Source organism: Saccopteryx bilineata, chromosome 5 (assembly GCF_036850765.1).
Source record: "Saccopteryx bilineata isolate mSacBil1 chromosome 5, mSacBil1_pri_phased_curated, whole genome shotgun sequence".
Taxonomy (NCBI): Eukaryota; Metazoa; Chordata; class Mammalia; order Chiroptera; family Emballonuridae; genus Saccopteryx; species Saccopteryx bilineata.
In genome coordinates this window covers 231844499-231916587 of record NC_089494.1, presented here as the reverse complement: position 1 = coordinate 231916587, position 72089 = coordinate 231844499, and positions in this window count along the sequence as shown.

Here is a 72089-nt window from a genome sequence, read left to right as displayed (position 1 = left end):
ATGATAATAGCAAATTTTTCAACAAATACTAAAGTTAGAAAATAATGGCGCAAAGTCTTCAAAACTCTTAGGGATAAATGCTGTCCTTTTTAGAATCCTTTAGGAAATCAAACTACAAGAGTGGGCACAAAAGATATTTTCCTGTGTGTTAGCTGTCAAAATGTACTTTTCAGTGTGCTTGGGAAGCTCCTGGATATCTGATCCAGTGAAATAGAGAAATCAAACAGAAATATGAAAATGATAGGATCCAGGAAACTGGTAATCTGAATTAATAAAGAGATAAATGAATTCTTAGTGTAATGTGTGGGGAGATAGCAATATAAATACCATCAAACCTAAGGTTGAACCACTCTATTTTTTTTAATTTTTTTTTTAAATTTATTCATTTTAGAGAGGAGAGAGAGAGTGAGAGAGAGAGAGAGAAAGGGGGAGGAGCAGGAAGCTTCAACTCCCATATGTGCCTTAGACCAGGCAAGTGCAGGGTATTGAACCGGCAACCTCAGCATTCCAGGTCGATGCTTTATCCACTGTGCCACCACAGGTCAGGCAAAATATCAACTCCCATATGTACCTTGACCAGGCAAGCCCAGGGTTTTGAACCGGCAACCTCAGGGTTTCCAGGTTGACACTTTATCCACTGCGCCACCACAGGTCAGGCTGAACCACTCTAAGTCAAAGCAAGAAACTTCAAGAAAAGATTTTTTCAAAAATATAAAATTGCCAAAATAATTAATTTGTCTGAATGAAATGAGAGATTACAAAATTAGGAAACAAATTGGGAATTGTTAAGTAACTGTTTAGAAAATGAAGCAAACATTTATGAAGGATAATTATTAACGCTAAGGAAAATAATAATGTACAAGAATGACAAGTAATATTGTTACAGCACATAGCTCAGTTGAAAGGTAGTTATATAATCATGAATGCTATAATAACTGAGCACATAGCTTAGTTGAAAGGTAGTCATATAATCATGAATGCTATAATAATAATAAACATTTGTACATAATACAAATATTGATCTTACCAAATTATGATATAAGAATAATGATAACCCTGGCCAGTTGGCTTAGCTGTAGAGTGTTGGCTCAGCATGTGGAAGTCCCAGATTTGATTCCTGGCCAGGGCACACAGGAGAAGCGCCCATCTGCTTCTCCACCCTTTCCCCTCTCTTTTCTCTTTGTCTCTCTCTTCCCCTCCCATAGCCAAGGCTCCATTGGATAAAAGTTAGCCTGGGTGCCAAGCATAGCTCCATGACCTCCGCCTCAGGCACTAGAATGACTCTTCCAGTTGCAACAGTGCAATGGCCCAGATGGGCAAAGCATTGCCCCCTAGTGGCCATGCCGGGTGGATCTGGTCGGGTGCATGTGGCAGTCTGTCTCTGCCTCCCTGCTTCTCACTTCAAAAAATTCCGAAAAAAGAAAGAAAGAAAGAAAGAAAGAGAGAGAGAGAGAGAGAGAGAGAGAGAGAATAATGTCAAGTTAAGGAGATATAAGAGGAGGTATGAAGAGGTTATGTGTGAGAAAGGGTTAATCTTCCTCTTTCACACTGGTAAGTAAATTGATGATGCTATAAAAGGGAAAAATCAAAGAGTAGTAGATAAGAGATATAGAGGGAATACTAAAAGAGTAAGAGTTGCCAATAGCCACCTCTGCGAAGTGAGAAACATGGGGTGCGATTGCAGAGCAAGGCTTGGAGAACTATTTCACTCAAAATGATATAGAGAACACAAGAAAACCTGTATTACAGATAGTGTGTGAGTGTCTCGATTAGTCATTTGTTGTAAAACTAGTATCAGTATTTATGCCATCTGTATATATGAGCCTTAACTGCTTCTTCTGTTGTTGATAAGCACTTGTGTTTCCTGGGAAAACTGTCAAATGTCCGGTCAATCTTGCCTAATTCTTACTAATCCCTGTCCCTGGGATTAGACATTGCACCCTCAATGTCCATAAATCTTTGGACACTGTTAGAAAATGGACTATCAGGAACATCAATAATGCATTTAAACTGATGTCCAGTATCACCTTTGCCTAGAACTTCATGGTTGTTTGACCCCTGTAATTTGTATTATGGCAGTCTAAATTTGGGGTTAACATTTTTAAAGCAATTTTAAATATTAAAGCAACTGGACTTACTGGATTCGAGCTTTGGCTTCAGAACTTGCTCCTCCTATGACGTTAGACTGTTGCTTAACTGAGCTAAGCCTTAAGTTTATTAATGTATGAAGTGGTATTAATAGCATCACCTATCTAAAAGAATTAAATATTAAATAAAATAATTCATATAATGAATTTAGTGTAGTACTTGGCATTTAGTAAGTTCATGAGAGGTGTTAGCTATTATTTTTATTATCTTCTCAGCTTCAGGCTTAAAGGTCTATCATTCCCCTTAAACTGCTCTGCGTCTTCACTAGCCTGGTCTGCTTGTTTCCAGTATTGCCTCACTGCCCGGCAACTTGGGGTTTTTATGCAAATAGAACCAGAGGGGCTGTCTGTGGCTTTCCAGACATCTTCAAAACAGTATGCAAATTAGATTTAAACAGCCAGTTTGAATTACATATGAGAAAACGTTTCCAACACTCACCAGCACCTTCTGTAAAAGTAACAAAAAAACAAGACCATAATCATATACAGTAAAAGATAAATATTATCCCAAAGGTACAACTTTGAGTTTTTAGTTAAGTACATTTGGGTCCTGTAGAACATGCAGAAAAAGACACAAAAACTGAAAAGAAGGTAAATAAATATAAAAAGTCAGAAGAATGAAGTCTGCACCAATCTGAAAAAAAGAAAATGAAAGTAAATGTAATATTTTAAAAATAAATGTAGAATCTTCTAGCTGTAAGGCAGCATAAATCCAGTTAATTAAAACATATTAATAATCTAAGAAGTGGGCCTTGGCTGGTTGGCTCAGTAGTAGAGCATCAGCCTGACATTTGGATGTCCTGGGTTTGATTCCCAGTCAGGGCACATAGAAGCACCCATCTGCTTCTCCACTCCCCCCCTCTTGCCTCTCTCTCTCTCTCTCTCTGTCTCTCTGTCTCTCTATCTATCATCTATCTATCTATCTATCTATCTATCTATCTATCTATCTATCTATCTCTCTCTCTCTTTCTCCCTCCCCCTCCTGCAGCCATGACTCAGCTGGAGCTAGTTGGCTCTGGGTGCTGAGCATGGCTCCCTGGCCTCTGCCTCAGGCTCTAAGAAGAGCTTGGTTGCTGAGCAAATGAGCAACACCCCAGATGGACAGAGCATCAGTCTCAAGTGGGCTTTTTGGGTGGATCCCAGGTAGGGTGCATGCAGGAGTCTGATTCTGCTTCCCCTCTTCTCATTGAATAAAAAAATTTAAAAATCTAAGAAGTGGTTACAATTTGTACCTGCATCCTCAGAGTTCCAAAAGTTCCCAAAACATTCTAAAATACATGCTTTGCTTCTAATTTTAGTTTATCATTTCTTTATTTAAAATCAGACACTGAGAAATAATGATGAGGAATTATATAAAGGATGCTAAGGATGTAATACAGTTTGAACTTGTGTCAGAATGTCTGAAAGAATATTTTTGCATTCAAGTTACAATTATAGATAATATGTCAGTAAAAGATGCATTATGATATTTATGTTTGAACACAACTTATTTTCTAATTATGTAAACAGTGTGTTATTATGTTATAATAAAAAGCACTTATTTGGTAAAATAATGAATAATACTTTCTCTCTTCCACCATTCATGGAATGGAATCCTAAAACCTGACTGAGACATAAATGAAAATAGTACTTAGACTGCCACCTAGTACACATTTTTCTGTATAGCATAATTTCCAAAGCTGTTTGAATAGTGTCTCTAGCATTGAACCAAATGCATGTTTAAGCATAACGTTTTATAATATATTGAAATTTGTACATGAGCCATCCTTTTTACTGTTTGATCTCAAGTCTTCCCCTAAATATTAATCCATCGGTGTTTCAATATGCATATCAATTTATTAGTACCTCATTCACTTAGCCCACATACATAATTTTAACCTATTAGGGATTTTTCTTCAAAAGCCTCATTTAAAATGTTCTTACTAACTTGTTCGATTTCTTTCTTTAGAAAACATACAAAGATTTGATCCATGAGTTTCTCGAGGCTAAACATGCTTGGTAAAAGTATTTACCTTTTCAAAGAGAAGATATTTTTATCTTTTTCACACAGGAATAGTTATGCTGATGATTAAAATTCAGTGAAAAATATTTTCTTTTTTTTTATTAAGTGAGAGGAAGGGGAGCAGACAGACAGGCTCACTCATGCACCCTGACCAGGATCCACCTGGCAAGCCCCTACCAAGTGATGTTCTGATGTTCTGCTCTTCTGGGGCTGCTGCTCCATTGCTTGGCAACCGAGCTATTTTAGCACCTAAGGTGAAGCTATGGAGCAATCCTCAACACCCAGGCCCAACTTGCTTGAACCAGTCAAGCCATGGCTGCAGGAGGGAAAGAGAGAGAGATAGGAAGAGAAGGGTGAGCAGTGGAGAAGCAAATGGTCACTTCTCCTGTGTGTCCTGATCCGAAATCGAACCCTAGACTTCCATAGGCCAGGCTGACACTCTACTGTTGAGTCAACTAGTCAGGGCCTGAAAGTATTTTCATTAACAGTTTTCTTAAACTACATTCTGATTCCTATTTTTAAGCCTCCTGCCACTAACCGTCTAGCTCCATGTCTCCTCTTAGCTCAATGAGAAGGAGGGAACACAAACCACCATGGGTTGGAGACATAGAAGGTACCCAAATTCATTGTTTGATATGAGACAGCACAGCATCTCAAGATTTACAAAGACACCTTTACGATTGAAGTTAAAACTTGATTAGTAAATGTTCTAATATGTCATCAGTTAAAAAATAGGCTAAAATCCCAAGGACGTTTAAGTATAGAGCCGAAAACCTAGGCCTTGTACACATCCTTCAAGCTCTTGCAGAATCATGGAGTAGTAATCTCAGATTATTCAATTCAATTTAATTTCATACATTTTTTATTGAGCTCCCCATATGGATCAAGAATAGACTTTGTAAATACAAAAAACAAATAAATCACGGTATATCTCTTGAATAGTTTACCATATTTTGTGAATACAAATTTCAGGATTTAGAAACTTTCTTTTCTTTACTGGGATGACATTGGTTAATAAGATTATATATGTTTTAAGTGTAGATTTCTGTTATATACAATCTGTATATTGCATCCTGTGGCCACCACCTTGGGCACTCAATGGAAGTCAAATCATCTTCAGTCACCATATCTTTGACTCCCTTTAGACTTTACTAACACCCTACCCCAGAAAGCTTTCAAAAAACTATATTGTAATAGGGTAAAAAAAAATCTATTCTTATAGATTTTCTATTGGTAGTTGAATAATTACCTGTTAATTACACAGCTGAGAAGAATTCTATATTGGGAGAACAGTATTTTAATGCATAATTCTGATTTTGTTATAAATAAAACCATTTTAGTATAAGTAAACCATCATAAAAATGGAACCTTGTACTTCAGTAAGAGGTACAATGGCTTTGCTCAATGGAAAAGTTTTAAATAATCTTGTATCTTAAAATGTTCATATCAAGAAATGAACTTAAGCTCTTGCAGTAATCTCCTTATTGTAGAAAAGCAATGTCAAAATAGGTGCCAAATTTATAACATGTAAGATAATTTAAAATAGTTAACCATTTACCCATTTTGTTCCTCAATATGTTAGGTTTCTTTTAAATATTTTTTATCAGTTCTTAGAATATTTGATTTAGAAAGACAGGTTTAAGATAACAATCCTATTCAAAGCTGACAAAACGATTTTAAGAAAAGCCCATTCCATTTTGGTAGCATGATCATTGATAAATTCATTCAGTCACATCTTACCTCATGACTTACTTTAAACAACTTATAAGGATTTGAAATTGAAAAGAAATACCAACATTTTAAAATATGCATAAATGATTGGTATTCTTTTCAAATTCAGAAAGTAGATAATTCACCTAAAGCTGGATTCAAAGAAAAATCAATGCTTATATATGTTTATTAGCAAAAGGAAAAATGAAAATAAATGAACAAAAGCATTCACTTCAATAAATATAAATTGAACCAATTGATATCATTCAATTTTCTATATTTTAAATTTTAATGCAGTTTAGCTTCCTTTTCTTCACACTAGATGCTTTCCCAAATTGGTGTAAACACAATATACCTATCCGTCTCTCACTTTATATTCTCTATAAAGTCCTCTTTCTAGGTAAAAATCTCTTCATGGTCAGTAGACCACTCACCCTAGGTCTCCGTGACCTTTGTTACAAATTGTCTGCTGTATTCATTTGCTTGGGTGGCTATAACAACGTACCAAGACAGGGTGAATTAAACAACAGAAAAGATTTTCTACACTATTCTGAGAGCTAGAAGTCTAAAATAAAGATGTCAATACAATTAATTTCTTCTGAGACCTCTCTCCTTGGATTGTAGATAGAAGTTGCATTTTGATATCTCCATGTAGTTTTCTGTATGTCTATGTCCTAATCTCCTCTTCTTATTAATACCCTAATCATATTGGATTAAGTCATACTCAGTGATTTTATTTTATCTGTATTACCACTTTAAAGTCCCTATCTTCAGATACAGTTACATTCTAAAGTACTAAGGATTAGGATGTCAACATATGAATCTGGGAGGACACAATTAAGCCTAAAATATTTGTGTAGCTTAAATATATTTATTTAGTCATCTCATGTTCAAGGTCTCTGAAAAATCAATATTTTCTCTCTTCTCTTAACTCATGTTACTTATTTCTGAATTTTTGTATTGTTTTTTTTTTAACATTTTTGAAGTTATTTATTACCCAAGTATATGGTAAAGCTCCTTTTCTGTATCCAACAATGTATCATACTGTGCTTTACGAAAAGCAAATTTTCAATAAATATTGCTAACCAGATTTCCGGTGACTCCCAATGCTTTAAGATTTTCTGTCCCTTTCTTCACTGTCCAGAAATCCAGCATCTATAAATAAATGTTTAACTCTAAGAAAAAAAGAAATGAGTATGGGTTGTTGACTTTATAAAAGAAAGTTATCTGAAAATTAGTATTAACCTTTAAGTTTCAAATCTTTACCTTCTCATTTTATATTTTCTTAAGGTTATTCAGAGTCATGTCTATAGAAAATGCTCTCCTCAATAACTCTTTTACGGAAAGTCAAATACATGGCCAAATATAAAACATAAACTAATTCATGGAATACATGTGAGATAACTTACCCTAATTACAAATTTACATAGCTATAATTAAGCATGAGCCTCTTTGATCTATACATTCCATTGCAAGCACACATTCAGTAATTTTATCCTTCTGAAATAAAAACAGAGAAGCATTATGGGGTTCCTAAATCACTCCCTGTCCACTTAGAGCTGTAAGCCAAGAGAGTGAACAATCAAGTTCAACCACTCAACAGATAATTTCAATGTAAAGCCTGTTTACAGTCTCTCCTTAGATCACAAAGTTCCATGTGTATTCTTTGAATTTTAACACCTCATGGGTACTTTAAAAAAAAAAGAGTTAATAAATGTTTAATGCTTAAAGTCTATCCAATATTTAAATCATATTTAACAAAGTATTTATTCAGGTACCTGGTCATCCATTAGAAATCTAACATTCCTATATTCAGTATATTTTGACCTATGATACTGCATGTATCATTGTTCATGACAAGTAATTTGGAAGCATACGAAGTAATGTTAAAACTCAATATTATTATTAAGATTCTTGAAATTAATTGTGGCCTTAGTATTTTTCATCCTTTAAATTCATAACAGTAGTTAAATAGTAGATCAAAATTACAAATTGATTGGCATTAATTCTTGGGGATTGGCAAATATCTAACACTATGATATGACTAATTTAGTGCAAATAATTTTAAAATTAGTATTTTTGAACTACAGAAAATTTATGTTCAATAGCTAATTAAATATACATGTTTTCATTTTTATTGTGCTGTATGTGCAATACCTAGGATTATTGTAGCTAGGACTGCTTGGTTCATCTTATTTCCAAATGTCATCATTTTAAAAAGTCTTAAGATAATAGAACTTTAGAAAGTAAATATTAATGTGGGTGTGAAATAGATATAGCAAACTGGCAGTTGGATTGTGTCTGATATGTATTTCCTTTAGCTTTTACAACAAAAATAAATGTTATGTTAATGGACAATATTAATTATATTAAGATTTCACATAAAATTTTATATTTATGGCTTTTTAAAAATAATTGAATATCTTTCAAAAAAAGGTCAACTTGCCTACCTGGTGGCAGTCAGGTGGAACTGAGTGGACACTGTCTTGTTTAGGCAGGACAAGCAAACCCCCATTTTACCACGGCCTCTACCACCCCCTAGGGTTACTCCAGAATATAGCCATTCACCTGCCTGGCCATAGAGGCATTTTTATTTGCCACACTTTATTTCAAAGGGAAAACACAAGAAAGATTCAGAATTTGAGCTACTATCTGGGTTTGGATCAAGTTCCTGGGAAATCTGAGAAGGTTGCAAGATATATTAATATTGGAGAGAAAGACCAAAAAAAAAAAAAAAAAAAGGAAAGAAAATATACATTTGCGGTCAAATTACAGAAACTCATTATTCAAGAATTAAAGTTTGAAAGAAATAAAATGTGTTTCTATCGAACTTTGTACTGATAATTATATATAAGGTCTCATAGGTGTGTTAGTACCTTAAAAATATTCAGAAACCTTTAGTATTAAAAATATTTTATTGATCCTTATGCTTAATTTGATCCTTATCAAATTAGCAGCCCATGTATATCATTAACACAGAGCAATTTATTATTGAGTAGAATATTCATTTAATTAGATAATGCAATTCTTTAAAGATTTATGTACAATGACTATAGTTTAAAATGGTCATACATTTCTTAAAAATCATATATACTTTTCTTAAGGTGCTTATAAGTTGCTAATATAATGCTCTATATAAGTTTCACAAAAGAATAATAAACTACCTCTTATGTTAATCAAGTAGCAATCAAGTACATTATATTATCAAGTCCATTGGACAACATATGAGTCAAGGTAATGCCATATTGCTAAAGCATTGATTTTTTTTAGCTTTCAAGTGAAGACCCATCTAGTATTCTCAGCAAGATAAGATTTAAAAATTCTTTAATATTTAAGTTTACTCATTTATAAAACTTATGAATTGTTTTCTCACCTAAATATTTAACGTGCATAGTTAAAATGCATAGAAACTGGAACTTAAAATAGATTTCTAAATTTATGATAGAAGTGAAAATGTCCCTTTCTATAGCTAGTATAGAAGAAATGAGAAAACCTTAAACAAAAGAATATTTGAATATCATTTTTAACCTGATTAAAATATATCAAAATAACAGATGAATTTAAAGAGGAGAAAAATGTATTTTCATCTCTGTTTTAATTTTAATGAGCCAGATTTAAGAAAGAAAGAAAGAAAAAAAGAAAGAAAGAAAGAAAGAAAGAAAGAAAGAAAGAAAGAAAGAGAAGAAGGAAGGAAGGAAGGAAGGAAGGAAGGAAGGAAGGAAGGAAGGAAGGAAGGAAGGAAGGGAGGGAGGGAGGGAGGGAGGGAGGGAGGGAGGGAGGGAGGGAGGGAGGGAAATATGTGAGGCAAACAGGGAGAAAGGATTCGAAGAACAAAAGAAGAAACAAAAAGAAATTATTATACATAGAATCTTAAAAATAAAATCGATCTAAGCAGTCATCATGCTCGGTCACCTAACCAGAAATAAAAAATATTAAAAAATGCTCAACATCACTAATCATTAGAGAAATGTAAAATAAAACCACAATGAGATATCACCTCACACCAGTCAGAATGGCGCTCATCAACAAAACAACATATTGTAGAATAAGTGCTGGCAAGGATGTGGAGAAAAGGGAACCCTCCTACACTGCTGGTGGGAATGCAGACTGGTGCAGCCACTGTGGAAAACAGTATGGAGATTCCTCAAGAAATTAAAAATCAAACTGCCTTTTGACCCAGCTATACCACTGTTAGTAATATAACCCAAGAACACCATAGCATTGTTTGAAAAGAAGAAATGCACCCTCATGTTTATGGCAGCATTGTTCACAATAGTGAAGATCTGGAAACAGCCCAAGTGTCTGTCAGAGGGTGAGTGGATTAAAAAGCTTTGGTACATATATACTATGGAATACTACTCAGCCATAAGAAATGATAACATTGGATCATTTACGGCAACATGGATGGGCCTTGATAACATTATACTGAGCGAAATAAGTAAATAAGAAAAAACTGTGAACTATGTGATTCCATACATAGGTGGGACATAAAAATGAGACCCAGAGACATGGAAAAGAGTGTGGGGTTATGGGGTGGGGGGAGAGGGAGGGGGTTGGGGAGGGGAGGGGCACAGAGAAAACCAGTTAGAAGGTGACGAAAGACAATTGGACTTTGGGTGATGGGAATGCAGCATAATCAAATGTCAAAATCACCTAGAGATGTTTTCTCTGAACATATGTACCTTGATTTATCAATGCCACTCCATTAAAATTAATAATAAAAAAAAAGAATTTGTCTCAGGGCTAATTCAGGCAGTTAGAAAATAGTATAAGGATGCTAATTCTGCTTCTCAGGCCACATCCTGCAAAAGGGCCCCAAGAAAATTGGCGATTTGGCTCCTCTGATTTTGCCAATGGGATTTTAAAAAAATAGGTCCGGAACGCCCTGAAATGGAACTAACAATACAAGGGCATAAATTTAAAGGACTTTAAGATACTGGAGCTGATGTACCTGTTATTGCTAAGCTACACTGGCCTCCTTCCTGGCCCACTCATGCAACAGCCACAGAATTACAAGGTATAGGGCAGAGTAAATCCCCTCAACAAAGTTCTAGTTTTTTACATTGGGAAGATTAAGAAGGTCATTCTGGATTTTTTTAAGACTTATGCGCTCCCTGGATGGCCAATTAATTTGTGGGGTAGAGATGTTTTGAAAAATATGGGAGCATAGCTTGTCAGTCCTAATGGTTTAGTCAGTACTCAAATGCTTGATCGGGGATTTTTGCCCACTAAGGGACTAGAGAAAGAATAGCGAGGAATTCTCACCCCCATAGAAATGGCACCCAATACCAGAAGGTGTGGATTAGGATATCAAAATTTAGCATAGGGGCCTTGGTAGCTCCTGCTACCCCAATAATGCATTGTGCAGACCCAATTACTTGAAAATCAGATAATCCTGTATGGGTAGACCAATGGCCCTTTTCTCGGGAGAAACTTAGGGCAGCTGCTCGATTGGTACAAGAGCAGCTACAGCTTGGACACATCGAACCATCTAATAGCCCATGGAATACACTTCCATATTTTGATCTTGTTGCCTCCTTGATTATCAAGGGGCATAGGCGACACTTACTGTTTATAAGTTTTGAGCCTCAAAATTATTGTTGTTCCTTTTTTCAAAGGATTAACAACAATGGCTCTGGGAAACTTCCACTAACTGGCAAATCGCTTTTGCAAATCAATGGACAACTTTATACTGAAACAGTCAACTTAAAATCAGCTCAAAGACTAGAATTATATGCCATTATCATGGCTTTTCAGCATTTGCCATATTCCTCCTTTAATCTATATACAGACAGCAAATATTTACTTATGGTCATTTCCACTATAAAGACTGCTGTCTTAGGGACAACTGCTGATGAACTATTTCAGCAGTTCCTCCTTCTTCGAAGACTTATATGTCAACATAGAGCTCCATGTTCTATAGGGCATACTCGAGCTTACTCCATGCTCTCTGGAGCTTTAGCACAAGGGAATGCCCTTGTTGATCAAGCTACCCAAAAGAAAATTATTTGGAGCAACCATGACAGATCGAACAATTCAGTCTCATACTATTCATCACCAGAACACAGCAGCCCTGTGTAAACAGCTTCAACTTTCTCAGGAAGCAGTATGGCAGATTGGTAAATCCTGTCCAAGGGGTCCTATACTACAATCTGTCCCCTCATTTGGAGTTAACCTTCAAGGACTCCTACCAGGACAAGTCTGGCAAATGGAGGTTAGTCATATACCTTCATTTGGCAAACAGTCCTATGTCCACATTACAGTGGATACTTATTCTGGATTTATAGTAACCTCTGCTAGAACAGGAGAGGCTGCTAAGCAGGTTATAGCTTATTGTTTGTATGCATTTTTCTATTATTGGATTTCCTAAACTTGTTAAAACTGACAATGCTCCTGCATATGTAGCAAAAGCATTTGCTGTATTTTGTCAAACCTTTCAAATTATGAGTATTTCTTACAATCTTTAAAGTCAAAGTATTATTAAAGCATACTCAGCAAATATTTTAAGGTCAATTTAAAAAAAAATTTAAAAGGGGGAAGTCATATCCTGGAACTCCTATGGGTCTACCATATCATGATTTTTACTTAAAAAAATTTAAATTTCTTTTGAATGCTGATGAACAGGAGACCCAAATCTTCTTCTCCTGCAAACTTCTACCTTCTTTTATTTGATCCAGCTAATAACACTGTTTTGTCTTTTTCCAAATAGCTCCAGATATACAGAAAAGGTTTATATAGGCAGATGGGGATCCTCAAACCCCTCAGTGAGATCTTCTGAGCATGGCTTATAAGGTACAGCTTTTGGGCTTTTGGGCAGAAAAAGCCCAAAAGAGATCAGGGGAACTACCAGCTTTTAGGATATGCCCTTAAAGGCTCCAATGCCCCAAAGGGGTCTTATAGGATTTCATCTGGGTCCTGCTTCAATAATGAAAAGGAAGGTCATTGAGCTAAATCTTGCCAGGCTTACATGCCTTCACTGTGAGGAAAAAGGGACACTGGAAGGTAGGCTTCCCCCTCGCTCCTCTAAGGGAGGGTTCAGTCTCTTCCAGCCCTGCTCCAGCCACCTATGACCTAACCTTGCCCAAAATGCTGGGGTTTGCCACTGAAGGCTGAAGGTGCCCAGGGCCGTCGGCCCCATCTAAGACTCTGTGGATGAGCCTAGGGTATTTATTCCAAGAAGCAGGTAAACTGATCTCATTTGCACAAGGGCCACTTAACTATGTCTTGCCTGAATAGTCAGGTTTTTTATTCTTCCCTCAAAGATCTCTGTTGTGGGTGTTGATAGTCCTATTTTCTGCTGCTTTGTTCAATATATAGTGTTTCCTTTATCCCTCCTACCTCAATGCCCCACTCATATTTCAGGCTGGGACCTACTCCTAATTTAGAGCTCCCTCTCCCTCTTTTGCCAACTTCTATTATGAATCTACCTTTGCCACCCAGCTTAGTGTATCCCAAGGTTCTCTTTACCACGCCACAGTCACAGAGCTCCAGGGAAAAGCAACCTGGTCTCATCTCTCCAGGCAGAGGAGAACAGAAGCTCCATATCCACACATGCTGCAGAAGGCTTTCCAGTCTACCTGAATCATTACCAGCTAGAAGCAGCGGTCATTGGGACTTGGATATGAGCTGCAAAGTATAGAATTGTGACAACAATTCCAGTGCCATGCTGACTTTTCCTGGATGTGGACTTTTCCTGGACTCCTGCTCCTTGTGACAGCTTCTAACGGATTGAACTGGGGTTGGGTTGCATTCGCAGGGATTTGGAATGGTGTTGGTGCCAACTTGGACTTGGTGAACATGTTAAGGACACTACTCTTTTATGGATTCTTGTTGAATTGGCCAAAAGTTTTCTTAAAGGCTTTAAACACTGTAAAAAAATATATCTAGAAGACTGGATAAAGAAGATGTGGCACATATACACTATAATATACTACTTAGCCATAGGAATGACAACATCAGATCATTTACAACAAAATGGTGGTATCTTGATAACATTATACGGAGTGAAATAAGTAAATCAGAAAAACCCAAGAACTGCATGATTCCATACATTGGTGGGACATAAAAATGAGACTAAGAGACATGGACAAGAGTGTGGTGGTTGGGGGGGGAGAGAAGGAGGGAGAGGGGCACAAAGAGAACTAGATGGAAGGAGACGGAGGACGATCTGACTTTGGGTGATGGGTATGCAGCATAATTGAATGGCAAGATAACCTGGACATGTTTTCTTTGAATATATGTACCCTAATTTATTGATATCACCCCATTAAAATAATAAAAAATTATTTATAAAAATAATAATAATTCCTAGAAAATGTTAAGACCATTCCTAATGAGAAAGAAATTATAATTGTCATATGAATTAATAAATTAGCAAGTGCTAACAATTAAACCATAATTTGTCTTTCTTCTTTTTTTACAGGTCAGCTTATTTTGACCTTTGCATCTGCGGAATTACTCATTTTTCAACTTGCTCTTCATAGTGTAAACATAACTACAAAGTAGAGAACACAGTAAGCCTAGTTTATTCACTGCCAGAACCAGTAAACCACATTGGAGGCACACACTGCTTGGTGCCTTCCCAGAACTCTCTGTCTTCAGGAAATGCTAAGCATCTAACTCTAGCTCTGACCCCTATTAACAAGAATCAGTGTTATCAAATCTCCAAATTATTTAAATATTTTTGTTTTTATTTCTAAATTTTTGGTCTTTTCTACCTCTTCTTCAGTGCTGCATATAATCATTTCATTACTTTCCAGAGAGAATATACTAAAACAGTTTCTAAAGCTTTGAAGTTAGCACAACCTGAAGTTAATCCAAGTTCTGTCAGAACATACTAACCTGTGAAGTAGTGCAGCACCCTTTCATATTTATGAGAAAAACAATATCAACAAAATACCCACAACTTAATTTCTAAGGTTAAATAGATATCATTGTTATTTGAGAATGTTTTAAGTACACTCGATGATCAGTTCTGTATATCAATCAGTTCTCTACAGTATATCTGGATAGCTCATTCAAAAAACCATATTTTTTTGGGGGGGATATTTATAAATGCAACAATTCATTAAGTTGGTAAGTTGTTGGGGGTGGGGAAATGTCTTTTGGAAAGTCCTACCTGATGTAATTTTTTCAAAACTATTTGCCAAACATGTTGAACATCTAGAAGTACTACCTTGTTATTTGGTTATTTACCCAGGAGATGTAACCTTTGGCTTAGAACACCTTGAAATTTTAAATATATGTTTGCAGTTATATTTCCTTGTGGATGTCGTAGTAAACTGATTATTGTTACCAATATTTACTACCCCACCCCCACCCATAATACTATGATAATACCTGCCCAATGTGATAAGATTCTCCAATGAACAATGTAGAAAGAATATATATCCCCGCTTCATTATTTGTGGCCTGACCATGTGATGTGCTCTTGACAGTGTGATAAGTGAGTAGAAGTGTTGTTGATCATGCTAAAGAGAAGCTTTTAAATTATATTAGAATCTGGCCTGACCTGTGGTGGCGCAGTGGATAAAGCGTCGACCTGGAAACGCTGAGGTCGCCGGTTCGAAACCCTGGGCTTGCCTGGTCAAGGCACATATGGGAGTTGATGCTTCCAGCTCCTCCCCCCTTCTCTCTATCTCTCTCTCCTCTCTCTCCTCCCTCTCTCTCTCTCTCTCTTTCCTCTCTAAAAATGAATAAATAAAAAAAAATTAAAAAAAAATAAAAATAAATAAATTATATTAGAATCTGATTCAGGTTCTCTTGTGTTATTGTCCTATGTTATGAGGTTAGCATGATAAAAATAACATAATAATACTCAGATAGAAGCAGATTCTCTTTAGTCTGGGTCCTGAAATGATAAGACATGTTGGTGTAGACATGTGGTCACCAGCCTGGAACACAACAGATTTATGATACTTTAGCAAAAAATAAATGTTTCTTTGCAATAAGTCCCTAAAATCTGGAAGATGTTTGTTACAAAGCATAATCTAGCAGAAGTTGATTAATGTACTACTCAGTAATTTTGAGCATATTTTTAAAGAAGTTTTGTTCTCCACCCCACTCAAAAAAAGCCAAAAGTTACTGTTACACAACGTGCCATGAAAGCACAAAATGATGTAAATATTTGGCAATTCTCTGCTGTATTTCTTCTTGATACTCTGTCAAACTAAATCATTCAGCCTTTAGGTTCATTCCAGCAAAGATTTTCATGTTAATACATGGTTACCATTTAGTTTACCCTCAGAAATAAAAAAGTAAACTATTCCAGTGTTTTAACCTCAGACTTCTTCATCTAAATCTTATTCATTTTTTGCTTAAATTTCTTTTTAACATTCCTGAATTTCTTTTTTTTCTTATTTTTATTAAATTTAATGCAGTGACATTGAAAAATCAGGGTACATATGTTCAGAGAAAATATCTCCAGATTATTTTGACATTTGGTTATGTTGCATACCCCTCACCCAAAGTCAAATTGTCTTCCGTCACCTTCTATCTGGTTTTCTTTGTGCCCCCCACCCCCTCTCCTGAATTTCTAATTAACAAAGGTTAAGAACAAAAAACATTACTATTCAATATAAAATTTACATTCAAATCTTGTCTAAGCACTTTAAAATATGAATTGTCATTTAAATATTTGAAAAATGCATGTTTCATTTTCTCCAACTATATATTACTGGAAGATGTCACATATGCTACCTATCTACTATTTAATCACTCAATGTCCAGGTTCCTGAATAATCTGAACTCACATCATTTGTACAAGATATGGAGATCTTTAGAGTAATCCTGTCTCAGTGACATGTTGTAGATGAGCACACTAAGGTTCAGAGAGATTAACTTTCTGATTTTACTAAGATCACACAGCATATGAATAGCATAACTTTAACCTAAGATTTTTGACTCTCAATCTACTCATTACAAAAACATGCTGTGATTTAAAACAGTGTGAATATGTAGCCTCTAGACTGGTTGGTTTATTTGAGCATTGATAGTCAGACAGAATTTGTGAACATTCAGGAATTTTGTCATCCTCAGTAGGAGGATGACAAAATTTAAGATTTAAGATTAGGATTGTCTGATAGCTTAAAAGGCAAAATTGTTTAAAGAACTAAGAAGTTTCTCCGCGACCTATTCTCCATTGATTATTCTTTAATAATGCTGTTAAATGTGTCTTAACTAGCTTCTGGGTATGCACTTGGTAATCGAAAGCATATGATAGGTATAAGTATATGATTCAATAGTCAAATATATGCACAAAAACTTCCTAGGAATCTATTTTAGAAATTAATCTTCACTTACAGCTACCTTTGTACATAATCATTAGACAACACATAATTCAGGCAAGATATTCAACAGTTTTTAACTACCTAACATATATCAGCCACTCTGTAATATATGGGAGACACCAAGATGATCATGGTATGGCATTTGTGTTCAAATTCAAAATTAAACACCCATCAATCTAAGAAATAGTGTAACCATTCACTCTGAAATTATATAATCAAAATGTTTGATTTCTATAAATGTAGTCATGAAGAGTACAATACACTTCTTACCCTCCATGGACCATATATCTACTGCTTCCCTTTAAAAAAAAATCTGCTTTTACTGAACACTAACACAGAAACCAGTTCTATCAGAGGGTGTGTTCTATCAATAGTTGCTAAGGGCTGCATCTTTATATGGCTCTGAAAAGTTGAACGTGATTTTCATGCAAAATATACTTAAATGTTATATTAGCATTCCCCAAAAGCTTCCCCTGTCCATCTGTGTTGATAAGCACTCAAATATGTCCACTAAAGACATTTTTACATTATTTTCTCAAATGTGAGCCAATTTTAAATAAGCAACCAGTTATTTTGAGTGAATGGGCATTAAATATGTGACTTTTTACCTAATTCATTCTAGTTCATATTAATTCCTAGTGAGTAATTGCTTTAGCAACTGCAAAGATAAAGAAGCTGAAGGCACCACATGCCCTCCTACCACACACACTGGCACAGAGATGCCAGCTTGAGCTGCCATCCTGCGGGACAAGGTAAGCTGAGACATCAGTGAAACATTCTGTTCCCTTTTTGTAAAATGTGTCTTATTTTCTCACAGAACTCCCTAGAATGAAAGCAGACAGTGGGATTGAAACAATTCATGGCTGCAAATTTTTTAAAATGATAAAAGATGCATTTCAGAATGCCAACTCTGTGATTCATGTCTGTTGCTTCTTTTAAGACATAGCTCACAATTCACCTTTTAAAGAAACCTTTCTTTCTACCTCCATCTGTGAGTAAGGTGACCTTATAGTTTATTGTCTAAATGGAACACTGTTCAGAGTGAAGTGGGGCTATAAATAATAGGACTCAGAAAACAGGCATAAGCCAAACTGTCTCCCCTAACCTGCAATGGATAGCCACCCTCTGCATGAAGCCAGCAATATCCCCCGAAACATTCTCATAGTATTTACTGTAAGTTTTACTTATTGGACAGTGAGCATATATGTTGCTGAGTGTTGCTTATCTCTCATATGCGTGTTCTGTGATCTTGACTTGGCTTATAATATCACTAGAGAGCAGAGAGGATGGCTTTTATTTGTTTGTTTCTCCAGGTCCTAACACAAATCTTACACATAGCACATGCTCATTAGATATGTTTAAGGCAGTGATTGTACAGAGTGGTAGTAACTTAGGAACTGTGAAGATACAATGGTGAATAGGGAATGGTTTCTGCCTTCAGAGACCAGAAGGTCTTATTCAAAAGAGGAGAAGAATACACTTAAAATATGACTCACAGTAAAATTGATAAATCATGTAATGTCTGTAGTACTAACACACAGCACAGAACAGTCTGGTGAAAAGTGTAAAAATCTTCGATCTAAAACCTATGTCTATGTAACTTCTATACCATTTTAAAGAGACCCGCATTTGAAGCCAGTTTTATGGATTGACAGCTGTGTGATTTTTTTTTACTTTTTGAACTTTATCTTCTCTGCTATAAAATAGGAGCAATGATAAACTCTTGCCTTAATAATAAACTCTTGCCTTAATTAGTAGTGACACTAAACACAGTAAGCACTTCAATAAATTATTGTTATAATCATTGCCATTATCATTATCATTTTATCCACAGCTATGATTTTGAGTCTTTTTTTCTTTAAGTTATCATAAAATGTGAAGAATACTAAACCCAAAAGATTATTGGGCAGAGTAAATTATATAACGTATGTTTAAGTAGGTAATTTACAACATAATACAATTATTAACTGGAAGTATCATTGTCATTACTATGAGACAGAAACAAAATATACACAGATGGAATAGCTGTGTCTATTCTCCATTTTTAATTGAAAAGTAATTGGGCCAACAAGTGATTGAAAGAACTGTTCTATAAAATACTTTTATTGTTCTGCTATATTCATTTCTAACATTCCTATATAAGAATATATAATTGTGTAAGATACAGAAAATTTGCAAATCTAATGATGCAACAGCCAGAAGAATATTTGTAGACAAACACAGAAAGCAAATACAAACCGAGAGAGAAATTTTCAGGTGACCCTCAAACAGAAAGAGTTCCTTTTTTTGCTAGATGTCAGAAAAGCTTATGATAAGCCTTACTCCCATCACATAAATTTCAGAAAAGTCATTCTCTCTCACAATGGAAAGTAAATATGAAAATGTACATAACACAAGAAGCAGCTTTATAAAGACAGTGTTTTATCTAAAAAGATACAGAAATACTCAAGCAGTCACAGAGAAGAGCGATGTAGAACTAGCAGATGAAAAAAAAAGGGATCTAAAGAAGAGCCCCATGTCTGAATGTTGAGGGTCCAAATCAGTCAATGTCTAAATAATACTTAGAATTGTATATTAATTAGAATTTTGTGTGTTTATATTTATATGAAAGAATGTTTTGGGAAGCATAAGAATAAAAAATGAAAAGAAAAATCTTCTGGATTTTCAAATATAATCTTATTTTTGTTTACTTATTGATTGATTGATTTTTAGAAAGAGGGAGATGAAAGGGGAGAGAGAGAAAGAAACATCAATTTGTTGTTCCACTTACTTGTGCATTCATTGGTTTATTCTTGCATGTTCCCTGACCGGGGATTAAACCAGCAATGCTGGCATACTGGAGCCCGTTCTAACCAACTGAGCTATGTAGCCGTGACCTATTTTTATTATTTTTAGAAAAAGAGTGTGTACTGATTGATAGCAGCAAGTGATTAGTTACCATTGCTCATATTTCCGTATATAATTTTTTTCAGAATTTCTAACCTTTCTTTTCAATTAATTGATCTTAATTTATCTCAATGAATTGTATATGAAATTGTTTAGAATTAAAAAGATCAAATTTAAAATTATAGCTCTCACACTTGTTTCATTCCTGAGCAAGTAATTTGGTGAGAAAATACTACCTATTTTTTAAAGTATTATTTTATCCTTTTTGAACATAATCTCTTTTTTTCTTGTTGTCTCTTCTTGTGTCTATCCTTAACTTCATACCACTATCCGAGGAAAAGAAACAGAGAGGGAAGAGGAGGAGTAAAAAAATTACCTTATCAAAAAATGTTTTAACCTTCACATTCTACAGTGGCACCAGAGAAAGAGAAGAAGAAAACATAAGAGAGATGTATGGAATAGCTGGTAGATGGCTGGTAGAAGGTGAGGATTAAAAGTGGGTCAACTGGCCCTGGCCGGTTGGCTCAGTGGTAGAGCGTCGGCCTGGTGTGCAGAAGTCCCGGGTTCGATTCCCCGCCAGGGCACACAGGAGAAGCGCCCATCTGCTTCTCCACCCCTCCCCCTCTCCTTCTTCTCTGTCTCTCTCTTCCCCTCCCGCAGCCGAGGCTCCATTGGAGCAAAGATGGCCCAGGCACTGGGGATGGCTCCTTGGCCTCTGCCCCAGGCGCTAGAGTGGTTCTGGTCACAACAGAGCGACCCTCCCCCCCCCCCGGAGGGGCAGAGCATCGCCCCCTGGTGGGCAGAGCGTCGCCCCCTGGTGGGAGTGCTGGGTGGATCCCAGTCGGGTGCATGCGGGACTCTGTCTGACTGTCTCTCCCCATTTCCAGCTTCAGAAAAATACAAAAAAAAAAAGTGGGTTAACTGAGGCCTAACCTGTGGTGGTGTAGTGGATATAGTGTCGACCTGGAAATGCTGAGGTTGCCAGTTCAAAACCCTGGGCTTGCCTGGTCAAGGCACATATGGGAGTTGATGCTTCCAGCTCCTCCCCCCTTCTCCCTCTCTCTATCTCTCCCTCTCCTCTCTAAAATGAATAAATAAATTTAAAAAAAAAAGTGGGTCACCTGAGAGGTTTGATAGAAAGAAAGGGCAGTTAAATGACAAACCATATTTGCTATAATATCTGTGGTTAACTCAGACCTTATTTGGGAGCCAAATATCTTATAAAGCACGCCCTGACCCTATAAACATTTCAAGGTATTTTCACATTCAGTTCTTGGGATTTTGGTACAGGAATCTTCCACAGAACAAAATGTGTTCAACTTTTTATGAATAATGATTTGAGGAAATCTCATTGTGTTCTCTTAGTCCCTTGGACTAAGACCATTACCTGGGCAGACATATATAAGTAAATTTGTTCATCATATTTTGTTATTTTTAGCCATTAGAAAGTAATCAATTGGATTTGACATGGAGGGAAAAAAGCATATAAATCAGGATATTTGTTCAGCTATCAACAGCAATGGAAACTTAATCAAGTGTTTCAACATTAGGGACATAGTTTTTTCATTTGCATAATATAAAATTATAAAATTGTTTTTCTATATTTCTCTGAATTTTTAAGTAGCAGTCCAGACTTTATCTGTATAGAAAATGAAAACTTTTGATGGTTTTTGTGTTGGCGATGGAAATAGTGTTATTTTACAGAGCTGCAGAAAAATCACTTCATATACTCATGTATAGAGATTGTGGCTCGGTAAGATTCAGTGGAGTTGAAACAGAAGGCTGTCCACAGGTTTCCAGTGTCTCATCTCCATCTGTCCCACCATGAAAAAGTCCAGGCTAGTTTCCATCAGGCCCAATACAAAGATCAGTATCTATGTGTTCTGTGCCATAGTTCAGTCCATATCAAAGCTTAGTCCAGTCCAGGGGCTGCTTTGCTGTAGCCGGGCCACATTCAGAGCATGCACTTGGGAAACTGCATGGCTGCCAGCCTACAGCAGTTGCTGACTTAGGCAGGATGGCTGCTTGGTGAACTTGTGAATGAATGGGGCAAGCTCACTTTCCTAAGCAGGAAAAGAGAAGGGAGAGACTTTCTCTGTTAAGCCTGTGTTTATAATTGTCTTGGCTGGGAAGGTCTAAGCCTTCTTTAAATCAATTAATCAGTTTCTTAATCTTTCACAGGCTTGTGTTTGCTCTCCCCCCTAACCAATCAGGTCCTTCCTCTCCACTAGACTGACAGGTCTCTATGGCTACCATCTTGGTTTTTATTGCACATGCCTCAAAGTGGAAGCACAGAGGCATCTTCTCCGATAGTCTGGGGATTGGCCAGTTATACCCTGGGTAGATTCTTCCTAACCTGTGTGTGGGGGGAGGGGGTTAAGTTCTGAAGGCAGAGGGCAAAACAATCTCCTGGAGTGTGTGTGAATGACTGGTAAATTCTATAGCTTCTAGTAAATCAAGCTTGATAGACTGTTGTAATTTCCCATTGAAGCAGGCTTTCCAGTTTTACAAAACTTTATTTTTGATTCATTTCCCTTAGTTTATTATACTGAATGCCTGATTCCCTCTGCCAGCTTGCCTAATTGATACCTAACTACATACCTATGCTAACATTTGGTCATGCAATCTGTGGGCAGTGACTCATGATATCTAAAATAGATTACTACTTTAGTACTGTAGTCTCCAAAGGAACAATTACTAAACTTTACTTTTTCTTGCTTGAAAACATCTTCTAGAGTCCTTCCAATAGGACAGTATGCTTTCATTAATTCTCAAATCTACTAATTAGATCACACATTTCAATACTTAGAAAATACATGAGCATGAAAGAGTGAAGTAATAACATTTTATTTTATAATTAGGTAGAAAATCCTATTGGTTTCTACCCCCTTTAGAAATCATAAGTGTTCATTGTTTCTGTTTCTTAATTTAACACTACATTCAAAGCAACGTATGACAAGCAACAAGCAAGCAATCAATGAACACCTAAGTGAAGCAGCTATACACCAATATTTCTTGCTCCTCCCTGCCTGTCCTTTCTCTGTAAAATCAATAAATAAAAACTTTAACAAAGTAGATTCAACATAAGTTTGTCTTTGTGGTAGGAAGTTCTTGTTGTCTAAGTGCCATTATTTAGTATACAAATTCTCATTATGCAATTAATGTAGGTATGGTAAAAAATCAAGCTGACACTGCTTTAGCCCTGGAGATATTTTCTAGATATAACTTTTAAACACATTCCTGTTATGCTTGGCTGTCAAACACATTTCTTCAAAAGTACAAGGCAGGAAAAAAATTCTGATTCATTGAGAAGTGGCTGTTTCATCTTCATTTTTTTCACATTTTTAGCAGATCTCTCTTCAAGGTGACCTCACTAAACATCAGCACTCACAGGTAAGAAAGAATGCAGTTTCCTGATATATCCTATTCCAAGTAATAAAATTAGTATCTATCTTTAGTCTTCATCTTCAAACACTTGGTAAACATTAAATAATTAATCCCCACGACACATTTGAGAAGTAAGCATACATTAATATCACCATGGAAAAACTAGAGGCTCCCTGAAATTAAATCAGTTGCCCGAGGCTACACATCAAGCTGTCATCAGAGTTGGAATTAGTTGTTGTTTCTCACTCTCCTTTTGACACCTTATCAAGTCTGCTCCTGTCCTAAGAAGGACCCAAGTCCACTTTTTGAATAATTTTCATTGTATCAACAGTGTGTTGCAAATATAATAGTTTCTGTGCTTGTATTAATAATTTTAGACCTGGCAAATGCAAATTTAGAAACCGACCATGCAATCAAATAGATTTTATTTCAGTTTGTTCTCATAGTAACCAGAAGATTTCACCTTTAAATAAGAAATCAGATGATAGTTGTCCAGGAAAGAAAAGATCCTCTCTTCTACAAGTTAGTTAGTAGATATGTGTTTCAAAATCCTAGTTTTAAATAATTGGATATATCATATATTTACCTTGATAGGTAGAACAGACTTTTATCATTTTTTTTAATAATTTTATTTTTTTAATGGGGTGACATCAATAAATCAGGATACATATATTCAAAGATAACAAGTCCAGGTTATTTTGTCGTTCAATTATGTTGCATACCCACCACCCAAAGTCAGATTGTCCTCTGTCACCTTCTATCTTGTTTTCTTTGTGCCCCTCCCCACCCCCTTTCCCTCTCCCATTCCCCCCTCCCCCCCGTAACCACGTAACCACCACACTCTTATCAATGTCTCTTAGTTTCACTATTATGTCCCACCTATGTATGGAATAATACAGTTCCTGTTTTTTTCTGATTTACTTATTTCGCTTCGTATCATGTTATCAAGATCCCACCATTTTGCTGTAAATGTTCCGATGTCATATTTATTGCAGCATTGTTCACAGTGGCCAGGACATGGAAACAACCAAAAAGCCCATCAATAGATGACTGGATAAAGAAGAACAGACTTTTAGAAAGGGCAATGGCTATGCACTAAAGAAATACTTTGCCAAATTTACAGATAAAAGAAGCATAGTCATTTACGTTTTTTGAACACTGAGTCCTTACTAAATAGTGTATGTGGCAAAGAATTCATCATAGTCTAAACCTCATGGGCTCAGTCAATAGTCTTATTAATATTCACTTGTAAGCAGCTGCAGCTGTACTTGCTAATAAAAATCCCCAAATGAAGTGCAGGTCATTCCTCAGCAATCCCTACATGCAATATCTCAGAATGTGTATGTTTCTCTATCTCCCAAGTTAAGAGGCTCTACAGGACAGAGCTGCACCCTGACACTTATCACAGAATTAGCTGAATTTTGCCCTCATCATGTCCAACTGATAAAGAGCCTTTGGTGAACTGAACTCGTGTTGCTGGTCTGCTAATTGGCCAGTTAGATTCATTTGATGTTTCTGAGCCTCTAAACAAATTAAGGTTAATTGGAATCAGAAATGGATCAGCAACCTCAGTACTCAAACTGTTTAGTAATTCTCTTCAACTCATTATTTTTTCTTTTAGTTCCTTGCACAAGAAAAGTCAGGTTTATTCTCTCTGTCTGCATCTATTGTGACTATATATTATAAAATGTTTCAAAAAGAATTATTTGGGGAATTGGTGACAAATCACAACACAACAGGATCAGCAGAATCAGCACCCTAGGATATAGCTTGTGAATGTTATTTTTGTGTAGCTTTTCCAAACATCTCTTTCTAATCCCTGAGGACATTTTATTTTGTTATTTTGAGTTTTCTTTTGTAAAAAGAACCTAAGCCTGGAAAACACCTCAACATAGTCAAGTGATTTAACTCTAGTCAGCGATGATATTAAATCCATTTAGTTTAAGTAAAGGAACCCCAAGGGGGTTAAAAGATTTTCCCCAAATTTCTATACTTAGGGCATTAGTTTCTAGGTCTTTTGCTTCATTATTTACTGATATTCAATTATGCCATGTTGTCTACATACTATTTCTAATGGTCAGTACTTACTGAACACTCACTTAGTTCAAAGCAACCATGAAATGCTTTATATGCATTACACTAGTAAATCCTTACAACAATCTTTATTCCTATTTCATAAGAAGAACCACCCTTTATTAAATGAACATGATGGCAAAATCCTTACTACATATTTAGTAACATTTTTTCAACAGAAGGGCATGAGCAATTGCAGAATCCATCTCATGCCAGCTAGCATAGTGATTTAAAGTCACATTATTGAGAGACAGCTCCTTGGTTTACAAAAATGGTGTACATCCCATTCAGACCGTAACATTGAGGAAGAAACCTGGAAGAATCAACGGGCTCACCTCATTGGTTTCCCATCTTTTAATGGTTGCTGTCTTTCATTGCATAATGCCCAATTTCTTGAGAGCTGTTGTTTCACGTTGTTCAACTGGTTTTTTCAGTGTCTCAGGCAGGAAAGTATTTTTGGTCCCTACTACTCAATTTAAGTTACCCCTTAAACTTTTAATGTCAATTCACAATCTTATTCTTTAATTGTAAATCTAATAAACATTTAACAAGCACTTTAAAAGTCCCTTTTGATTAATATTTGCCAAATTATACTTAGCCTCCCCAAAACATTTAACCAGTATTTATCATTTTAGATATACTATTTTTATTTGGAATTGAAATATCTCACTAAAAGCATTCTAAATGCAGATGCAAAAGCATAGTTGTATGCTATGCAGGTACTTCGAAGTTTATTATCTCCTCAGACCTCAGCACGCCTGAGTGTGATCTTGGACACCTGACACTCATATGCATAAAATGGAAAGAGTAGCAAAAACTCTTCTAGACAACAAAAATCTCATGAATTCTTAATTCTTTTATATCTATTAAGTTATATTTCTAACTCTAGTAAATACTAAACTTTTAAAATCATTTCCAGATTATTTTCAAACAGTATAATACTATTCTTATTTTCGAATTAAAATTTCAATTTAAATTCTATATCTTCTTTAAACATTTTATGAGCAATTACAGCTTAGAATATAATATAAGTAATATAATACAATGCAGTATTAGCACTTTAATTTACCAAGGAAAACAAATTAAAAAAAATAAACGTACTAATATTCTATGTTTAATTTACTTCATCATGTTAACTTTTTTTTTTTTTTTTTTTTTCACTTTTCTGAAGCTGGAAACAGGGAGAGACAGTCAGACAGACTTCCTCCCGCATGCGCCCGACCGGGATCCACCCGGCACGCCCACCAGGGGCGCCGCTCTGCCCATCCTGGGCGTCGCCATGTTGGGACCAGAGCCACTCTAGCGCCTGAGGAAGAGGCCACAGAGCCATCCCCAGCGCCCGAGCCATCTTTGCTCCAATGGAGCCTTGGCTGCGGGAGGGGAAGAGAGAGACAGAGAGGAAAGCGTGGCGGAGGGGTGGAGAAGCAAATGGGCGCTTCTCCTGTGTGCCCTGGCCGGGAATCGAACCCGGGTCCTCTGCACGCTAGGCCGACGCTCTACCGCTGAGCCAACCGGCCAGGGCATGTTAACTTTTGATAAAAGACATTTACCTAGTAAACAAATCTTCTCAAGCAAACTGGAATTTCCATGTTTGAAAATTTAGGTTTCGTATTGACTAATGAAAAATTTGACAGGAAACTGGAAAGTTGGTTTTCCTTCCTTCCCTTCCCTGCCCTTTCTGTCCCTACCCTTCTATTTCTTTCTCCTCCCAACCCTTGCTCACAAGACAAAGTCGAAAAATTCTGAAGCTTATATGCTCACTAATCAGACTCCATATGTACCAAGGTTTGTTCTTACCATCCTCGTCCCCTGTTCAAGTTACACTTATTCTGATTAGTTCATATGACCTAAATCTTCTACCTATTCATCCAGCTTTAATTCTCACTTTGTTTTACACTTTTTGACACTTTGTAAGACATTTCACTGTCTTCTTATCTATCTCTAAGACACTATCATGACATTCCCTTGAATAGTTCATGAAATACTTCCAAATTTTTAATTTTATTATCTCAACTGTATAGATGGACTTCTATGTGTTATCTTCTGTATTCTGATTGGGTAACACCACAGATTTCATGTGTATTTTAAGTTAGTTCCTATTGGATTTAGTGATATTCTATTTTTTTTCTGACTCAAAGGAATTACTACACTAAAATGATAACACTAACAAATGCTCAAGAAACTACACAATAAATGCAATAAATTTAAAAAAATAATATTTATGGAAAAAAAATATGTGAACTAATCAGACCTCTGTTTTCACTAGGTGGTTGGTGGTTTATCAAATTTCTTATGGCAAATAAACATTCTATGAATATTTATGGTTTGTTTCTATTTAACACTTACTAATTATCAGTTAAATTGCCTCTGTGTATAATGGACAAAGAAACCACATTGTAAAGAGTATTGACCAGTGATTATCCATCTCATTTTCTAGATGTCTTACAATTGCAGTTTAAATATGCATTAAATCATAAAATACTGTTAGTTTCATATTGCAATAATATATCTGTTTAGTTTTATATATATTTAATATAAATAATTTTTATTGAGTTATCTTTGTGATATTTTGTATGAACAATTTTCAACAATGTTTAATACTATACAAATGTATTAAATGATTTTTACAAAACACATATAACCTCTCTTCTAGTTATGAAAGAATATGGATAGCAATAAGGAGAGTCAATATTTCATTACATGATTTACTAGATTATACTTATCTGAATTATACTAAATGTAATCAGATAAAATAACTGGAACCCTTTGGTCAGGGTTATGTCAAAAAGAGAAAGTCGCCAGTATATTTTCTAAGGTGCTTTAATAATTATTTATATTGTTTTTGCTTAAACAGAGACAAGAATTTTAATAGAAATCTCTCAAACATAACTATATTGGGGTCCACAATATTTAAAAAAAAGTTAGTCTATATGCTAAATATTTCAAAGAACAATCCAATTACTAAAGATGATTATAATATTTTAATCATGTTTTCACCCATTAGAAAGCTAAGGTAATTAATAATAAATAAATCCACTAAAAATAAATACTGAACTATAGTAGTTCCTGCTGGTGAACTCCCAGCATCTGTTTACCTCATCTTCAAACATCCACAAAATTACCTAAAAACATGATGTACATTGCATAATTGGCCTGCAGATATTTTCATTAAAAAGAAAACAAAAAGACCCAGGTTGACTCTTCAGGTAATGTGAACATTATGTGTCAACACTTTCATGAATTAAACAACAACAGAAAAAGTACTACTGAAGGAAATAGTTTTTCTTTTGAGATGAGGAGTTTGTGGTTGTTATATTTTGTATTAAATAATATTCTCTTTTTTGCCCTTCATATAACTGCCCCCCTTTAAGCAGAAAAGTACTACAGATGAACTTTGCTCTCCATCTTTTGTTTAACCCAGCATAAAGCAACACATCAACAATTTGACACTAAATGAGCACTCCAAGATACTCTGTAGCTATACTTTTCAATGAAATCACGAATTGTAAATGCTATTTACTTTATTAGCTAATATTTATTATGCTATCAACTTTTATATATAATTTCATAAGTAAATATTAAAAAGTTTACTTGTAATAGAAAATTAGAGTATACCAAAAGTGTATGTATGGATTCATTCCTAGCATGTGAGTATGTGCATGCATGTGTATATATGAATATTTTAACTTCATTCATCTATCTGACAAGTTTTAATTGATTCTCTTCTATACAAAGTGCTCTGCAAGATTCTGAGGTGTGAATGAATTAAAAAGTTAATCACTTCCCTGAAGACCATGTTATCTAGAGAAGACAAAAGGAACAAATCTGAAAAACTAAAATGTAAAGGTGGTTTGTTATTGAATTGAAGTCATTGGAAGAGGCATAATTCAGTGTTGTTTTTTCCTCTATATTTTGAACAAAACAAGTGATGATAAAATGATTAAATTATTAACTAAACAAATGATATACAAACAAACAAAATGTTACTTCTCACAATAATCTTTTAAAAGGATGCACACTTCAGTGTCTTTTGGAATTCATTTTTTTACGCTAGAAGGGGATTCTCCAGAGACATCTTAAGAAATTGTTTCATTGTTCTATACTTATATTTTAAAAGCAAATTATTATTACTCAAGTTATTCAAAAGACTGCTCTATTAGGCCGACCCATGTGGCCTTAGGCAAATTATTTTAAATCCTCTAAGCCTGGTTCCTGAACTAAAAAATATTAAATATATTTAGCTTATTGGATAGTTAGAAAGACTAAATATGATAATATTCATTAAACACTAGTACACTGTTTACTACACATAGTAGGTGCTCAGTCAACATTAGTTTTTATTATTTTTATTTGTATTTTTCAAAAACTGTGTGCTTTTAAAATGTATTTCCAAAAAGTTGATGATTCTAGAGAAGACTGGTAAAATTTCTAGGTAATTTCTAAACAGAAAATCTTAAAATGTGAGTATTGGCAACACTGTCAAAACAAATGTGTTGCATTTCTGAGGCACCTGCTTCCATGGAAAATCATTTCTGTTTGCATTCAATTGTGTTTACAACTTCTGAGATAAAACTAAACAAGCATGGTTATTTAAATTGTCTTGCCATTGCACCTGAATGTATTGGCAGGTTAACTTTATGCTTCTGTAAGGTGAATTAGAGAGTCAGTAAAAACCATCTAGCCCCTTTCGAGTCATTGCCTATATTGCAAGTTATTCTCAATCTCTAGTTCTAACCAGGAACTCACTCTCTAGAACTTCAGACTCTTACGTAAGAACCCTTATCAGATATTTCCACCTCTAACTCTACCTCCAGTTCCACCTCTCTAACTCTGTACTAACCTTCCCCACTCTTATTACAAATCTGATCTCCAATACCCGAGTGCTAGCTACAGCCATTCACTAGTGCTTCCTTTCAGAAACCCTAGAATCATCTTCAATTTGTCTTACTGCCCATGTCCTTTTGATCATCAAGTGATAACAAGTCTACTTATTTATTTATTCAAGAAATGTTATTTGAGCACAAGCATTGTTCCAGATTCTCTATATATACTAGCAACATTTTGATCAAAGTTCACCAAACATACCACTATAGTATCTTCACTTGTGTCCTTTCTTTTCTTCCTAATGCAAAATATGCACCATATTGCCAGCTTCATAACACAGAGCCACATGTCCCCATGCCCTTCTTCACAGAACTCATGTATACTAATCTTTAAATTTTTAGTTCCTGCCATTTTTATGGGCTATGTGGATATACTAATACTATAAAAAACAAACAAACCTATCACATTGAAATGATTTCTATAGGTTGGAATGGGTTTCATTTATATACCCATGTTCTCTTGTGTAGATCCACTAGGACAAATCAAATTCCTGTTAGAGCCTTAGCTCTAACTTCAAGGAAAATCCATAAAGTTTTTTAAATGTAAATGTATACATGGCGTTATTTAGATACTGTGGGAAGTAAATTATATCATAGAGTGGACTAACATAGAGATCATATACATTCCTCAGGACTAATTTTTTTTACTACTATTTTTAACAAGATTAGAAAACAAGTATGGAAACAAGTATAACTAAAATGCTTTCAGTCTGGACCACACGACTGACATTTTGGACCAGACAAATCTTTGTTTTGGGTGAGAAAAGGAGAGGTGCTTTCTTGTACATTGTAGGGTATTTAGCAACATCCTTGGTCTATGCCCACTAAATGTCAGTAACATCCGATTCCCACCTTAATTGGTGATAACCAAAAATGTGTGACAACATTGCCAAATATCCCCTGGAGGAATAAAAACAATCACTTCTACCTGAGAACCACTGCTCTTAATCTTCTCAATTCTCCAATCTTCCAGAATCATATTTTCTCTCTCTTGAGTATCTGCATAAATAAACTCAGCTCCCATCCAACTAAATGTTGGGCTTACTAAATAATGGGGCATTAAGTTGCTCCTGATTTCATCCACGTGGCAGTCTGAGTCTACATTATTGCCTGGCTCTTGCAATTGCCCTGCTCTTATGTTTGTCAACACTGTCCCCTTTAATTTTTCCAAAATGTCACCAAACCTAAAGATAATGCATTTGACAGACTTTATAGATTGTTGATATATATAAGAGAATAATTACATCAAAGGGCAAGAAACAATTATACATTCAACACCAATCATCACTGTGTCTGCAAAATTATTGACTCTTCCTTCCATTAGGAGTGTCTGCATGCATCAGCCTCTGTAATTCTAGAATTCTGTTATTGACAGGTACCTCACCCTCCTCACATCTTTGTCTTCTCTTATTTTTTTAATCATCACCCCTCTATCCTCAGATAATATTAAAAATCTTGTTTTGCTATGTAAAGCAACTATGTTTTGTTGTTCTCTTAAAATTTTCCATTTCTGTCAATGCCCAGAAAAAAAAAGTATGCATTATTTAATCAAAAAAGATCCCTCTGGACATAGTGTTTTTATTTTTAAATATTAGAATTAAAACACCATGGCTCTGTCTTAAAGGTTTCAAAGCACCTCTTCCCAAAAGAACACCTTACCCCAACCTTTAACCTTACTGCTTTCTTCTCATTTTTCAGGTCTTATTTTAAATATCGTCTCCAGAGAAAGCTTCCATGACTCCTTGCCCACACAACAAAGAAGTTCCACAGCTAAGCTAGTCTCTTTCTCAACAGCAAATTATTTTCCTTCAATGCTCTTAATCAGAACCTGTAACTACAGCTCCATGTGTATCTAGTTCTTTATTCATGTGTCTTGATTCATTTCTGAGCTCCACAGGGCAGGAGCACATTTGGTTTTTCAACAATGCCCAGTGTTTAATGCTTACTTAATAAATGTGTTATTTTTTAAATTTAATACATGAATAAGAAATAAGTGAATGTTATCGAAGTTTGTAGTGAGGACACTATAAAATATATTTAAAGATTAAATATAGACTTTAGTGACAGAAATAGTGGGTTCAGAGTATGAATTAAATAAAGATATTTCTAAAGTGGCTTAGAATAGGGAAAAAGAAGTAACCATTCAAAGGGAATTCAATAGCAAAATATGAGCCACTCATATTCTTGATCTTTAAAAGATATAAGAAAAACCATGCTGTGTGCTTTTTTCCCCTTATAATTAGGTACTAGGTTAGGAGACACTTTTTAACTCCCTTGAACAAAACTTACACGGGCCATTCCTAGAATTACCTATTTAAAGAAACCATAAAAATTCCTTAAGAAACATAAATGACTGTAAATATAAACAATAACTCTGCATTGTGTTGAATCTTTCCAAAATTGGCACTGAAAACCTCTCAAAATGTGAGTGAATACCAAAGGGAAGGAGAAAGCAGGGAAGAGGCAGCCTCTAGACTGGCCCAGCAGGGAAATTAGGCTAGGCGGAAGCCTGGGGCTCCCCTAGGGCCAGAAGAGATGACAGATAAATATGCAAAACTGCTTCCCTTCAAACACCAGTAAACAGTTCCCCTCTTCACACTTTCCTATAGGTCGGCTAACATAGATAATAGATCAAAGCTCAAGTCATTCAAAAAAGACTGTTTAATTTCAACACCAAAATAATGTCTTCTCTAAGAATAAATGTTCTTTCAGTGCACACACACACACACACATATACAACACAGCACACACACAACACGTAACATGCACACACATGCACCAACTCAGCAGGAGCTAAATACTGCCTGCTCAGTTTAAGCTTAGAAAACACTGACTATTGAAACAAGGGATTATGTGGGATTTTAATTGTTTTATATACAGTCCTTCATTTTTTGGGATTTTAATTGCTTTGCACACTTTTTCTAATTTTTAAAATTATGAGAAATTGGGGTCACAAGTTTAAGGTCACTCACCTAGGCAAAGAACATGATCATGATAATGAGATTCCCGGGATTCCAAGTCCCTATGCATTGTCGTCCGGCAACCCTGATACATTTTCCAGAAAGCTTACTGCAGCACATGTGACAGGCTTTGAATTAATTAACTGCTTTTTTTTGTACACTCTTTACTACCCCCCCAAAAAAACTAGTGCTTTACTAGCGATAAGGATGCTGCAACTAAAAAAGGGATCTATTACTTGCTGGTGGGCAGACAGCTGTTACAGAGGAAGAGCCAGAGTATGAGCACAGGGCTCTGCATAAAAACTCACATTGTCTCCAAGATTACAGGATAAGGGATAACATATAAAATGTTAAGCGCTATGTCCAAGAAAATCTTATTTCCTGTTTAAGATATTATCCTGTTTCATCTCAAAACTCCCCTGAAATGATAAGAGAAACACAAAATTAAACCCATATCGGTGCTGGAGGTCAAAAGGGCTTGCTGGAATGGGCCCAATAAAAGCAGAAACTCAAAAAACTGAAACACCTGCATGCCCATGGATTAGAAAAAAATCCCGAGCTGAGAGTCTAGCACTCTGGGATAAACCCAAGATAAGAGTTATTGGGCTGTGTGGAAATGGAGCAAGCTTAGAACACTGGGCAATTAAAAGATAACAACATTCTGAAGGAAAATGCTCATTAGAAATGTATATGTGGCCCTGGCCAGTTGGTTCAGTGAGAGCATTGATCCGGTGTGTGGAAATCCAGGGTTTGATTCTGGGTCAGGTTACATAGAAGTGATTATCTGCACTCCACCCCTCCCCTGTATGTATCTCTCTCTTTCTCTCTCTCTCTCTCTCTCCCCCCCCCCCCAACCATCCCTCAGACATGGCTCAATTGGTTTGAGAGAATCGGCCCAGGTCTAAGGATGGTTCATAGAGCTTCCATCTCAGGCACTAAAAATAGCTCAGTTGTGAGCATGGCCCCAGATAGGCAGAGCATTAGCTCCAGAGGAGGGTTGCTGGATGGATCCTGGTCAGGGCACATGCAGCAGTATGTCTATCTCCCCTCCTCTCACTTGGAAAGATAGGAAAAACCAACCAAACAAACAAAGAAATATGTATCTAGTCAAACTACCTTCAAATATATTGGTACTGACTGAAAAGGTTTTTTTTGACATTGAAGAATTCAGAAATTTATTATCTACAAACTTATTCTGAAAGAATTCCACATCTACATATTACAGAAAAATTTAAAAACAAAAAACCACAGAATAGTTGAAAGGAAGTAGAATAAAGGTATTACCTAAATAAAAAGAGCATGTGTAGAAATGACAACATTAATTATATACATATAATCCAAAACAAAGTAAATAGAAAACAAGCATAAATATTGAGATCTTACCATGAGCTAGGCATTGTATCAGGGACTTTGCATTCCTTAGCATAATAAATTGTCAGATTAACCAACTGAGATAAAATTACCCAATTTACAAATGAGGAAACTGAGGCAAATAAGCTAAATAACATCCATGACTACAAAGTTATTAGTTTTGGAATTGGAATGTAATGTTAAAAAATAGGACTTTAGGTCTCATCCTTTTAACCATTAAATCAAAAATGAATATAAAACTATCCTTTGTAATAGTCAAACTTATTGAATGAGACCATAAATATCCACAATAGTAGAAAACATATTCATTGAAAAAATATTCATTTTGCTAAATGATATATGTAATACATATAATGCCTATATTACTTTTACATTCAATAATATACCTTATGTTGAATGGAAAAAAACCCACAGAAACAAAATATAAACAATATTATTTCCTTTACATAGATTTCCAAAAGAGATACAGTTAATTAACAGTAATAGATGTCTTGATAATTTATGGTTGTCATTGTTGTTCAGATTAATGACTGGAAAGGGGCATGAGGGATGCTTCTGGGTTGATGTTAACGCTGAATATCTTAAGCTGAGCGGTCACAAATGTGTTACTCACATTGTAAAATTTACTGAATGTTATATTTAAGATTTTCATGCTTAAATACATGTAAAACTTTCCAGAAAAAAGTGGTTGTACTTGTATGACATGATAGTATAATATGTACATGTAGCTATTCTATATCAATATATATTTTATAATATCTTATGCATTTATCATTTATTATGACTCTGTTCATGTCAATAAATTCACTAATATCAAAAGTTGCCATGTTTTTATTTATTCACCTGATTAAAATTTTAATTACCTTTTTAACCTCTAAGTAAATGCTAATATTTTTAATTTTTTTAAGATTTTTTAATTTATTTATTATAGAGAGGGTAGAGAGAGAGAGAGAGAGAGAGAGAAGGGGGAGGAGCAGGAAGCATCAACTCCCATATGTGCCTTGACCAGGCAAGACCAGGGTTTTTTGAACCGGCAACCTCAGCGTTTCCAGGTTTACGCTTTATCCATTGCGCCACCACAGGTCAGGCTATATGTTAATATTTTTAATATTAAACAATTAAATGGAAATATATAAAACGTAGCAAATTGCTTAATTAGCTATATTTTGTATGAATTGCCTTTTGCCATGTATTGGTCTCAAGGTTCCTGAGAATAAAGTAAAGCCAATGAAATGATAGCAAAACAATTTAATTTTACAATTTTTTTTTCTGGAGGAGTCACTTGTCTTTGAGATAGGAATAGCCTGATGACTCAAAAATCATTTGCTGAGAGTGAAAAGTCAGCTTTTATAAACAAGACAATTGAGACCCCTGTACACACACTGCAGAGCCTCTCAGACCAATTTCCAGGTAGAAACACAAACTGGAATAAACGTATGTGTTTTGAAGAAATTGAGACATTCTTCTTTCTTTCTCTACCTAGAAAAGTTCTATTCATCTTTCAAGACACTGCTTACGCGGTACCCTCTAAGCATCAGTCCTACGCACTGACCCATGTTGCTCTTTTCCATCCTTTGAACAAAATCAATCAACACCTCTGCTGCATGCCAAATGACCTTTATTTTAAAGTTTTGTTGTTAATTCTATGTATCCATCTCTCCTCATTAAAAATGTATTCAGTGATGGGTATTAGCCTACATAGATCAATCTGTTTTTTAATTAAAGGAAGTCTACCTTATCTTGCAATGTCCTTTCTTTAGTTCTCCAGATTACCACAATTACTAAAAACAATTCATATAAATATCTTCTGAATTGAATTTAAATTATGTCAGAATTGTAATGCAATAAAAAAATAAAACTAAACAATGTTAAAATCTTTCCAAAGAACAGTTGGAAGCAAAGAGGGAATGGTGGGGGGGAAAAGAGCAGGAGTGAAGGTAGCACCTGTGGACGTGAAAAAAACTCGAATTGAGAAAGTCCTTTGGAAAAGGAGAGGGAGAACAGGAAAGCATTTAGGCAAGAAAGAAACAAGTGCTGAAAGCCTGCTACATATGAAGGCTACAACTTCATCAGCTTTTATTTTACAAATGATGAAACTGAAGCCAGAAAGGCCAGAAATACATTAGAAGTTATCCAGGTACCTAGATAGTAACAGACCTCTAGACTTATCTCTAAAACCCTCTGTTGCTCCCGCATTTGCCTTCTTTTGTTGAAAAGTGGTATCTGGCTAAGAAAATAATTCACAGCTAGAACACAAATTTAAAATATATAATTAAGAAGACTGTTACTTAAATCATTTGTTGTTGTTTCTTTTAAAGTACTTTAAAGGATGTTATAGTGATTTTAAGAAATATCCTTTTTTTGAAATATACTATTAATATGCAGTAGTTACAAATTGAGGATGAAGCTGACAACAGATTTTGGCACAGAAAGAATATGTTTATTATTTACAAAGACCAAGTGGGGACAAGTCGTCTGCCCACTAAAAAGCTCAATCAGGAAAAAATAAACTAGATCACTTTTTTAATACTGCATACTCCCAGATATTTATACCCCATCCACACATTCCCCAACCCATAAGAACCAACTGCTTTAAGGAATATTGTCATTGGCCATTTTCTAATTTAGTATTTTGCAACAAAGAGAAGTTTGAGAACCACTGCCATAAAAATATATTATAAAACTCCTGTATATGATTTAAATTTATTTCAAAGTATTCAGATTTAACAACTTGCTACACATCTTGTTGGAGGCCTTCAGTGATAGTAAATCTTCCAAGAGAAGCTCATTTAAGCATCAGAAAGAGAGAATAATCATTCGGAACCATTCTTCATCTGCCTCAAGAAGTAGTTCTGCAATGTTGGTTTGTTCTTAGGGCTGGAAAACTAACAGAAGGTAATTTCCAGAAATTAATCCAGCGGTGGATTGAGTCATGGCCACATCTCGAAACTTCAGCCTCCTTATTATTTATTTATTTATCTATCTATTTATTTATTTATTTTTGTGACAGAGACAGAGAGAAAGACAGACAGGGACAGACAGACTGGAAGGGAGAGAGATGAGAAGCATCCATTCTTTGTTGCGGCACCTTAGTTGTTTATTGATTGCTTTCTCATATGTGCCTTGAGCGAGGGGCGAGGTCTACAGCAGACCAAGTGACCCCTTGCTCAAGTCGGAGACCTCAGAGTTTCAAACCTGGGTCCTCTGCATCCCAGTCTGAGGCTCTATCCACTGCACCACAGCCAGGTCACGACATCCTCCTTATTTTTGAAGCAAGAATAATAGTGCCTAGCATAAATATATAGTAAACTTGTACAGATTAAACAAGGTAAAGTAATTAATATGAAATAACAGGCAATACCTCACTTATGAAGGAATTATTCAGTCTAAGTGAGATTGAAATGAAAGTTTGATACAATTTAAGGGTATATTCTACATAAAAAAAAAAAGGGAGATCTGAGCAAAAGCCAAACTATTTCTTTTAAGGCAATTCTAGAGTAATTTAAACAGCTTAATACACAGATGATGATGGAATCTTGATGATAAAGACTCATACAAAATAATAATGCCTCAAAAGTTTAAGATGTTAAAAGATGTAAAAATGTTATAATCAATATTCAAAGCGATTCCTGTCATTCTCTGTTCACTGTTATTTAATTTGTTTACCTATATTTCATGTAGTATATCTAGCATCCTGAACTATATTTGCTTTTATCCCGAGCTATCAGGCTTGGAACTTCAAGGATGTCTGATTTATATATTTCTCCATCACCTACCCCCACAACCAACTCATTTCACCTTTATGTGTCTCAATCACCTACAGTCTGTTTTGTTCTCTCTGTTACCAGCCTAGTTTAAGCTCTCATTGCTATCACCTGGGTTATTTTAAGGTCTCCTGAGAGGTTACCATTTATCATTTCACAACATCCAATTGTATCACAATGGCACACTAATCTTCAAACAATCATGTCACTCCTTCGCTCAAAGTCTTTCAATGTCTTCCAGTTTTCAAATAAATCAACCACAACTTTTTTACTAAGGTATACAAGGCTCTCCAAAAGGCTAACCCAATTTGTCTTTTCGGCTTTATCTTCAACCATTCCTACACAAATATTATATAGGCTGGCTCTATAACTATGTCCTTCAACCTACATTTTTATTTAATTCTTACAGTAGCCCTGTGATCAGGAATTACCATTTCCAAGTTAGAAAAGAATAAAATAATATAAGGTCTACTGGAAAGTTCTGTCCATTTTTGGAATAAAACAAAATACAAATTTTTCTTACCATTAAACTTTATTAAATAATATAATTGCCATTATTGTTAATGATTTCTTGCCAGCGTGAGGGCAATTTGTATATCCCATTTTTGAAAAATGTTTTATCTTTTGATGCAAAAAATTGAACCATTTTTGATATTTTCTTCATTTTTGAATTTTTTGCCCTTCAAAAAATTTTGTAAGGACAAAAACAAGTGATAGTCGGAGGGTGCTAAGTCCGGGGAATATGGAGGATGCATCAGACATGCTTCTGTAGCATTCCTTCCTTGTCGAAATACGTAAAAATTACAATGCCATAAATGAACTTTATCAGTAGCCATGGGTACACTATCGCTTCACACATAAGACTAACATGAATCAACTTTGTTTTAGTTAATTTGCTACATCAGCATGTATACATTAAGTGATAAAAATTGAGAGGCACACATGCGCCAAATAAACATGTGCTTACGTGTCGAAACTTGTTGTGATAGAAAAGGACAGAACTTTCCAGTAGACCTTATATTTATTTGTTATTATTATTTATAATTACATGTTAAATTTATATTTTGTATATTTTATATATCTTTATATTTTTATAATTAACACTATTATCCAAATCCTACATAGAATATCATTGCTATGATTCAGATAGACTTTCTAACACCCAAATCCTTGGGTTATCCAATTATCCTGAATACCTAATTCCATCAAGATAAGATTTTCTAACTATATTCTGAGATTTGGCTTCCAATTTTTATTGGCTGATAAACAAGATTTTTTTCTACACATTATTATTTATATTTTGGGCCATATGACTTTTTGTTAATATTTTTGAGTTGCAGGTAGCAGACACTGCCAAGGGAACACATTTATATTATAAAAATTTGGGGGGTCACTATTAGAAATAAAACACCATCTCTAAGCATCATAATGACAGAAACTAGAGTAGCTCTAAGGAATCTTAGCAAGTTCTACCATGTGATGACTCAGTTTTAACCACCACTGTCTCTGTGCAAATTTCAAAAACTTGAAAGCTTCTGCAAAGAGGGAATACAACCAAAAATATTAATCTGTTTGCATTTTCTAATTATAAACTTTAAAAAATTATATTAAAAGTGTGCAAGATGCTAACACATTTTTTTTCTCTCTGAATGTTATAAATGTATATTTAAAATTATAAAACTGAGTTCATTCCTGCAAAGACCAAATGAAAAAAAAATGCCATTGAAATAATTGAAGAAAATTTAATTCATTCATTGCAAAATATTAATAGGGTACCTAAGGTTTATCTTGAGGATACATTGATTTATATGTACATATACATATAATTAACTCCATAAAAGTATTAACTAGAAATAGTTTACAAATAGTGAGCTGGACTTAGCACCAATCTAAATTGGTAAAGGGAAACTGAGTCCTGCTCATACTGGAATCCTTTCTGTAACAACTATGCACATACTCACTATTCTGTGTGTGTGTGTGTGTGTGTGTGTGCAGATTTGAATTTTCAGTGTAATACATCTACAAGACTATAGCATGAGAATGATCCAGTAAAGACAAAATCAGTGTTAATGAGCATGTAGCTCAGCAACATTAGAGAGGAAGGTGGTTGGGATTACTTGAATATGTGGTTTTAAAAGGATATAAATTTTTGGCCCTGGCCAGTTGGTTCAGTGGTAGAGCATCGGCCTGGCGTGCAGGAGTCCCAGGTTCGATTCCTGGCCAGGGTGCACAGGAGAAGCGCCCATCTGCTTCTCCACCCCTCCCCCTCTCCTTCCTCTCTGTCTCTCTCTTCCCCTCCCACAGCCAAGGCTCCATTGAACCAAAGTTGGCCCGGGCACTGAGGATGGCTCTGTGGCCTCTGCCTCAGGTACTAGAATGGCTCTGATTGCGGCAGAGTGACCCCCAAGATGGGCAGAGCATCGCCCCCTGGTGGGCATGCCGGATGGATCCCGGTTGAGCATATGCAGGAGTCTGTCTGACTGCCTCCCCGTTTCCAACTTCAGAGAAATACAAAAAAGAAAAAAAAATTTTAAAAAAAGGATATAAATTTTTGGAAACCTTCAAGAGCTTCAAATAATTATCAGCCCCCACCATCTGTATCATGTTAGAATCCTTAGAGGAAAATGAACAAGAATGTTAGACTTCAGGAACTAGGATTTACAGTCAAGAGCTAAGTCTGAGTTCCCTGGTCCTTGGTTGCAATCAATCCACAAGAAGGCTTGAGTCAAGGACACAGAAAAGTCCCATAGAGAACCTCAGAAATATTTGGAGGTAATATTTACCTACTAGGTAAAACTAGAATTTTGCTGATAAACAAGTAGTAGCTCAAAGCTTTTGGGCTTTGGCATGGTAATGCACATGTGACCTCATTTGTAACCAGTGCTAGAAAAGCTTTAAGTACATAGCTAGATAGCATAGACCCCAGCAAAACTCCACAGCTGTCCATCTTCTCTGCTCCTGTTGTTATTGTGTCCTCTGATTCTATCACTTTCTAAATCCTCGCCAAGTAAAGGTATCTATTCATTAAGTTCACTTAATCATCCACCTCCTCCTTCACTTTGCTCCAAAACCCACTCCTAATATATAAACAGATAAATTATTTCAATTACAGCTCAGTTCATTCATCCCAGGCACTATCCTAGGAAACATGGTGCACTCAGAACTTCATTTGTACTTACATTTTCCTTTATTATCTCTTTGAAAGGCTACCTTATTTCAAGTCCACTATGATTTGTTTGTCTTATTCTCTCCCCACCGCTTCCACCCCACATGGTGAACTCTTTCAGGACACCGTCTGTCTTTGTCATATTTGGACCAAATTAAGTAAAATTGAATGTTTTCATGTGTGCAGTCCTGACTTAGTAAGGGCATTTTTCTGCAAGGATGATTCAAAAGCCTGGCAAAATTGTCATCTTTTATTTTAGGATACCAATATAAGAAAATAAGAAGCCAAAGAGACTATTCATCTGCGATTTTCCTATATGAGATAAAGTCATTAGGTTACTAAAGAAATTCTCCCAGAAAAATCAATGTAGACGGGACTAATGCTCCTAAAAAAATATGCTTTTAACAGTATGTGTTTGGAAAATAGAAAATTAAATTTTATTTATTGAAAGAAAATAAGGTAATTGGAAGCTTTAAGGAAAATTCTAAATAATATAACAAGAACTAATATTGAAGAGAGAATGTTTTGGACCAAATTGATGGGTAGGAGGTGCAAAGACAGACCACAGAGTGGACAAGATATTTTTAATAATTAAATCTGTTAAACTGCTTATACCCAAAATATAGAAAGAACGTTTACAAATCAATACCAAATAACAAATAATGCAATAAAAATGGGTAAGAGACACTAAATGGCAACTCACAGGAACTAAATCTCCATTATGAATGCTGCAGTTAATCTTATATAGGCTTTCTCCTCTTTTGTCTCAGTCTTTCCAATTTTACTCCCGTTTCCTGGGATGACCTTTTAAATAACTAAGTCCTTATTTTAGGTTTTGCTGTCTGGGGAACCAAACTAAGGAAGAATGGGATCAGGAATAAAGTCCACCAAATAGAGGATGACTCTTCTGCTGAGATAGAAGAGACAGAGACAAACATAGTGTGGTAGGCTTAAAAATAGCTCCCCAAAGACATCTAGGTCAAATTCTTGAAACCATAAATGTTTCTATTTTGAAAAAAAAGAATCTTTGCAATGTGTAATAAGCTAAGGATGTTGAGATGAGGGGATAATTCTAGATCATCCAGGTAGGCTCTAAATGCCATCATAAGTGACCTCATAATAGAAAGACAGAGGGAGATTTGACATAGACACACAGAGGAGAAAACAATATGAAGACAGAGGCAGAGGCTACGGTGCTCTGGCTGAGTGAAACACAAGGAGGATGATAACGACCAGAAATTAGAAGATGCAAAGAAAAGACGTCTCCCTAGAGCCTCTGTAAGAACTCTAGCCCTATTGACACTTTGAATTCAAACTTTAGGCCTCTAGAACCGTGAAAGAGTAAATTTCTGTTGTTTTAGGCCACTCGTTTTGTAAAATATATATGAAAACCCTGGGAAAATAATATACATTAATTGACCCCTTTATCATTATATAACCCCATTCTTCATCTCTAATAACTTCCTTTACCCTGAATTATACTTCTGAAATTATCATAGCCACTACTGGTTTCTTTTGAGAAGTGTCAGCATGGCATATTTTTCTCCATTTCTTTATTTTTAATCTGTACGTATCTTTATATTTAAGTGGGCTTCTTGTAAACAACAAATACTTGGGTATTGTTTTTAATTGACTCTGACAGTCTTGAGTTTTTAGTGGTTTTTTTGTTTGTTTGTATTTTTTTTTTTTTTGTATTTTTCTGAAGCTGAAAACGGGGAGGCAGTCAGACAGACTCCCGCATGCGCCTGACCGGGATCCACCCAGCACGCCCACCAGGGGGCGATGCCCTGCCCATCCGGGACATCGCTCTGTCAAGACCAGAGCCACTCTAGCGCCTAGGGCAGAGGCCAAGGAGCCATCCCCAGCGCCCGGGCCATCTTTCGCTCCAATAGAGCCGGCTGTGGGAGGGGAAGAGAGAGACAGAGAGGAAGGAGAGGCAGATGGGCGCCTCTCCTGTGTGCCCTGGCCGGGAATCGAACCTGGGACTTCCTCACGCCAGGCCGAGGCTCTACCACTGAGCCAAACGGCCAGGGCCTGTTTCTATTTTTTTGAAGTGAGAAGCGGGGATGCAGAGAGACAGGCTCCTGCATATGCCCGACGGGGACCCACCCAGCAATCCCACCAGGGGGAGATGCTCTGCCCTTCTGGGGTGTTTCTCTTGTAACCGGAACCATTCTAAAGCCTGAGGTAGAGGTCATGGAGCCATTCTCAGTGCCCGAGTAAACTTTGCTCCAATGGAGCCTTACCTTCAGGAGGGGAAGACAGAGGTAGAGAGAAAGAAGTGGGGAAAGGGTGGAGAAGCAGATGGGCACTTCTCCTGTGTGCCCTGGCCAGGAATCGAAACTAGGACTTCCACACGCTGGGCTGATTGATGCTCTACCACTGAGACAACTGGCCAGGACTAGTGGTGTATTTGTACTACAGATGTGTGGTATAATAAATAGTTAGATGAGTATTTACCATATCTGGGGCTGTTTTACTTTTTTTTTCTCTTGTCACTTGATCCCATTTTTGTTTCCCACAAATGTTCTGCCTTTTATAGTTCTGTTATACATGACTCCATTTTCTCTTCTTTTTTATCATATTAATTATGCTTATTTTTAAATGATTATCCTAGAGTTTGTAAAATATATTTATAACTATTCAAGTTGACTGCCCTTTAGGGGTAATGATAATACTTTATAAGAACAAAATATTCTTGCCTAACTAGGCAGCGGCACAGTGGATAGAGCATTGGACTGGGATGCGGAGGACCCAGGTTCAAGACCCTGAGGTCGCCAGATTGAGTGTGGACTCATCTGGTTTGAGCAAGGCTCACCAGCTTGAACCCAAGGTCACTGGCTCTAGCAAAGGGTCACTCGATCTGCTGTAGCCCCCCGGTCAAGGCATATATGAGAAATCAATCAATGAACAACTAAGGAACCGCAATGTTTCTCATCTCTCTTTCTTTCTGTGTGTTTGTCCTTTTCTCTGACTCTCTCTGTCTCTGCCACCAAAAAAACTCAAAAAACAAAAAAACAAAATATTTTTATTTCCTTCCTCTTAATCTTTGTCATTGCTGTCATTCATTTCACTTATACATGAGCACATATGAAAGCATATACATACATAAGCTCATATACAAGCATACATAAAGACATCATTGCTCTTGTTATTTTTTAAAAAGTGTGTGTTACATGACCACCAATGTGGGTCAGCAACTAGCTCTCTCAGTATCTGAGCTCCATATTGGGCAAGTGAGAATACTGGGGTTATTTGATTGAAAGCATTTTCAATTCACTCACACAAAGGAAGCAAAGTCGCCAGGTTTATTACTTACAAATCCTAGAACCAGAAGGCAGTGAGCCCAGGGGAAGAGAGTTCTCCATCCCAGGTTACTAGCAAAATAGAGAGCAGGGTAGAAAGCACCAATTACTGAGGTGGCTAGGACTGGCAGTCACTAATTTTTTCTAGGCTCAATTCTAAGTGGTTATTTTAAAAAGGTGCCCCTTGAGAAAGCAAGGTGGAAACTTATGGTGGGAATTCTAAGGTCAGGTCCTTACCTAAATGTCCTGACTCTGGATATGAGCAGGGTTGGCATACTATAAAATGCTTAGGCAGCAGCTCACGTAGGCTGTTTTCTCATCACATATGGTAAAACAGTTTCTCCTGAAGGCAGACTTTGTAAAGAACTGATGTTCTGCTGTATTCAAAATTGCATGTTTTCTTTTCCCCCTGCTAGAAGCTTGAAGAAATTTTTCTCCACTAATCACCATGAGGACCTAGTCGAGTTGCTAGAGGTAAATCCCATGAAAGTATGAGGGCCTCTATGACCGGGTGCCCTGGGGTTCTTATCCCTCAGTCTTGGCCACACTGAACCACCAGAAATCTACTAACAGTAGTTCAGACTTTCCTTCACTGTACTCGTATCTGTGGAGATCTCAGCTCATGGGCTTCAGTTCTGGTAAGTACTGATTCTCTATAACTGCTTGTCAGTCTCTCCAGTTTTAGGTACAGGGGTTTGTCTTGTGACCTAACTTCTCTGAGGGATCTAAGGAGAGTGGCTAATTATTCAGTTTGTTCTGCTTTCTAAATCTTGTTAAGACAGAGTGACAATTTCTATGCCAGACCGAAATTATGCTTATTTTTTAATCAGCATCCCCCAGTCTCTTAAACTCTTACCATTCTTTTCTAACCTCCCTTTCCAATTATCACCGACTAACTAAATCATGCATTGAACAAAAGTTATTAATTTAGAGAGACCTCTAGAAATTGAAGAAAATCAAATAGCAATCTGTAACCAAGTATATATCATGTCTGCTTTTATGATATTTGTATTACCTGGTTCTTAGTTCTACTTAATAAAACATTTGGTCTCTATATTGGGTTATATTTTTTTCAGGTCAAATATGGTATTATGTAAGGAGAATTTTAAGTTTTTAATGAAAAGTATTTTCAGCAATTATGAAGCGAACATTAGGTTAAGAACATTGTGGTTCTTGGCAGTAATTTGAATCATGAATTTCAACAAGTTATTCAACAGTTCCTAGTGGGAAATACATAAGCAATCAAGGGACAATGCACTGGGGAGAGCTAATTTAAGTAAGCTGGATTTCAGTTCTGAGATAGTGTATTTCCTTTTAAATAGAAAGAAACCACTTCAACTTAAATCTAACTTTCAGGCAAAACAGTCTATGATATTTATTATTTATGTACTGAGAGCTAGTTGGAACACAAAAGTAATTTTAGATTTTGCTATGGTAACAAATGTAAAATTACCATGGTTGTAGGATGACAGACCCAAGCCTCTGATAAGAAGCACTCCCTGTGTTTGCTAAAAGGTTATGTGCAGAGACAAATTTCAAATATTTTAAATAATTCTACATTGCCATATGGAAAGTTTGTAACAGAAGGAGCAATTTTAGCCTTTTCAGAAATGATAGTCTGCTGAAAACATTTTAACACATCTGATTATTTCCAACATCAATGTTTTTACAATTTATTTTCAACATTACCTCTCATTTACTTATTTTTCATGTTAAACACCTTCTACAATTCATTAGGAATATTGTAAATTTATCTTAACAACAATCTAAGTAGTAAATATATTCATCATGTACATTTAAATAAATATTGCCCCTAACCTCTATGTCATATGTTTTTCCCGTGTTGGGTATTTCCTCCATACAAAATGGTTTTTTGTGTGTGTTTCCATTCTCTTATTCCAAGCATTCTGCACTTTTGTATCCAATTAGAGTTCAGTAAAAATCCCACATTGCTTATTTGAAATTAGTAATTAATTCTCAAACTTAATAATAATTAACAACACGAAACTGCTTGTGGTTTTGAGAACATATTGTTTAATTGAATTAATAAATAGTCTAATATTAATTAAAATCTTTGATAAAACTCAAGCAAGCATGTGGTTCACCTCTAACTTTCAACTTCCTCCAATGTGTACCTAGTCCTGTGCAAATAGTTAACCTCTCTCTTGTTTAATCATTTCAAATATAAAATGTCATAATTTATTACCTTTCATTACATAATTTAATAAAGGCTTAATACATATTCTACATTTTCCAAATACTGGAGATTGAGTGGCAAATTTAACTAAGCAGATTCATGTACTTTCTCATGTGAGGCCTTTAAATGGTATGATTCCCATCTAACAGGAAGGCAATGTTCTGGTCTTTGTCTGACTCTTCACCACTTAGTTCTTAGCCAAAATATATCACCTAACCCATCTGTGAGCATGCTAATGAATGGCTCACTACTCCATCCCTATCATCTTCTTTCACAATTACTTTGCTTAATTACTTTGTGAAATTGTTTAATTTACATTTTCATCAACTATTCTTTCCTTGCTTTTGAACCCATGTAGAATGAAAGTCTGATAGAGCAGACCCTTTAAGCAACTCCAGTAAAGTGAACAATATCTTATATATGCTAAGTTATCAATAAATATTTCTAAATTGATTTATCAATCAATAATCAATCTACAAAAAAATACATAACTAATAGTTTCTGCCATTGTGAAGTAGTTAACTTCTCTGAGGGCTTCCATTCCAGTGGAATGATTATTACACCGAGGCTATCTTCAGATGCGTTGTCATGCAAAAAAAAATATAAGAAAAGAGAACAAACTGAACCCCATTTGTTGAGTTTAGCTTCCCAGGGTCCAGCGAGTGGCTTTGCGAACTATTATTTCCACAAATGGCCCAACCGAGAAAAAGGCTCTACACCATCAGTTATTCTCCTCTAGTCCTCATTATTCTAAGGTTGTTTCTGCCATTAAATAGGTTCCTCATTCATTTTCTCAAAGAATGTGAGATTTTGTTCAAGTGTACGTTGAATATTGTCTAACAGAAGGCACTGTGCAATGACTGAATGTCAGGCTTAAGTTGTGTCCCATTTTATCTCCTGTAAGTAGTGACCCTTTTTTTCCCCTACATCTGGTGTTAGAGATGGAGTCAACTTTTCCCACAGAGCTTGCCTATGTAGTAAAGCAATGAATACTGAATTTAAAAATACAAAATAGTTGTTTAATAGGCCATTCACAATGTTTGGTATAGCTCTGGAAGAATTAATGGTCTTAAATTAATTCATACTATTATTACCATAATCAGGTTCAAAATATTTTATAAAAATTAAAAGAATGAGTCTTTCACCTTTCTTACTCTTCCCCTATATCTTCCCCTCTGCAATCATCAGAGTGTTCTCTATATCTCTAAATCTGTTTCTGTTTTATTTATTTTTGTTTTTTAAATTCCATATATAAGTAAATTCATATGGTATTTGTCTTTCACTGTCTGACTTATTTCACTGAGCATAATATCCTCCTGATCCATCCATGTTGTTACAAATGTCAAGATACCGTTCTTTTTTATGGCCAAGTAACGTTTCACTGTTAGTATAAAATCTTTGTTATTCATTAATTTATTGAGAGATACCCAGGTTGCTATCATATCTTGGCTATTATAATTAACACTGCAATGAATATTTGGGTGCATATATCTTTTCAAATTAGATTTTTATTTTTATAAGCAGAAGTGGAATTGCTGGGTCATATGGTACTTGTATTTTTAAATTTTTGACAGAACTCTATACAATACTGTTTCCCACAGTGGCTGTACCAAATAACAATCTCACAAACAGTACACAAAGTTATTTATTTGATAACTGCCATTATGACAAATGTGAATTACAAACCTCCAGTTATAAAACAAAACAAAAGAATCATAGAAATGTAATGTACACCACAGGGTAAATAATCATTATTATTACAAATTTGTAAGGTAACAAATGGTTACTAGACTTACTGTAATTATCACATCATAAAGAATATAAATGTTGAATCACTATGTTGTACACTTGAAACTAACAACATTGTATATCAACTACACTTTAATAAAAAAATGAGTTTTTTACATTGTGTTCTGCATTTACAGGTTTATGTACCTTAGTAAAATGTTACCATAAAAAAATTAAAATAGCTTAATTGCAACTTTACATTGCCACTTTCACTTTTTGAATTTTTATAGTTCCCTAATGTCTTCTGTAGTTGCTTAATTTCTTCATGCTTCAGTGGTCATGGCTAATGCATGTCACATAGCTGTTGAGAATGGAGTGACCTGAAAACTTCCCAAGTCATTTAAAGAAGAACATCTTTGTAAAGATAATTAAATATTGGAGAAATTTTCTCAGGGAGGGTCAAGTGAAGGTCTTCTACCACATCTTCATAAACTTAACTGTTATTGGCATTTCAATGTCACCTAACTTTTAGAGTTAGGTGATATTAGGTGACATTGAAATGCCACTTAGGTGTTAGAAAAGAAGCATTTTCTTGTGTACATTTCATTTATATATTTTTATTTGAGTGAGAGAAGGGGAGACAGAGACAGACTCTCCCATGCACCCCGACCAGGATCCATCAACAAGCCCACTAGGGGGCAGTGCTCTACCGATGTAGAGCCCTTGTTCCGTTGTAACTGGAGCCACTTTTTAGCACCTGAGGTGGAGGCCATGAAGCCATCCTCAGTGCCCAGGGCCAACTCTCTCCAGCAGGAGGGGAGGAGAAAAGAGAGAGATAAGTGAGAGAGGGAAGGGTATAGAAGCAGATGAGTGCTTCTCCTGTGTGCCCTGACAGGGAATCGAACCCAGGACATTCACATCCCAGGCCAACACTCTACCACCAAACCAACCAGCCAGGGCCTCATTTAGATGTTTTTAAAGAACCTTCATTATAAACATAGTATGTTCAGTTGGAGGTGCTAGTCTTGGTTCTGTTGCTAATTATTTGCATGATAGTTTTCCTACCTGTAAAATTAGTAGGTTAAACAAGATCACCATGAAGTTTCAACATTCAGCCCGACCACTGGTTACTAAAATGAGACTATTATGTTATTCCTTGACTCAAGAAACTATTCTGGCTCCAAAGATCCACTGCTACAAGAAAAATTTCTTTATCTGTATTTCAAGGTTCATACCATCTAGAGTTGCTCTCTTTCATGTTAAGTCTTACTTCTCTGAACACACACGTGGTCTCCACCAGAAAGATGGCCCAGAATTTAAGTTTACCTCTTCAGCAACCATAACTGAGTACCACACAAGTGCTGCTGAAAATATTGTCTATGCACACCAGGACTGGTCCCTGAATCACTTTACACAGGTTGCAACAATAAGAAAGAACAGTATTTAGAAATTTTTATAGCAACTTGGTATTGTCATGACACTCAAACACAAGACCAGTGCATTTTTTTGTTGTTGCACACTTTTAGTGTTTCTAAATTTGCACCATGAGTTCTATAGCGTAGATCCTGCATGCTGGTCATACTCAAAAAGACCACATTAAAGCATATAATTACTTAATTTAACAATAAATTAAAAAATGTATAAATATCTGAAAATAAAAACTTATTTTTATTTGTAACTTATTTTTAGAATCATTTTTTAATCGTTTGGTTTTAAATGTACTGTTTAACATTATTAGCTGAATTAGGAAAGTAAAATTTCTTTTTATAGTTTTAATGTTAATTATAGTGATTCAGACAAGCTTTATTGGATATTTTGTAACAAAAGATATACATTTTCAAAGTACAGCATCAGTCATAAAGTAAATTATGGTAGTGAAAGTTATTGTGAACAAATGAAGACAAAAGGAGCTTCTATTATATTCAATTCTGTTTAGTAGCCGTAACTGATGATGAAGTATTAAAATAGCAGTGTGTTTTAAGCAATGTACTGGCTTATGAAACAAGGTAATCAATAAACTTAAACAGCTTTAACATTCAAAATGTAAATGTTTAAAACCAAAAGTATTTTGTGAAAAAGAAAGCATATTGATTTTAAAACCAACTGAAGTGAATGTTGCATAACTGTTAGTATTTTGTAAGGTTATTATAAGTAGCACTATAAATTGCTAAAAGTATAGGTATATATTACTGTTGAATTTTTAGTACAAGACCACTTCACAGGCATTAGCTTAAAAAATAACGAGTTGAGCTGAAGCAGGAAGGGAGTTCAAGTACCACATTTTTATGACACTATACATCAACCTCAGAAACAAACTAATGATCTGCAGTAAAGCTAGTAAAGTATTTTTCATTGCAATTTACCAAATCCAGAGATATTCTTAGGATGGCAATTCTTTCAGTATTTTTGTCGTTTTCACATGAACATTTTTAGCTTCATTACTCGTTAGTAATGTGTTTTTAACATAACTAAACATGACATATATGAAACATTCACTTCAAGTTCAAGTTCTGTGTAGGAAGGAGTGTGCTTTGGTGGTCCAGCTAGCTGCACAGGCAAGAAGGCAATCTGGAGATTCCCAGATCTAGGAGCTGGTGCCTGAATATTAATCTCCACTCTTCTTACTTCACTGAAATATTTTGATAGTTAAAAAATATATCAGGTGCACTGAATTATATGTTTACTTATGTAGTAAAAATTGTGAATCACTAAAATCTGAAGTCAAATTGAAGATTATTCTCATTTGGAGACAGTATGAACACTGATCATAAATTATTGTTGCATATTGAAATACAATGACTAGAAAAAAATTTCTGTTGAAAATATTTGGATTGCAGAGTAAAATCTCATTAATTGTGCAATACAGAAAAACGACTTTGGTCTAAACAGTTTAAAGTTGTGAACTGAACATTGAGACTAGATACTTGTCTAATACTTTTGGTATTTTTACAGGTTTTTCATATATTCATACAAAGAAGAAATAGAACATGTTTTCTTTTCAATGATAGATAAGACTTAAGGCAAAAACAAGAATGAAAAGCTTGAAAAAAGGGAACTTTTGATATTGAGCTTGTTGATATTGCTTTAAAATCACTTCTTTCATTACTAACAGCATGTTGTGAGACGGATGTCACTTTCCTGAGTTTATAAAAAATTAAGTGTTTAGATATGTCATTGCCATAGAATAGTGTTATTGTCATCAGAACCTACATTAAGATACATTAGTGAGCAAAAAAAGAGTTCATTTTTTATACTAAAATTTTTATATTTTGATGTATAGGATTTCTCTTCAAAGTGTCAAGTAGTTGTTTAATATAAGGAATAACTTTTAATCACAATTTTTTAATTTCTACTATGGCGCTACAAATAAGTTCAAGTGTAATAGTGATTTTCCATATGAATCACAGTGTTGCAAACTTTTAACGGACCATCCATACAATTTTTAGTTTTTTTCTTTTTATAAGTTTTTCTTTATTGAATTTTGAGAGAAAGAAAGAAAAGCATTGATTTATTGTTCCACTTAACTATGATTTTTTTATATTCCCCCATTTGGATCAAACCCACAACCTTGGCATATCCAAAAGATGCTTCAGCAAATTGAGCTACCAGGCCAAGGCAGTTTAAATTTTTTCTCTTTTCTGTAATGTTTGTTCTGAATATATTTAGTAAATGTATCAGTGGACTTTAAAAAAACAACTGATTTCTTGCTCTAGATTGTTGAAACACTGTGTCCCACATTTCTATTCTTGTCATGAAAGATACAAATCATTTCAATGTTAAGAACATCACAAACACTCAGCAAATACCTGTGGATAGATAGATTTATATCAATAGGTTGGGTTTGATTTTCTGAAGGAGATCATTTCACCCAGTGTATAACTGTATCCATAGAGGGATTCATCTTCCAGTTTTCAGGGGTAGAAATCATTGAAGTGTACAACAGGAACCTTAACATTCTTTTGTCACTGCTATACTCTAATGCTTCTGCCATGTCAGGTCATTTTTTTCTGGAGAAAGTACCAAAAGCAAGCCACAGAATCAAGCTCCAAGTAGGGAGAAAGGAAAATATCAGGTAATCTATAAAGAAGAACATAAACAAGCTCACTTAGTCAAAAGTATCTTACGAATTTTAACCTTGAACATCTGTAAAGCTTTGGCTCTTTAAGATATTATATCAAAATAAAAAAAAAATCCCTGTAAACTGGACTTATCATTCATTGTTTTATCATTTAGATAATTAGAAGTGGGGGAAGGAAAGAAGGAGTTTAGAGATAACTTTCACCAGCTCCATAACTTTTTGGTGAAAGTATATAACTGCCCATAGGGTCATGGAGGGCCATCTCACCTCTTAATTCTACATGTTATGTAATCAGAGAGGGACTTTTTATTTCTGATAATAGCTGGATAAGTTATTTCTGTGGACCTTCTAACCGAAACAAAACAACACAAAACTTTTGAGATAAAACTTTATATACACATATGTATGCATACATATATATTTTATAATCATATATAATATATAATTCTGTATATATTCTCTAAATGATTCTTTACTAATTCTCTGAATAATCTAAATATGTGTTATATACATTTATATATATTAGAAATATAAGAATACATAAAAATGCTTGGTAATTATACTAAAAGCATATATATATAAATATATATACACATATATATATAGATATATATTGCCAACAGAAATTAAAGGATTAGGGAATGTGCAGATACTCCAGTACTTTCAGCATTTTGTATAGTGCATTTTCACCAATAAAATAAAAGTAGATTTTGCATCTCATTTGCATAATCAAACAACTTTCTTTGACTTGTCATTTGCTTTTCTGATGTCCTGTTTAAAAAAAATAAAAATCAAATGCTTTTTTATTGTTTCATATTTATTTTGAAATATGCCCTAATTTTTGTGAGAAGTATAGTTCCATCTTCAAAGAAATATTGTGAGATTAATATGATTATATATAATTTATTAATAAGAAAATAAGGCAGATAGCAGATGACAGCATAGGGTATTTTTGTTAAATAAAATAATAAAAGACAAAAACTCTTCATATTAGTTGTAAATAGAAACAAATTTAAGAAAAAAAGCATAGTTACTTGTTTCACTTATCTATGTATTGGTACCAAATGATTCACCACAAAAAACTGAACCTCTAACACAGATTATCAATTATGAGAAATAAATAATCAAATCCAAATACTGTATTTTAAATTTCCAATACCTTCACTGAGTGGCTTAAACCTAAATAAAACTCAGTCATAATTTTCTTTTTTCTGTGGATTTTACAACTTTATATTATATTTTAGCAAGTTATTCATTTCATATTTTTATTAGTTTTTATAAAGCAAAAATCAAATTCATTTTCTTTTTTTTCCTGTTTTTATTTATTTATTTATTTATTTATTTATTTATTTATATTAATTTTAATGGGGTGACATTGATAAATCAGGGTACATATATTTAGAAAAAATATCTCCAAGTTATTTTGATATTTGATTATATTGCATACCCATCACCCAAAGTCAAATTGTTTCCATCATCTTCTATCTGGTTTCCTTTGTGCCTCTCCCTTACCCTACCCCTTCCCTATCTTCCCTACCTCTCCCTCCCTCCCCTGTAACCACTACACTTTTGTCCATGTCTCAGAGTCTCATTTTTATGTCCCACCTATTTATGGAATCATATAGTTCTTAGTTTTTTCTGATTTACTTATTTCACTCAGTATAATGTTATCAAGGTCCATCCATGTTGTTGTAAATGATCTGATGTCATTATTACTTATGGCTGTAATTCCATAGTAGTATTCCATAGTGTGTGTGTATATATATGCATGTATATATATATATATACACACTTATATATATATTTATACCATATCTTCTTTATCCAGTCATTATTGAAGGGCTTTTTGGTTGTTTCCATGTCTTGGCCACTGTGAACAATGCTTCAATGAACATGGGGCTGCATGGGCCTTTACATACCAATGTTTTTTAGTTTTGGGGGTATATATACCCAGTAGAGGAATTGCTGGGTCATATGGTAGAATGAAAGTCGACTACATTTGTTCCCTTGTACTAAAATTAATTCAAAATGGATCAAAGACCTAATATAAGACCTGAAACAATAAATTACATAGAAGAAAACATAGGTACTAAACTCATGGACCTTGGCCATAAAGAGCACTTTATGAGTTTGACTCCAAAGGCAAGGGAAGTGAAGGCAAAGATAAATGAATGGGACTACATCAGACTAAGATGCTTTTGCACAGCAAAAGAAACTGACAACAAAACAGACAGCCAGCCAACTAAATGGAAGATGATATTTTCAAACAAGAGCTCAGATAAGGGCCTAATATCCAAAATATACAAAGAACTATTAAAACTCAATGACAAACAAACAAACAATCCAATAAAAAATGGGAAGAGGACATGAACAGACACTTCTCCCAGGAAGAAATATAAATGGCCAACAGATATATGAAAAGATGCTCATTTTCACTAGCTATTAGACTCTAGAGAAATGCAAATCAAAACTACAATGAGATACTACCTCATGCCTGTTAGATTAGCTATTGTCATCAAGACAGGTAATAAGTGTTGGGGAGGCTGTGGAGAAAAAGGAACCCTCATCCACTATTGGTGGGAATGTAAAGTAGTTCAACCATTATGGAAGAAAGTATGGTGGTTCCTCAAAAAATTTAAAAAATTAAAAATAGAGCTACCATTTTCCTTCTAATAATTTTTCACCATTTTTCTTGAAGAATTAATTTCCCCCCATTGGTTTGTGATATTTAAAAAATATAATTTGGAGGCCTGCTTACCTGCAAATATAAGAATATCTAAATTTTTGGTTTCTAGTATTCAACAATTTAATTTAGTGTTATTAAAATTAGAGAAAAAATTTTTGTTTCCATTACCAAGAAAGATAATACTCCTGGGTTATTCAAGAGCTGGGTACCTATTGCCTTACAAAAACACAGCATTGGCATAAGGTTTCCAGTTTCTCCATAGCCTACAATATACTTGAATTCACACACTATTGTTAGTCTCTTTTTATCTCCAAGCTTGTTGTAAGATTGGAAATTGGAGTATCAAGACAGGTGTAGCAAAAACACTAGCATGTGAATAGATCCATGAAAGCTAAATTCTTGCAATAGAAGATTCACTCTTGGCCCTGGCAGGTTGGCTCAGCGGTAGAGCCGTCGGCCTGGCGTGCGGGGGACCCGGGTTTGATTCCCCGCCAGGGCACATAGGAGAAGCGCCCATTTGCTTCTCCACCCCCCCTCCTTCCTCTCTGTCTCTCTCTTCCCCTCCCGCAGCCAAGGCTCCATTGGAGCAGAGATGGCCCGGGCGCTGGGGATGGCTCCTTGGCCTCTGCCCCAGGCGCTAGAGTGGCTCTGGTCTCGGCAGAGCGACGCCCCAGAGGGGCAGAGCATCGCCCCTGGTGGGCGTGCCGGGTGGATCCCGGTTGGGCTCATGCGGGAGTCTGTCTGACTGTCTCTCCCCATTTCCAGCTTCAGAAAAATACAAAAAAAAAAAAAAAAAAAAAAAAAGATTCACTCTTAGCTCTCTGGTAGGCAAGGCTGAGTGTTTCTAAGAAACAGAATGGAATCTACGATGACTGTGTGCAAAATTCTTCATAAATCTGATATGCAAATGAGCATACCTATGTTTTTCTTGGACCAAAGGTAAATAAAAGAACACATATGAAAGTGCAAAATGAAACATTATACCAAGCCTTCTGCATTTAATTATTCAGTCTAATCCAGGACTACAAAGCCAACTAATCCCTATGGAAGTCCATGGGTGAAAAGGCAAAACAAACCTAAAGCAGTTGATGGTTTGTTATCTTTAATTCCTATAACTCCCAGTATGAGAGATTTAGAGAAAACTTTTGCTTTAGACGTGTGTGTGTGTGTGTGTGTGTGTGTGTGTGTAAAATCAGTCTTAGAGAAATAACTTTTTAGTAAAGTTTAAATTAAGAACCACACCTGTCTTTAACACTTTAAGTGACTAATAGAATCATTTTGTGTATAATTTAAACAAGGTTAATTCTTTTAACAGAAACTTTTCATCAAAATCTTATTGTCTTCTCTATCTTTGGGTTATATCAAGTATCCTATAATGGATAATTAAGCATATTCTTTTTTTTCCTGAAGTGAACAAAGTACATGCTATTACTATTCTATAGAATTTTTAGCTTCCTTTTCCAGTTGTGTGAACCAAAAATATACTTTGCCTTTTAATGATCTAATATGTGATTAGTTGTTACATGATAGTCATCTGTGCATGTGTATTATCGAATTATGCAATGGTTTTCAGTAACCTATGAATAATATTTATTCAACATGGAAATCTATGTTTTATTTTTTAAAATTGGGTATTAGTGAAAATCAATATAGCCAAACTGTTTCTTTGGTGTAATGAGAAGAAGTTGCCAACATTGCCTATTATCATATCAAGATTAATGGAAAAAAAACAACAACATTAGCATGTCAGATCAATTTAGATACAAGAAAGTGTTCCTGGAAGAGTTTTGAGTGAGAGAAGACAGAGTGGCCTCTTTCCTCAGCAAGCAGGTACTTCTTAAACAAATCTGATGTCTTGGAAAACTCTACAGGTTAACATCTCTCATCACTTCTATTATTTACTCCTATGTAGTCTAACTTCAATTCTTCTATAAAGGGTGTTATCTGATGGTATGTAAAATGTTTATTTGTATCTATTTTTAAAATCTCTTAATAACACCAAGAAAAAGGTTTTCTATTATCCAGCCAGTTGGGTAAAGAGTGGGGTAAAATTCCTTGTACTAACATTTACATCCATGTTATAAGCCCATTTGGAATCCTGTACCATTGAAATTGCCAGAGCCAAAAAGTTACATTATTTTAAACAATGCAAAAAAAATTTTTTGCAATATTTAGAAAGACATCTATCTGCTGAAATGCCTCAGAGAGTTTATGCAATTTACACAAAACCTTTATTGAAAAATAATTGGAAACCACCCACAACATGCTACAAACATTTTTTCTTTCTATTCTTTTTAATTCTCACACTGTTAGCATTCTTTGTAACATGGAAATTGAAACACAACTTGTTTTTTGCCCAATATCTGGCAATACAAAATTGTGCTATACTATGATATTCCTCATTCTTACTCTCTGAAAATAAGCTAGAATGTATACTAAATAACAAAAATATTTTTATTCTTCTCATTTATTTTATGATTTCAAGGACCATTTCAAAATAATCAGTCCCCACCTTGCTATAAATAAACATAATTTTAATATTTGCAAGTCATCACACAGCCACATTTCCTGAGAGAATGCGTAAGGCTGTACATCAGGAAAATACCAGCTTTTTCAAGATATATAAGCAATGAACCATAACTCTATATCTTATGGGCCCACTAGACTGGGAAAAATTTAAAACATGTAGCTAAACTTAAATATTTTTAATCACAAAATAATATAAATTTTTGATTAATCAAATCCATACATATATTCCTATGTCAACCAAAAAATCTGATGCAAACCATGGTTCCTTTGAACCTACTTGGAGTATATTGAAAATATAGTTTGATTTTTCTTGTTCACATTATTGATGACTTTTCAAAATATGAATCTAGTTCAGTATTAGAAATAATCCAAAACAAAATTTAAAATGAGAAAAGAAACCCTTTATTTTTATGATAAAGTAGATTCAATTGGTATCCTTTTAATCTTTAGTTCTTTGAACTAAACTGTTTAAATTCATCTGGCAGAACGGATGGAAACGTTTTGTATAGAAATTCTCCCAATATCCTTTGATTCAATTTCTGAGCACATTTAGGTGTTTTCTTTTTCCTTTTTGTTATTTCTTTCCTTAACAGAGCGAGAAGCTATGCTTTTCCGTACAGATAATTCACAGACAGTAGCCTAGCTAGGATCCCACTTTATTTCTTACCCATCTGAATTTAAAATGCTATCACAAGATTTTTTCTAAATCACCAGAACTTAACAGGCTATTTTCTCTGCTCATTCCTACTCACCATTTACTATGTACTTTGATGCTACAATACCAATTCAAACTTTCTCTTCACTCTGTGCCTAATATAAAAGATGCCTCTGTCAGCAAAGTTGGTAACACTGTCTCTTTCATCTTAAATGTTAAGATAATAAATCATTTAGACTTGGTTTATTACTTTAATTTTGAAAGAAACAAACATATTTGCTATTCACCAGCTAAGAATAGTTTCTAGTATTCACACGAGAATGTTCATATAAAAGACACCCTCCATTAGCCATGTAATATTCACATTCCTTGAATATTAAACTGGTAATTTTCAAAATATTTCCTAAAAGAACCAGCATGAGTACCAGCCGATTTAGTTGGAGGCCAATTTTTAATTCTGGCAGAATATCACTCTAGTTTCCATCTGACAAACAGACTGGTACGGCTATTTCAGGTATTCATAATTTGGGAAGAAGTGAAAATTTCAACACTCAGCCATTTCTCGAGTAAAGAAGGGGAGGGTGAGAAAAGGAATAGGACCACATAGCTACCCTTTCTCTTAGTGCCAGCTGCAACCAAATAGGCAAGGGCTGGGGGAGGATGTGTGTTGGGACTAGGGGAGAAGCAGAAAACATCTAAACATCTCATTTATTCTTCCAAATTATTTATCAAACTCATCTAATATGGCTTAAGTGCTTTTAGAAAATATTTCATTCTTTCATTCATTTATGTGCTAATATTCTGCATAAACAGTAAGGATAAAATATGTGTAAGTAAATATAATTAAAGAAAAGTGGCAAGAAGCATCTTTAAATAGGAACTTTGATTCTGTCCCTTAACCTGTCCACCTTTATGGCTTTACTACAATCCTTCAGTTTTGGAATCCTGTGCTATCTCCTAGTCTTACATTGGAATTCATTTTTTTTACTGTACAATAAGTTTCTAACACTAGGACAGTATGATAACCAGGGTTCACTTTGGAATTGGCTATTGCAATATCTGCTGCACATTCTGGACAAGATCTTCAAGTGAGCATTTCTGCTCAGCCCTCTAAGATGCTCCATGTTATGCTCTACATACCCATCATCAGAGGTTGCCTTTAGCTAGGGATTGGTGTAATATGGATTAACTGACATGACTGAAGGTATGTTTATTTTCCAGGGAATATCAGTGCTGCAGATTAGAAGGAAGGTATCTAATTTTCTCTTCGCTTCTATCATTTCTCTGTTTTCAGCTTCATTTATTTTCTACACAGCATGTAAGCTAAACCGGCATTATCAATGCTAGTATCAGAAAGTCCTCTTGGAGAGGTTGAGGAATTCAGTGACACAGTAGCGTTAAGTTTGTACACTCAATAAAGACATCTCTCTCTTTTTAATTTAATGAAATCTTAAAAGTGATGGTAAGCAGTGCAAGGGAAAGAGCTGCTGCTTTTTTTTTCTTTCTAGTTAATAAAATGGATGGTAAAGATTTGAAAATAAAAGATATAATTTTTTTTTTAAATTTCACTTTCTGATGTATTGAAAATTATTTAAAGGGAGGAGAAAGACAGTAGGATGTGATCAATTCTATTCTTCTATGTTTTAACTTTGTCCTTGCTTAGCAGCTTTCAGAACTTTGAGATTGTTATGGCTCATGATATGGTAGAAAGATTATATTTTGTCTGCTATACATAAACACACACACAAAAACAATCTGTGACATATTTCACAGACATAGTTATGGATAGGCCATTATCTGTACCATCGTTACTCTTCAAAAATAAAAGATATATTAAGATAGCAAATTATTATGCTGATCTTTTTTTTTTGCTCTTAAGTATATTTCGTGATCTTTCCCTGTCAAAATACATAGTTGAGACAAATGGCAAAAAGAAGCATAATAGATAACTAAAATATAGTAGAGATTAGAATAGTCTATACATATACTGCCCAATATAATTCTAGCCTTACTAAGTAACCCTATTAGGAACTTGGAGATCTATACTACATTGGAGAAAATGGCACAATTTAGCTGAAGAGGGGAAGAAAAATTTTCTTTGACATTTTCTAAGGCTTGCCTCTTATTATATTGGGAAAATGTGGCATCATTTTATTCGAACCAGCAAAAGAGATAAATTTTTGCTCAAAACCCTGACCTTTGTCCAGGAAAGGTTTTTATTATTTGGCCTTTTGGAAAATGAAAGGGACAGTTTGAAACTGTCAGTAGATACTGACTCCCTTTATGTTCCCCTTTTTTCCCCTATTCCCAGTAGGATAGAGAACAGATTAAACTGACTCCACAATGTGAAACCAAAAAGATTCATAAGCCTTTAGATTGCCAGTGTTGCCATGGAGATCAGAATTTACTGAACTTGATATTATAATCTGTATTAGCTTCTCTAAAAATGTAAATAGACGTAGTGCCAGAAAGCTGATAATTCTAGCTGTATGTCATAAATCCTGTCATTCGTCCTGATTATTTGATCATTAACTCAGTTTGCTGTTTCTATTTATTGCTACAGCATACATCAGAGAAGGTATATATGTGTATCACATTAAATTGTCTATCTTAACAGGCCAGTAAATAATCTTTTTATGAGTATAGCCATTCAGTTCAGGGATTCTAAACCAGAAAATCCAGGTACCACAAAATACGTAGTTGAACTATAAAATCAGCAGTCTATTAAGCAAAAGTTATGAGACTGTCTTAAACTAAGACTTACTCACACTTGAGGGTATTTCTTTATTTTTTGTTTCCTTAGCAAGATCAATTCAAGAGCCAAATACACTCTGTTTCCAATATATTTCTGGAGGTTTCTGTTGAAGAACTTTAACATCCCAGTACTTCTAAGATTAATTTTGACAAGTGCTTGCATGCACACCTTCCCCAGGTCATTGGGTAAGTCAGGCAAACAGCAAAGGGATATAAAAGTGTAATGTTCTTGACTCTGGGATAAACCATCCCTGTACAACAGACTGTGGGATACTCACTAAGAATTTTTACCTTCTACCCTAATCAACATCATGACTCTTCTTCTTTATAGTTGTTGTGTGTGTATGCTTGTGTGTACACGTGTGTGTGTTAAATCATTTCTGTATTTAGATAAGAAAGTTTTAACATAATATGCTTCATTTAGGATGCTTAAGTTGAGCAGGGCTAAGTTTTATTACACAGGTGTACAATGCTTTGGTTTCCAAAAGAAAAGGCATACTTAAAAGCCATTTCTAATTGGTTGACTATGACTGTCCAATGGTCTATTTCTGTGCCCAGCTCTCAGTTCTCACCGTGTAACTGTGTCAGATTATTTTTTTTCACATGATTATCCTTCCTTTTTATTTCCTGTCTATATTTATAAGCTCTATGTCCTTCCTCCTTACTTTCTCTTTCAGTGGAAAAATATATATATCGGGAAGTGCAAGAAATTTTCTTATCTTGCTGTTTTTTATACATGCCAATTTCTGAATGGAAAGACAGGAAGCAAAATTTAAAATATAAAGCCAACTTTAGATCAAAGGCATCTCAAGCTACAGTATTTTAAAGCTTTGAATTATTTCTTTTTCTTTTTTCTTTCTTTTCTTTTCTTAGTTAGTTTCTTAGTTAGTTAGTCAGTTTTCTTAGTTAGTTTTCTTAGTTAGTTACTTAGTTTTCTTAGTTAGTTTTCTTAATTAGTTAGTCAGGGAGAGAGAGAGAGACAAGAACATAGAGCAGCTCCAGTATGTGCTCTGATTGGGCAATCAATCCAGCAACCTCCATACTTTGGGAGGATGCTCCAACCAACCAAGCTATCCCACAAGGGCTTAATTTTCTTAATGATTTTTTTAGAGTGATAAAAAAGGAAAGGAGAGATAGGGAGGGGGTAAGGAAGCATTCATTTATTATTCCACTCAGTAGTGCACTCTTTGGTTGCTTCTTGCATGTGCCTGACGAGAGATTGAACCAGCAGCCTTGTTGTTTCTGGACTACGTTCTTATCCAATGGCGCTAACCAGCTGGGGCCTGAATTATTTTCAATGGCACTCTATTTAGACTCAAGTTCATTAGGCTCATAATTTGTATTACATACTTTCAAAAAGTTTTACTGAAACTTGGATACAGGTGGTGCTTAAATCTTCAATGATCAATTTGGTTGTTCTGTCATACATTGATATGCTTGCATCTTCAATGTTAATTACTAATGGCAAGAATGGCAAATTAAAAGAGTGACTAAAATTGATCTTACTAAAATGTTCGATGCTGGTTTTTTATTCCAGTAGCAACTTTTGGAAGAATTAGAGGTTCCAGGGCATAGCCAGTAAAGATTTTCATAAACATGGACACCAATTTTAGAAAAATTAGCAGAAATTTCCCCTGTGATACTGACACTATTTCTAAATTTGCTTAGAATGTAGGAATATTATTTTGTGTTCAAATGAGAATATATTCTGATTGTTGATTGCCTGGAGCTTTTGCATTGCAAACAACTCTGAGACTCCATGATGAAGAGTGCTTGACTGGTCTCAAAGTCTGATCCCTGATCAGTGGCACCAGCATTAGCAAGGCATGTCTTAGAAATCTAAATTCTCTGGTGTAACTTCTGACTTACTAAATCAGAAGCTCTGTGATGGAGACTTGGCAGTCTGTGTTTCAACCAGCCCTCCAGGTGGGTCTTACACATGCTAAGCCTCAGAACCATGACTCTAATTAGTGTTAACAGCAAACAATGCCAGATGTTAGACCTTGGTCCTTAAGTTTGACTGAGACAGAATTCAGAGCCAAGGTGCAAATACAAGAGAAAGTTTATTTAGAAAGTCACAAAGGTAGAAGACATGAGCCATAGAGATGGGAGCCAACTGGACTGGGTGAATTCAGGAAGCAAGCTACAGAGGTAAAAGAAAGGTCCTTGAAGCTTAAAAGAAAGAAAGGCAAAGAAAACACTGGGAGAAGGAAAAAGGGAACCGTGTAGGCATGCTCTAGAACGAGTGCCTGAGTCCTTTCTCGGGAGGACTTTAAGGTAAGGATCTCAATAGACTATCATCAACTTTCTAGGTGTGTCTTTTCAAAGTTGTGGTCTCCATTGATTGGTCAGCATTGAGTCATTTAGTCATTAAAACAGGTCATGACATTAGTTATGGCATGAGCCTGGCATTTCTGCTTTCTTGGGCCTGGAGTTGAAACACAACTGAGGTCTAGATTTTATCTTTAGTTTGAAAAATCTCTGTCTCTGTGGTCAATAGACCTGAACCTTTGTTCCTGAGATTATCTGATTATGATAAGAACCTCATTGTCCAGAGAATTTAATGCTTAAAGGCGTGGTTGTGCAAAGGAGTCATCTGAGGTTATTCCCAGGCCTCCTTGTTCCTTCTCTGAAGGAGTTTGTCACATGACAGGGGACATGCCAAAGAAGGAAAGGTCAGGGGAGGGTTTGAATTGCATGACCAGAGATATGCTAAGGGTGCAAAGATCACCCTGAGGGAGAGGTTTTACCTTACAATACTTGTGTTCCCTGTTTTTCCTGTTGTTAGACACCTGGGGCTTTCTGGCCTGGTGATCTTCCTCTGTACCTGGCTTATTGTTGATACTCTGTACATTTGTGTCTGTATACTATATATTTTTGCTGTTCTGTGTGTGAGAATGAAGTAACAGTCATTCACTTTTCTGTATTGGACAAAATAAAAATAATGACAATCTCTAAGCCATCTCTAAGTAAAGCATCTAGAAGCCAAGAAGAAAAACGTACAACAGATCTTTCCATCGAGGTCTTCAGAACCCCACCCATACCTCGATCTTCACTTTTTAGACTTCAGATCCTTGAAAAAATAACTTCCTGTTGTTTAAGGCACCCAGATTATGGTGCCTTAATATGGCAACCTTACAATGACTCTACATCTAACATTAAAATTAGAGAAAATTGATACATCTGCCCAGTAAAGACATATTTTACATTATTTTACATCACAGTGTTGGGAGAAGACATTAGTTGACATAAAGCACTTCTGTTGACAGCCTTTCTCTGTTAATTTTTGATCTTAAAACCTGTGCTCAAGTTCTGCTCTTCTCAGACTTAACTCTGGCTAATGAAAATCCCAAGTCACTGTAAGAGGAAAATTTTAGGAGAAACTTCAGTTCACAAGTTGAATTATAAACTGGCTTTAACCTTCCACATGTGAATTCAAACTCTGCTTGTACCTACAGAAAGAAGTTGTTATGGGTCAAGTAGGATAATGATCATTATAATGGTAATTGTTAATCATAATAAAATCAATCCATGAGGATGATAGTATAAGAATTACAATGTGCATAAATAGAACAAAGTGGTAATGGACTAATAGTTAACTTACTTTCTGGTTCAATTATCAAGTAGCCTTTTAAAAAGGGGAAGAGAAAAAGTAGGCTCTATATATTAAGATTATCTGCAGATTCGTTTACATACATCTGTATTTATATGAGATGAAGTGGGTTGAAGATTAAGTGGATTAGTTAACAACTGACCATAAGGTTTTTAACCTTAAGAAAACCAAAGGTACCTTTGCTGATTTAATAAGATTTTCTAACTCACTAGCTCTCAGATATAGCAACCAATTAAAAGAACCACATGTCTGCCAGAGTGAAGACCCTTGGCAATGGAACAATTTTTCATCTCACGCTCAAATATGTCTGAACCTTGCCTGACAAAAACATACTGCAAAATGAGAGATTCAGTCAAGAGTCCTAGATTTCAACAAAAGAATTCTTAGAAAAAGTTACTTGCAGTTAATTTCATCCATATCCGCATAGAAGTTAAAATGTCCCTCTGCTTAGCAAAGAACAAAGAAGGCTACTTGAAACAGCTATTTTGTAGTTATATACTGTTGGTACAGAAAGATGCACTTGTATGTGTATGCTTCTGTGTACATGTGAGCATAAATGAATTTTGTTCCCTTGAAAATTAGATTTTTCTATCCAGTACAATGTATAAACCTATGATATATTTTTAAAATTATTTCAGTTACAAAACTATTGCTCCTATATTTTATATAACCTCTTACTTTGTGTCTTCAATTGTCCGTTTGCTTTTTAACCTTCATGAATTGCTTCTCTAGCTCTGGTTTTTTGTTCAGTTTTATAAACAACTTGTTTTTAGACTGATGCACTTTACTCCTGATAGCCACATCCCCAGTCTAGCACCTCTGCACTCCCATCATTACTGGGAGTTATTAGCCCAATAGAAAATCCTGTCATTTATTAATAAGACCCTGTCATTCTCTGCCATCCTACCCACCTTCCAGGCCTTCAAAAAATTTATCTTTCAAAATCTACAGCAATATATAACCTTGCCATTATTTTTATTAGATAGATTGAAAAGTAGTTAGGTAGACAGATAAAATATAATTTACATTTATATAATATATGTGTTCAACTTTCACATTTCTGTAATTTCTATATTTATTAAGAACTAGAAGAATAAATAAAGAAAAAAGATTCAGTTGTAAACTGAACTCAGCAATACTATATTCTCTGAAAGCCTGACTCAGTCTAACCTAGACAGAGTTACAGCAAACTATAATTGCTCCAAAAGACTTATTAGTGTTTATGCTAGCAATGAACTTTAAGAATAGTAATGAGAGTTTCTCATGGACCATATTATGCTAACCCACCTAGATCAATTGGAATTTGTATTACTTTGTGCATTACCTTCATGAGTGTTGTCTAGCATCTTGCCAAAATGAGAAAATTTAACAGGGGGGAGGGGACAGTAATGAGCCAGGTTAAGAATTTAAAGTAAAGCCTGACCAAGCAGTTGTGCAGTGACTAGAGCGTCAGACTGGGATGCGGAGGACCCAGGCTTGAGATTCCGAGGTCGCCAGCTTGAGTGTGAACTCATCTGGTTTGAGAAAGGCCCACCAGCTTGAGCCCAAGGTCACTGGCTTGAGCAAGGTGCCACTAAGTCTGCTATAGCCCCCCAATCAAGGCACATATGAGAAAGCAATCAATGAACAACTAAGGCACCACACAAAGAATTGATGCTTCTCTTCTCTCTCCCTTCCTGTCTGTCCCTGTATGCCCCTCTCTCTGACTCTCTGTCTCTGTCACAAAAAAATTTAATAAATACATAATTAAACAATTTTTTAGATGACTGAGTGAAAACTAAAAATATGGAAGAAAAATACCACTAGTTAATTTTTTTATGTGTGCTTTAACTAGCAGAAAGAACAACTGATAACTACCAACGGTCTGCAGAGGACTTGAGTAAAGTTATTTTTTACTTAACACCATTGTTAATTACCTATGAATTACTGAAAATCTTATAGGATTTTTATTTTCTTCATTTCCTATTATGTAACATTTTATACATCATATTTTCCAGGTCTAAGCAGATGATACTGTTATTTTTATTTATTAGGGTATGTCTATAATCAGAATACACTGTCGTGAGTAGATCTCACCTATGCCAATGGCTTTGAATACTATGTACTGTTGAATCCAAAATGTATCATACAAGCCCCTACCATTCCTTGAGACATCTGTAATACATATATACACAAATGTTTTTTACTTACTCAGCATCTGTATTTAGATGTTTAGCAGGCACTACAAAGTTAACATGCCCCAAACTATTGCATTTAGCCTCTCATACCTGCTCTATTTCCACAGTGTTCCTTCTATCAGCAAGTAGCATCACTATTCCCTTAGTCACTCAGCTAAAAAATGTCTATCTCTTACACAGCACATTCTATTGATCCTATTGACTTTACATTAAGAATGCATGTACTTCAATGGCAACTAGCCTAGTTCAAGTCACAGTAATTTCTGACCTCCTAATTGGTCTAGTTTCTACAATTTCTCCCTCTAAAGCAGCGATTCTCAACCTGTGGGTAGCGACCCTGGCGGGGATGGAACGACCAAAACACAGGGATCGCCTAAAGCCATAGGAAAATGCATAATGCATATCAGGTATTTACATTCCAAATCATAACTGTAGCAAAATTACAGTTATGAAGTAGCCACCAAAATTATTTTTTTGTTTTGGGGTCACCACAACATGAGGAACTGTATTGCGGGGTCACGGCATTTGAAAGGTCGAGAACCACTGCTCTAAAGTCTGTTCTCTAAACAGCATATAGAGGAAATGTGTTAAAGTATAAGACACATTATGTGTCCTCCTGCTGCTAGGCCTACCTTAGTTCCCTATCACAGTCAACTAAAACTTAGAAACTTTACAATGGTCAGCAGAGTCCTAGGTGATCTGGCCCCTGGATACCTCTCCAATTCCATCTGCTATTCCCCACACTCCTTCTTCTCCAGTCACACTGGATTCTTTGCTTTTCCTTGGACACATTTATAATGCTTCTGCCCCAGGACCTCTGTCTTTGTGGTTTCTAAAGTGTAGGACATTCTTTCCTCTGTATCAGCATGGTTCATTCAAATTATTTTGATTTTGCAAATGTTACTCCCTCACAGAGGCCTTTTCTAACTACCCCATCTAAAAGACATCCCCTGATAATTTTTATTTTTATTTTAAAACAAAGTATATTATTAAAAAATTATAATTATAGCAAGGCCAAGAGATCGGGAGATGAGTACTCAATGCTCCCCACAGCAGAGGGCATACCACAGCATGCTGGGCTGCAGGGAGAAGCACCAGGGCTAGTGAAGAGGTGAAAGAAAAAGACAGGTGAACTGTGAGCAAGAGCCTTTATTGTAGTTTCCTTGGAAAGGAACAAGTGAGACAGGCAGAGTAAACAGGTTTAGGACGAGCTAATGTGAATAATTTTAGCAATCCCTAGGGCCTAGAGCAGGGGTCCCCAAACTTTTTACACAGGGGGCCAGTTCACTGTCCCTCAGACCATTGGAGGGCCGGACTATAAAAAAAAAACTATGAACAAATCCCTATGCACACTGCACATATCTTATTTTAAAGTAAAAAAAACAAAACAGGAACAAATACAATATTTAAAATAAAGAACAGGTAAATTTAAATCAACAAACTGACCAGTATTTAAATGGGAACTATGCTCCTCTCACTGACCACCAATGAAAGAGGTGCCCCTTCCAGAAGTGCGGCAGGGGCCGGATAAATGGCCTCAGGGGACCGTAGTTTGGGGACCCCTGGCCTAGAGATTCTCCCTAGTTGTCTGATACCAAGCCCTTTTGTGGTTATGACAGGAGAATGATCCAAACAGTTAAAAACCTAAAGAAAGTAGTTGAGTATAAGTTCTCAGGATTGGTTAGTTTGCATTTAAAAAGCATATTGTTAGACAACTAATTTAGTTTCAAGATATTAACTAACCCTGGGAAGGGCAGTCTCTTCAGAGTTAACAAGTCCCAGATGTCAAGACATCAGAATACAGAAAATAGAAAACATGACTAATCAATACAATTCTTATACCCAGCTATATCAGCTCTCACTACTGACTTTATATTATGGATCATTTTACTTATTTGCTTATTCTATATCTATTTTTCCATAATATAAGCTTTGTTGAAGGAGAGGCTTTTCCATCTTATTCATTGCTATATTCCCAGTATTAGAACAATGCCAGGCACATTTACTGAGTAAATGCTCAATAAATCATTTTTTAATTACTCAATAAATGAATGGATGAAAGTTGTGCATCATTGGTTCTCAACCAGAGGTGATTTTCCTTCCCAGGACCATTTGGCAATGTCTGGAAATATCTGTGCTTGTCACACTGGCAACATAGGAATGATGCTTACATTTAACATGTAGAATCCAGATATTTTGACAAACATACTACATGCAAAGATAGCTCCCCAAAATAGAATTATACACTCAAAATGTTGTCATTTTGTGATTGACAAATTCTGTTTTACATAAACCATATTGCTTTGATGGAGCTCAAAAATATATGTTTTTTTGAAAACATAGTAATGACTATCAGAAATGAATTACAAAGGTCATAAGATTAACTTAGAACCAGGCTTTCTTATGCAGTTATAATTTTTAATATCCTTTTATTAAGTAAATGAGCATAATCCTCAAATGCTCTTAGTGCTTATTATATTTCAATAAAAGTTAGACCATTAAAAAATGTATCCATTTGTCAATTACTTTCTTACTTAGAGTTTACATTACTAAATAAATAAATAAAAAAGAATAATGATGAGTGATTGTTATTCCATGAAAATATAGGTTACAAAATAAAAATACTAGGGTCTGAGTAATGTTTGTGAAAGCTAACATTATCTTGATGCAATCGTGACAATGTGTAATACTCATTAAATCTGCCAGGCGCTAGATAACTTAAGTCTTTTACATGCCTTAGTTATGACTTCAAAAATATCTGTGCATGAGACCCTGTTCCAGGTTCTGGGGTCACAACAGTGAATAAAATCAAACTGCCCTATTGGACCTCTTGTATAACAAATAAAACGAATAATGTAACATATAAAAGATAAGTTCATGGATGATCATCCTTAAGCCAACTTCTTAGTATAGGTACTATTATTAAGTCCACTTATCATTTAAGAAAATAAAGGTTTAGAGAAGATACTGACTTGCTTAAACTCAGACAGTAAGTAGGGGAATTAGAACTCAAGTATAAACAAAGTACATGCTTTTAAGTGCTATTTTCTGTTTTTCTTTGTTTCCAAATATACATTGGTGAGGGACAATCTTCCACATAGAAATTTAGAACATGAGTTTCTTCGGCGGGGTGGCTCACAGATCTATGAAGCCAGCAGTTTAAAGGAGAAAGATTTTGAAGATTCAAGTATATACAATTTTTTAGGATCTTGTCTGTTAACTTGTGCAGACCACATCTGCTCACCGTTGGCTGTAGCTCAGTTACATATGTTTACTTAACTGCAAGGGACCTGGTGTGACCAGGAAAAAGAAGACATGAATTTGTTGAAAGCTAGCAATATTTGCTATATGTTCTTCTTCTCAACACCAATTATCAATTGCATTTTTCTCTCTGGTCTTGAAGACATTTGTCTTAGCCTATTAACTTCTATAAGAAAAATATCATAGACTGAGTAGCTTAAAACAACAGAAAATTTTTTCTCACTGTTCTGGATAGTCAGAAGTCCAACACAAAGGTTCTGGCAGGTTGGGTGTCTGGTGAGGACCTATTTCTGAGTCACAGAGAGCCATGTTCTCACTGGGTCCTCACATGGCAGAAGAGGCAAGAGAGCTCTTGGGAATCTGCTTTTAAAGGGCACTAATCTCATTCATGAGGGTTCTGCCCTTATTATCTAATCATCTGCCAGAGGCTCCACCTCCAAATATCATCACATTGAGGGATTAGGCTTCAGCATATGAATATTGCAGAAGCATAGATATTCAACCTATGGTAATACTTATTCTTATCTTAAAGAGAAATGATTCAAAGCACCTTCTGTTTACTGAACCAAGTTTAAATTCTAGCATCTTTAGGTTATATAAATCTTCTTCTTTAAATCTTAATGTAACTTCTTGTGGATGTAATAACATATAAATTAAATTAAAATTTATATAAACTACATATACTGTATATTTGTGTGATTAAGTTTTGGCCTTGAGTGTGAAAAAGTGTTGATTGAAAGTGTGCAACAGCCCTGGCTGGTTGGCTCAGTGGAAGAGCATTGGACTGGCATGCAGAAGTCCTGGGTTCGATTCCTGGCCAGGGCACACAGGAGAAGCGCCCATCTGCTTCTCTGCCCCTCTCCCTCTCCTTCCTCTCTGTCTCTCTCTTCCCCTCCTGCAGCCAAGGCTCCATTGGAGCAAAGTTGGCCCGGGCGCTGATAATGGCTCCATGGCCTCTGCCTCAGGTGCTAGAATGGCCTTGGTTGCAATAGAGCAACATTCCAGATGGGCAGAACATCGCCCCCAGGTAGGCATGCTGGGTGGATCCTGGTCAGGCACATGTGGGAGTCTGTCTGACTGCCTTCCCGTTTCCAACTTTAGAAAAATACAAAAAAAAAAAAAAAAAAAAAAAGAAAGTGTGCAACAAAGAGTGGGTGCAAGCAGCTGAGGCCATGGAGCCACCAATAAAAAGAATGTCCTTGAATATAGTTCACAGAGTAAAAACCAGCACCTCTAGTCCTTCCCTCCAACACAATAGAACACAGGCGCAGAACTGATGGTGAGCCTGAGGAGTGAGGAGGAAGCTGGTGAGAACAGCAGAAGCTTCCAGGCCACTGTGTGGAAGGACAGCCTTCTTTGCAATGGGCTAAGTAAAGCCACCTCATTCCCTCTGCACATATTGAAATTACAATGGCAAATTTTCAGCCTCCCCAACTAGTACATGCAAGCCAATATATAATGATAGAGCA